This window comes from Bicyclus anynana, chromosome 22 (genome assembly GCF_947172395.1).
Source record: "Bicyclus anynana chromosome 22, ilBicAnyn1.1, whole genome shotgun sequence".
NCBI classification, from domain to species: Eukaryota; Metazoa; Arthropoda; class Insecta; order Lepidoptera; family Nymphalidae; genus Bicyclus; species Bicyclus anynana.
In genome coordinates, this window is record NC_069104.1 from 10432766 (window position 1) to 10504854 (window position 72089).

The 72089-nt window shown below is 36.5% G+C and overlaps 2 protein-coding genes across 5 annotated transcripts in view; both read left to right on the top strand.

The window, feature by feature from the left end:
- The window catches only part of LOC112049422 (synaptic vesicle glycoprotein 2B-like), a 16353-nt gene extending 14393 nt beyond the window's left edge, over nucleotides 1-1960 (top strand). For both annotated transcript variants that reach the window (XM_024087295.2, XM_052888417.1), the window contains exons 9-10: nucleotides 559-686; nucleotides 924-1960. In XM_024087295.2, coding sequence (XP_023943063.1) covers nucleotides 559-686; nucleotides 924-991 — 196 coding nt within the window. In that variant the 3' untranslated portion in view covers nucleotides 992-1960. The remainder of the gene's footprint in view (nucleotides 1-558; nucleotides 687-923) is intronic.
- Nucleotides 1961-10644: 8684 nt separating this feature from the next.
- Nucleotides 10645-37402, top strand: LOC112049420 (synaptic vesicle glycoprotein 2B). Of its 3 annotated transcripts, XM_024087294.2 has the most exons (11): nucleotides 10653-11024; nucleotides 11284-11350; nucleotides 16709-16933; nucleotides 17931-18093; nucleotides 24273-24454; nucleotides 27764-27948; nucleotides 28574-28734; nucleotides 29355-29529; nucleotides 30899-31173; nucleotides 33823-33950; nucleotides 35670-37402. In XM_024087294.2, exons 3-11 carry the CDS (start codon nucleotides 16738-16740, stop codon nucleotides 35735-35737), a joined length of 1533 nt encoding a protein of 510 aa, XP_023943062.1. In that variant the 5' UTR covers nucleotides 10653-11024; nucleotides 11284-11350; nucleotides 16709-16737; the 3' UTR covers nucleotides 35738-37402. The 3 variants fall into 3 exon arrangements, with proteins under 3 accessions (XP_052744376.1, XP_023943062.1, XP_023943061.1); XM_024087293.2 differs by lacking the exon at nucleotides 11284-11350 and having other exon boundaries at nucleotides 10655-11024; XM_052888416.1 differs by lacking the exons at nucleotides 11284-11350; nucleotides 33823-33950 and having other exon boundaries at nucleotides 10645-11024.
- The last annotated feature ends 34687 nt before the right edge of the window (nucleotides 37403-72089 follow it).

The following is a 72089-nucleotide window of genomic DNA, read 5'->3' on the forward strand; positions in this document are numbered from 1 at the left end:
AATTGATTTACCTCCGTTTTTTAAGTTGGTTAATAAAATATAGTCTTTATTGAATCGTCGTCATCAACCCATATTCGGCTCACTGCTGAGCTCGAGTCTCCTCTCAGAATGAGAGGGGTTAGGCCAATAGTCCACCATGCTGGCCCAATGCGGATTGGCAGACTTCACACACGCAGAGAATGAAGATAATTCTCTGGTATGCAGGTTTCCTCACGATGTTTTCCTTCACCGATTGAGACACGTGATATTTAATTTCTTAAAATGCACACAACTGAAAAGTTGGAGGTGCATGCCCGGGACCGGATTCGAACCCACACCCTCCGGAATCGGAGGCAGAGGTCATATCCACTAGGCTATCACTGCTCTTTATTGAATGGTCGTACCTAATCAGTCATCGAGGTTCAACAAATAAGTACAAAATTGTGTACGGAACCCTCGATGGGCGAGTCCAACTCGCACTTGTCCGGTTTTTTTCAATAGTCCTTGTTTGCGATATCTAAAGAATTGATCGATTTTGTTTTGTATGTAAATGCATTATTTTTACATTTTTTTTTACAGAACTTTGGCTGTTTCAATAATTATGTTAATCGGTCGGTTCGGATCTCTGAGTGGCAATATTTTATATCCGATATTGCTGAATATGGGATGTATGGCTCCATTCATTGCTACCTCTCTTGTTGCGCTAGGTATGAAGACATTTTTAATCCATTTATAATATGGGTATCAAAAATTAAAAAGTTGATTGAATAAATGAATACATATTTTACTATGACAAAGTACATATTCAAGATGGTCGAGCTTCAGGGAGTCGGGGTAGTTTTTAATTTTTAATTTTAATAAATATATTTATTTGTACCAAAAACTTACCTAAGTATGTGTAAAACGAAACAGAAATAAAATTGTTTACATTTTCACATTTACAGGTTTGGCGGGGCTTGTTTACTTTCTGCCGAATGTAAACAAGGAGAATAAAGAGACTGGCGACAAGTGAACATAATTTTGGTTTTTGTACAAACTGCTTAGTTTCATAAGTAATAACTATATGACAACTACTTCTTCCCACCTTTTTGAACTCCCTATTTGATAAGAGTAAAAGCTCATTAGATCCACCATAGAAAATAGACGCCTGGCCGACGACTTAACAACAGAAAACGCTCCCTAAGCAATACAATCAACTGTTACACAGCGAACAATCAAAATATGTTACTGAGCGGATAGAACCTCGGTTAAGTCAGAGTCGCACAGTCTCACAGGGGACGCTTTCAGATAGTCGTTCCACCCTCCCGTCTTCTTCTAGCCTTTGGGCCATTGCTGAGCGTCTGGACTCTCCTAAACACTCAATTAAGGAGCTCCAAAAGGAAAATCTTCCTTCTTTTGCAATGAAATGAAATGAAATGAAAATATGCTTTTTTGCACACGACATAGGAAGCAAAAACAAGATACAAATTATTATTTACTGCCCACCTTTCCACCAAGCCTTCCCTTGTTAGGTTAGTATTATTTTATATAAACTTCTACAGTCATTACAGCAACTCCGTGGCTTTACTGGGTGAGGCAACGTGTGCCATGTCGCTCTAATGTGCTATTAACTTATACATTAGGATGTATCCAAGTTTATTTGTATGTAATTAAAATGTTATAACTGTGATAAGACTTATGTTTTAATAGCAAAATCAATTCATGTTTTTAAAGTCCTACCGCTCAGAGATTGCGTTTTTAACAGGACAATGTGTAATTAAACATGTTTGTCCCATTCGCACGACCTGTCAGAAACGCAATCACTGAGCGGCCGGAGTTTACTGACAAGCACAATTGTTCATCTGGTACATAATTATCTAAACGGTATAATAATGAACAACATAAACGAGTATTTCTTAACTCTTATTACAGCATTACTCGCAGTATATAGATAAAATTTCAACGGAGCAATGTAGACAAATTATACAGCTTTGCTTACACATATCTTAGTTTTATTTCTACATGCAGGTATCAGTGGCCAAGATTGGAATTTTGTCAAAAGTTACCCGATTTGGTTTCTCATAATTATATCCATACACATATTCATTACATTATTGAATATGTATGGATTTGTTTTATTCGGTAACCCGGCGGGAATCGGCATGGACTCTTCGCCGCTGGTAGGTAGATACTTACTCCAATGTGGTCACATCTTTATCGCCCTATTCTCGAGGCACTGTCCTACTTTGCCAGTAATTACAGTTATCTAATAAATGCGTAATTGTTTTGTGAATTGGGAATAATAAATTTAATGAGAAAATCATAAATTACTCTGAATTTTCTTTTTCTGTGAAATTTATGTGACTTAGTTTGTGGAAGTTTATTGAAATATAAATAATAAATCATCGTCGCTCCCCGGTTTCACTCGCGTACTCGTTCCCGTAGGAATATGGAGATATAATATAGCCTATGACACTCATAAATAACGTGGATTTCTATTGGTAAATGAATTTTCAAAATCGGTTTAGTAGATTACCTTCTACAACACCACAAACTTTACCTCTATATAATATTGGTATAAAAATAAAATACATACACAATAATTTGTATTTTGATTTGCGGGATTTGTGAAAAATTATTTTTTATGCGGGTGAAGTTAATAATAATAGTTAGCTTGAAGTAGATCTTAAGATAAAAATGTAGATCTTATAATACAAAATTAGACGAAGTTTTAATATTCTAATAAGTTAGGTTTTACTATTCTAATAAGTTACGGGTTATAGTAATTTTAAAACGTTTTATATTGTTCTATTCAAGGAATTACGCTCATTATAACATGCCTCGAAGTAACTGTAAGCTCGGTGATTTATTTACCTCGCCCGAATCTTGTGTAAATGTCAAGAGGTTTTCACGCTTAAAATTTCTGTTTACCTGTTTTAGGGCTTTTTCACAGCTGAGAGGACAAAATATGTTCCCAGGTATATACTCGTAATTATCAACATCAGCCTATTTTCGTAACTTTTCGGATATTTTTTTTTATATTCTTTACAAGATAGCCCTTGACTACAATCACACCTGATGGTAAGTGATGATGCAATCTAAGATGGAAGTGGGCTAACTTGTTAGGAGGAGGATGAAAATCCACATTCCTTTCGGCTTCTACACGGCATCGTACCGGAACGCTAAATCGCTTGGCGGTACGTCTTTGTCGGTAGGGCTATGTAATGCAAATCTTACAAATATTAAAATATATTTGTTAAAATATATTTGATTTTTAATTTGATTATGATTACTAGCAGAACATCGTGGTTTCACCAGAGTAGTTTCCATTCCCGTGGGAATCATCATCATCATCATCATTATCAGTCGATAGACGTCCACTGCTGGACATAGGCCTCTTGCATGGACTTCCAAGCACAACCGTCTCAAGCCGCCAACATCCAGCGGCTCCCTGCATGATATCCTCGGTCCACCTAGGGACCTAGTATCGTAAGAATACGAAGATAAAATATAGCCTTTGTTGTTTTCTAACAATGCAGCTTTCGAATGGTGAAAGATTTTTTCAAATATGTTCAGAGCATTTTCATTGCAGACAAACATTAATTTTTTAACTCTTTATAATGAAGAAGAAGAAGAAGAAGAAGAAGAAATACTTTATTGCACACAAAAATACAATTATAAAATAAAACAATGTTAGTATTAGTATAGACTAGCGAATGCCCGTGACATCGTCCATGTGAAATTCAGAGACAAAAATTAAAGAAAAAAGTCCATTAAAGTCTTTATTGTGGAAAATGAAGAACATTATTATGGCTTACAAAAATATTTCATATTTTTTACAGTATTTAAAAAAAAGGGATCAAAAGATATGTAAATTCAAGCAAAGCATTGGAACTTGTTAATTCCTGCAACTTACTTGAGCAACTCACCAACTACAGTTTTAAGCGAAAACTTAAAATTCACTTCCTCATTTATAAAAGTTACAAGGCGATGTCTGAATATAAAACAGCAGCTATCAGGGAGCCATTACGAATTTTTTATAAAAGAAAGACTTTCGCCATTGTGTAAAATAATGGGAATTTAATTGCACATTGCTGATGTTAATTTTTTAATTTTATACGCGTATACTTTATAGTGGTAAAAGAATTTACAAAATCGGTTCAGATCTAGAGATATGCCCTCACACACACACAAAATTTTCCTATTTTTAACCGACTTCTAAAAAGGAGGAGGTTATCAATTCAATGCGTATATTTGAATTTGAATCTCTACTGAAGCCAATTACATAATACGAGTACAAGATTAACCTAACACACACACACACACACACACATACACACACACACACATACACACACGCACATACACATGTTTTTATTAGTTTTATTTTTACCCACTATGATTAATTTAAAAATTGTATTACTGCTTGTTATGGAAGAGCGGAGTCTTCTGTCACAGGAGTTTACAACTCTTAAAAGAAGACTCTAGCCTTTTATTTTTTGTTACTGAATAATGTTACTGAAATAAACTATTTTTATTTTATTTTTATTTTATATTTATTTTTTTAATTTAATGTTTGTTTATCTCATAATTTCGTCATTTCTTAACAAATTTTGAAAATATTTTTTTTGTTTGAAAGATATTCAGATTGGTCCCATTTAATTTTCATGGAAATCGGTTTTTATTAATTTTGTGTTACAATCAAATTAACTGAAATACGTAGAAGTCGTATTTTCTTTTTTTTTATTCTTGGTAAGTTAGCCCTTGACTACAATCTCACCTGATGGTAAGTGATGATCAAATCTAAGATGCAATCGGGCTAACTTGTTAGAAGGAGGATGAAATTTACACCCTTTTCGATTTTTATACGACTTCGTACCGGAACGCTAAATCGCTTGGCGGTACGTCTTTGTTGGTAGGATGGTAACTAACCACGGCCGAAGCCTCCCACCAGCCAGACCTAGACCGATTAAGAAATTCAGTTATTATAGTAATTTTTATGTTAAAAAGATTATTAAAGCAAATTATTTAGGTAAATAACTTGCAGTATATGGAAAGCTGAACAATTTCGGGTAGGAACACAAATTGTGAACACCCCGTGACAGTAATAACCGTCTGCTTAAAATTCAAACCCGCCTTAAAGTTTGGGGAACGTGCCAAATGGGAAACAGGATCTTACGAGGCCAAGTTGATGGCAATGTTTCTAGATTATTAGAAACTTATTAAACCTTGGCCGGGTAAGCGTAACTGCTAAAACTTTTACTACCTTTTTTTTAATTCTATACAAGTTAGCCCTTGACTACAATCACACCTGATGGTAAGTCATGATGTAGTCTAAGATGGAAGCGGGCTAACTTGTTAGGAGGAGGATGAAAATCCAAACGCTAAATCGCTTGGCGGTACGTCTTTACCGGTAGGGTGGTAAGTAGCCACGGCCGAAGCCTCCCACCAGCCAGACCTGGACCAATTAAGAAAATCTCAATCTGCCCAGCCGGGGATCAAACCCAGGATCTCCGTTTTGTAAATCCACCGCGCATACCACTGTGCCACGGAGGCCGTCAAAAATACCTACTATAAAATAGTCGCTTGGTCGCTAACTATGGGCCTCATAAGAAAGCTCAGAGTTACACAGCGGGCGATGGAACGATCTATGTTAGGAGTATCTCTTCGTGATCGAATCAGAAATGAGAAGATCCGCAGGAGAACCAAAGTCGTCGACATAGCTCAACGAGTTGCGAAGTTGAAGTGGCAATGGGCGAAGCACATAGATCGAAGAGCGGATGGACGTTGGGGTCCCAAAGTGCTGGAATGGCGACCTGCACTAGTAAGCGCAGTGTTGGTCGACCCCCCACCAGGTGGACTGACGACATCAAGCGAGTCGCAGGGATTCGCTGGATGCAGGTGGCTCAATATCGTGATGTTTGGAAGTCCCTACAAAAGGCCTATCCATCCATCGTCCATCGGTTGAAATGATCATGATGGATGATAAAATAGAAAAAATATATATCAATTACCAGCAGACGCCCGCGACTTCGTCCGCCCTCTTAGACCTCTTTAATCCAGCCCTTACAGTAGTATCGCTGTAAAAAAAAGTAACTTTTCCCGTTTTCCCAACATGTCCCTTCACTGCTCTGCTCCTATTGATCGAAGCGTCATGAAAAGTATACAATAACCTGCCCAGGAGTATGAAGAATAATCGTACCAAGTTTCGTTAGAAAAGATTTCGTATAATATTGTCGTAATGAGTAAATTAAAATTAAAACCTAAAAGTTAGGGGTTTTGTGAACCAGCGCAAGTTAACCTGCAATTTAATAAACCATATAAATTAGGTCGTTCTGGAGCGCGAAAGCCATTCAAGGAATAATTTAGCAGTCCATTTCATTCATCTTTAGCTTGTTGGAGTCAAAGAATTTATAGTGAACTCTAAAACGCAGTAGTGCTTAAATCATGGCACAAATTGTACTAATTATTTTATGTACTGATGAATATCTTTTAGTGCATCTTTAGGGTCATATCACATAATATCAACAAATACATCTAAATATTATAATACTAGAGCGAAAGGTCACTTTTTAAGTAATCTCGAAGACCGTTTGTCGTAGAAAGATGAAATTTGACAGGAAACGAATTTTCTGACATGGTTTAACTATCAATAATGATAGTTTGACCAAGTAGCGTTTGAAGGAACCTACTGGCAACAAACTGAACATCCTAATTTATTTTATTTATTTAATTTATCCTGATATAAGATACTAGCTGACGCCGCGCGGTTTCACCCAAGTGGTTCCCGTTCCCGTAGGAATATGGGGATAATATATAGCCTATAGCCTTCCTCGATAAATGGGCTATATAAGAATGAAAGAAATTTTTCAAATCGGACCAGTAGTTCCTGAGATTAGTGCGTTAAATCAAACAAACAAACAAACTCTTCAGCTTTATAATATTAGTATAAATAACACTTTTCATCCATAAATCAGATGGGTAAAGGTCGTTTCTAATTCGGATCTTCTATTCATTTGAATGGCTTTTATTGTGAGTGGCAAAGGAGACGTTTGTTTTAATTGCTATTATGTTTTTGAACTAAGCGCCGAGACGTAGTGCCCATTAATTTAACATTATCGCTGTCAACCCACTTTAAAGCAGCCTGATGGGTTTAAGCACTATATCCTTGAAAAAGGAAAGCCTGCTCCCGTTGTGGGTTCTTAAAATAGGCTACTATCTTGGCAAATTCGTTGATGACACTCACATGATATGCGGGTGAGTGGGGGAGGGGACTGTGCGGTGTGAAGTCGTACGAGCACCCGTGTGTGCGTGTGTAGTCGGCCCGTGCAGACCATAGGGAGTGTTACGAACGAATTTGCCAAGCTATAATTAATGAACTGACTTCCGTTCATTATTTTTTTTATTCCTGTTTCCCACAATGTAAGTCTTTATATCGAAAACTCTTCTGGAAATTGGTATGGTAATCAGTCACTCAGTTATTTATTTAAACTATTTGAGAATAACTTCCTAATATTTATTTAAATTACTGTAGCAGAACAAGATTTTATTGATCCAGTTCTTGAGAGAGTTTTACGCTTCATTCATTAAAAAAATATTCCATGACGTTTAATGATAGTACGCTATTACATAGCTGTTGATTGATTCGCTCCCGACTGTTTATTGAGCTTATTACTCGTTTGTTAAGCCCAGTTTACACGGGTTTATTTGATAATAATTAAAAGTACTTGAAATCGAAGCGTTTGATTGGACAGGCAATGACAAGTCTTTCTTTGTCTTTTAATACTAATCATCATTGTTAGTTTGTTTTTATAGTCCACTAGCGGGCCAGGCCGTCTTCCCAAGAGAGGTCAGAAGGGATATGGTGACCCATCTCGCTGCTTCAATGCGGGTTGGCGGGGCTTATAGTGATAATGTTAAATTCAATAACGATCATTATCGGATGTTAATAATAATGACCGGGGCCGACGCCTTAGCGTGATTTTTGTAGAACGAGGGCTTAATACCAACTTTGGGAAGTTAGTCTCCCTTTAACTGAATTTTTTTAGAAGAAAATAATGTCAGTATTTCAAGGTAAAATAATTTCAATTACTAATTATTATTATTATAAATATTAATAATTATTATTATACCTTAATAATAATTGCCATAGTAGTAATTGCCAATAAAAATAATATTTTTCTAATTCCGACTAAACAGCTGCTACTCTGACTTGTCAATGACCATATTACAAACAAATCTATAAAAATACAAAACATAAAAATAAAATTTCATATGTGATTTGTTCGAGTATTTTAGACAACGTACTTGACTCGTGTAAACGGTGTATAAAGCTACATCCAACATGCAGCAGTTTTATTGTCTTTTATTAATAACCTTGATGGGAATTTGTTATGGAATCTTTACACGAGATAAGAGACTCTTTCTATCAAATAATCGTTTCTTTTTAAGGTTTTTATCAATTAATTATGCATGTCACCTTATTTTTAATAGGCTAGGGATTATTTTATGTATTATTTGTACCTATTAAAATTTAATTAATGTAAGTGTTCCTATTCAATAAGTATTTCTATTTCCTTGTTTCTTATAGCATAGTGCTATCTTTAGGTAACACCACAGAATACGTCATATGTTTGTTTTACGATATGTGATACAAAAAAATTATGAATCATTATTTTTTTTAAATCTATGCCTACAGATAAATTAAAAATTAAATTATCCGTCCTGTTCCCGTTAAACGCTTGAGATCGCTTGTTTATATTTATGGTCTATAGCGTAAAGTAGCCATAACATATGATGAGGCATCTACTTGATCCATCAAGTATTAATAAAAAAAATAGAGGTCAATAGGTCATTCAATTTCATACTGCACCTTTAACAAAAACATTTATTTATTTTTAAGAAAAATCAACAGCGTTACCAAGTTAAAAAAAATATTATTATATAATTACATTGTTAAAAAAAATATTTTTTACATCTTCGAGTGAGTTGCATGTGCAGAACGTTAGCATATTCATGCTTCAAAACTTCACGAGATGGTGTAACAATATATTATTGAAAATTTCATTAAATAAATATACCTACCTACAGCTAAGATGTTGTCTCAACGAGTTGCGAAGCTGAAGTGGCAATGGGCAGGGCACATAGTTCAAAGAGCCGATGGACGTTGGGGTACCAAGGTGCTGGAATGGTGAACCCGCACTAGTAAGCGCAGTGCTGGTCGACCCCCCACTAGGTGGACAGACGACATCAAGCAAGTCGCAGGGATTCGCTGGATGCAGGCGGCTCAGTATCGTGATGTTAGGAAGTACTTACAAAAGGCCTATGTCCTGCAGTGGACGTCCATCGGATGATATGATGATGATGACAGTTAAGATGCTAAGAAGTTCAGGATCTAGAGAACTTTTTTACAATAATAATTTGTTGACAATCAAGCTAATTGTCCTCCTGAGCCGCCTGCATCCAGCGAATCCCTGCGACTCACTTGATGTCATCAGTCCATCTGGTGTGGGGTCAGCCAACACTGCGCTTTCTAGTCGCCTTTCATTAAAAGCTAATCAATATGATAATAATCAATGGTAAAAGTGTTCCCTGGATCCTATACTATATCGCAAAATGTAAGGTAGAAATTCACATGCAAATATCTTGTCATTCTGGTTAAAGGAACTTGTTTACAAACTTGTATAAACAAAATAGTAGAAGAGCCGAAGAGAGGATTTATAGATTTACTCAAGCGTTGCCTTTGGCCATAAGGGAGGAGTCCTTGATGAGTATCTTTATCAAGTATGATGAGCCTCAAGATAATATCGGTGGAAAAGTATAGAGCAACGCAAAAAAAACAACTTCGGAAATATTCAACTAGCATCAGATAATGGTAAGGTCTTATTAATTCTTAACGTTCATCGAAAATCCTGCTTTTTGATTACCTTTTCTATTCTTTCTGTTTTTGAGTTATTTTTTTTATTTTTAAGGCAAGCTAATTGGCCGTCAGTGACTTAGTCTAGATTAGACGACATTTCTTACTATACAACAAGCAACAATCTTTGGTAACAGGAGTTGGAAGTATTATGAAAATTTTTACAAGCCGAAATAATAAAATTTTCTTTAAAATCGCTTAATCAGGTGCCATTTACGCTTCACATCCTCTAATCCAGGATTTTTTAAACTTTCGGCTTCGCGAACCGGTGTTAAAATTTCCAAGTGACAGTGAACTCCTTACTAATTAATGGAAAATGGAAAAAAAAATTTTACTGTTGAAGGTTTTTATTTCAATAAAAGTTAGCACATAAAGTACCAAAAGAAATGTCTTTGTAATTTTAATGTTATGGGTGTGCTTGTTTCTTGTCGCAAATGGATTCAATGTTAGGAGTAAAGACAATTTTAACCTTAATTCTAACTTGGTATCAGTTATCAAGCCACCATTGCGTAAATCTTGTCGCCAACCCCCTGCCGTCGAGTGGCGAACCCTTAGGGGTTTGTGTACCCCACTTTGAGAAACCTTGCTCTAATAATAATCTACCAAATCTGATAGGTACCAGCGACACTGGTCAATCCCGATTTTGTACCGTGGGCTCCCCTACCACAAAGCCTGGTTCACAAACCTTTCCTATTTATTTTATTTGAATTAAAATCAACGCACCATCAACATAATGTCCTTATTTTATTTTTACAACTGTGAATCAAATACATAATTCAAATATGTTGCGAAATTTTGCATACGCAGATGATTTCTATTATCGTGTTTGTTCATTAAATAACTAGTATTTGTTATATTTGCGAAGTAATCGCTTTATTTATTACTAAAATCGCTGAGTAAAACACAGATTGTGCTTAGTGTGATGAGTGGGCTAAGAAGCGACGCATGTGTTCAAAACATATTACGTGCATTTAGGTGTATTAATAGATTTGTGCATGACACGTGTGAAATGAAGAGATAAAAATTTATGGAAGTGTTTTCTACAAGTGTTTGTAGTGTTAAAAGTATGAAAATAAAGTGATTTATTAAAATAAAATATTGTAGTGAATTTTGTATCTTAGGGAAATGGCGAAAGTTTTATCAAATAAAGGTAAGAGTAACAACAAATTATGATAATTGTCTGCAACCCATAGCGTATCAGCATGTCAATCATCTATCTCGAGGTATGATTGAAAAGGTTCACAATGTTTCTGACGTTTCAAAAGTGCTTGTAAACGAAGCATAAATGAATTTTGATTTTGATTTTATGAACATGAGCTACTAACAGACTTTTCCAGTTTTTGCCAGTTTCTTCATGTAAAGCAACAACAGTAAAAGTAGTAAGCAGTAAAGAAGACCTTATTTTTCAGTGAATAAGACCGTCACTTTTGATTTATGACGTTACTTTGACTGTTACTTGGGATGAAGAAACTGACCGTAAGTAGCTACTTCGTTTTCAACGTATTTTCGTTTTGTTTCGTTAAGTTGTCTCACATTGTTTTTTTTTTTTAATGAAAACACTCGTGCCACCTTATTAACGTAACTTTACGTAAAGTTTCATAAGTATAGTGGTGGTTGTAGCAAGTAGTAATGTTATTAACGAAAAACCGTTATGTTAGGTGATCGTAAAAATCTGTTTTTACGATCATCTAACACAACGGTTTTTCGTATATAACACTATCTCTTGATAAAAGGATGCTGACAAAGTCATTTTAGTGGACTCAAAGGTGATTACAAAAATAAGAAAACTAATGTCGAACAAAGGTTACGATTCACAACACTTGTCAGAACAACTTAATTAAAAAATCATACTGTAACCAAAATAAGACCCTACAATGGCAGAGAATGACCTTGAGTGACGTCACGTACTTGTGAACGATGTGAGTAGGGTTAAAGGCGCCTTTGACAGATATCTAGCACTCCCCTTTTCCACTCAAGTCACTCTCCCTGCCCATCAACCAAGTAATATAATAATAAAGAATTACACAACAAGAGATGTGGACGGCTCGAACGCCACGAGCGCACTGAAGCCGTCCGCACCGCAAGTCGTTGTAACACGGCGATAACAGTCATTTAGTTTAAATAACCATGTTTGATGATCGAAAAAACGAATATACCTACCGAATACCTACCATGAAGAGCAGTGTACTTACTGTATAAAGTTCGTGCGCTGTAGCATGGTGCGTCCGTCAGTTCGTTTTACTCTTGAAAGTTGAGAATTTTCTTATTTCTCTACTGTACCTGCACACCTGAGGATTTTCTTATTTCTATACTTGTGTGATAGACTTCACACACGTTTGTAAATTATTGTTTAGTCTGGGCATTGAGCCAGCGTGGTGGACTATCTGCCTAACCCCTCTCATCCTGCTCAACAGTGAGCCGAATATGGGTTATTAATGGCGATGATAGAGCCGTGATAGCCTAGTGAATATGACCTCTGCCTCCGATTCCGGAGGGTGTGGGTTCGAATCCGGTCTGGGACATGCACCTCCAACTTTTCAGTTGTGTGCATTTTAAGAAATTAAATATCACGTGTCTCAATCGGTGAAGGAAAACATCGTCAGGAAACCTGCATACCAGAGAATTATCTTAATTCTCTGCGTGTGTGAAGTCTGCCAATCCGCATTGGGCCAGCGTGGTGGACTATTGGCCTAACACCTTTCATTCTGAGAGGAGACTCGAGCTCAGCAGTGAGCCGAACATGGGTTGATGACGATGGCGATGATGATGAATCATTGATAAGTATTAATTATTCGTATTCTAACGTTGTTAGAACCATGCAGTTGAGTTATAACTTCTATCATGTGTTTATCCTTAAATATTTTCAAAATTAATGCTGACTAAGTGTGATTATTAACTGACATTTAGTTACAATATACTTATTGATGAAACGTAAATATATTTGCAGTGTTAGACAAACGCGTTTACGCTGACTCAGAGTGTTATCTCTGGTTTCAAATCGAGCTGACCACAAGAATGGCATAACCAGCAAAACACTATAAATCAAAACACACTTATTCTACTGTAAGCCAAAAATACTTTTAACTTAACCTAAATACTTAAATATATTTATAACACATTTGCACGTAAAGTATCGCTTAGATTGCATCATCACTTACCATCAGGTGAGATTGTAGTCAAGACTAACTTGTAAAGAATTTAAAATCTTTTTACAAAAAAATTCGATCGACACAAAAATAAACTATAAAGCGAAAAATAACATCACATGTGCTATATTCTGATCACTTTGAGGACGGTGCCAAGCCAAGCGTATTAATTGAAATCGTTTCTGAAAGAACCACAGGAAAGAACCATCAGAAAATCCTTAAACTTTATGATTTATAGTGCTGGAGTCGAGAAAAAACATACGCGTCGAATTAATTTCATTAATTTTTTGAAGTCTATTAAAACTTGCAAGTAATATACTTGCATCATCATCATCATCATCATCATCATCATCATCATCAGCCGATGGACGTCCACTGCTGGACATAGGCCTCTTGCATTGAATTCCAAACAAAACGGTTTCGAACCGCGAGCATCCAGCGGCTCCCTGCAACCCTCTTGATGTTCTCAGTCCACCTAGTGGGGGGTCGAGGAACACTGCGCCTTCCGGTGCGGGGTCGCCATTCCAGCACCTTGGGACGCCAACAGCTCTTCGAACTATGTGGCCTGCCCATTGCCACTTCAGCTTTGCGACTCGCTGAGCTGTATCAGTGACTTTGGTTCTTCTGCGGATCTCCTCATTTCTGATTCGATCACGCAGAGAAACTCTAAGCATAGCTCGCTCCATCGCCCGCTGAGTGTCTTTGAGCCTTCTAATAAGGCTCATAGTTAGGGACCAAGTCTCGGATCCGTCCGGAACTGGCAACTCCACATCTCAGCAGTTAACCAAGTCTCGGATCCGTAGATCATCCCCGGCAACTCCACATCTTAGCAGTTCTAATCAGAAACGTTGACGCAAAACTATAATATTTATTTAGTTTAACTTTAAAAATACTTGTTTATGGTAAAAATACATCAAACGAGTTATCAACTGTGTTACTGGTGTATCCATACTAATATTATAAAGAGGTAAAACTTGTGGTGATGTAGGGTGTACTCTGAATGTATTGAACCGATTTTGAAAATTATTTTACCACTAGAAAGGTACATTATTTGCGAGTGTCATGGGATATTATCCCCGTGTTCTCACACGAAACTAGTATGAAATAAAGATAAACCAAGTAAGTATTTGAATCTTTCAAACCTAGGAACTCCTTCGGACGTCCGCGACGACAGAGATTTTAGGTTCCCACCACGGGAAAGAACCGTCAGAAAATCTTAAAACTTTATGATATAAACTACTGGAGTCGAGAAAAAACATATTTGAAAACGAATTGAGAACCTCCTCCTTTTTTTGAAGTCGGTTAAAACTTGCAAGAAATACACTTGCATATAATGTGAAATTCAAATGTTTAGGTATATCTATGCTGATTGCATTGTTCTATTTTTGGTGAATTGTATTGGCACATGTCCAAATCCAAATATATTCGCGTTTGTATTTTGTCAATCACTAAAAGCCCGCTTGGTTCTGGTGTTTATACTTCGTGACATGTGTTTTTGGGTTCGAATCTCCAGTCGGACGATAAAATGTAGTGTTCCTTTTTTTTTCAAAAAATAGCAACAGGGCGTTGGAAAGGTGGTGAATGGTGATGTTATTGTGGTGACCACGTGTTTGTTGATGGATTTCTTAATAAATTGAAGATAAAGTTACGAGTTTCTTGAGTACGGGTGGTATTTTACATTTTTACCAGCAACTTTGTAAATACAAAGAGTAGACACAAATTTTATACCAATTTACAAATTTCGATAAGTGTACAAGTTTTTAAAATGACGATACACTTCAGCTCCATACATTTTTTTACAGAACAATTTTTATGAATCCGATCATTTTTATGAAAGAAAAATAATTAATAGATAAATTCAAAGCTTCTTCTACAAAACAAATAAAACATTATTAAAAAAAAATTAATAAAAAAAATTCAACCGACTTCGAAAACATAAAACATACTAAACTAAAAAGCGAAAAATAATATCATTCTAAGTTCTATATATCATATTATGTACTAACTGATGACCAGTTTGACGGCACTGAGGTAACAAACTTTAAAAAAAAAACGCGTCAAATTGAGAACCTCCTTCTTTTTTTGAAATGGGTTAAAATAGTAATATAGTAATAGTAGTAATATAATACGCTGGTAATTTAATCCGTAATGATTAACAAAAATCAGATCGTTAAAATCTTATCTTAAAGCAGCTATCTCATTAAAAACCTGTTTCATTAAAGAAATATTTGAAAAATCCGAAAAAAAATACAACTTGGTCACCCTAGGGATTTTTTTAAAACTATTCAGATTGGTCTTTAGATGCACCAAAATGAATGCTAGATACACCATCGTGTATCTACCATTTGTGTTTAATCCATTAATTACAGGACACTCTGTATATAAATATATTCGTAAAACAACATTCCACATGCATGTTGGAATATTTCTACAAAAAAGTCCGCGATGGTAATTTCAAAACAAAATGTCTTACTATCGATTTTCTCGCTCACAGAGCGACTCTGTGTTTTGTGAATACCATATGTGACCTAAAGATGCATATCTTGATACCACATGTGGTTAACATACAGGATGTTCTTTTTTGCCACATGTGGTTCACTTGGTAAATTATTTTTCTATCTATCATTGAACTTGCAATCGTATGCAGTTGCATAATTGTATTAGTTCAGGCATTTCCGTGAAATTTTGATTCGGAGAATTCAGCTTTTGATTTCGCATAAAATCAGAAAGTGCCGGAATTTTTATCCGAGCGAGTTGAAATTTTACAAATATTTTACACAGGTTCCTGTTTGCTTTGAGTATAATTTATTAATTAAGTTTTAATTTAATTGCCCAAATCAAATGTACTTTTTAAATTGATATAAACATTTTCTTTGGAATTTTAATTATATTTCCTTGTATTTGTTCGTTTGAAGTGTCCGCCTGTGTAGGGACTAATATGGGTAGAATCAACACCGAGAGGCTATAGGTTCTAACCCCACTCATCATCATCATGATTATTATCAACCCATATTCGGCTCACTGCTGAGCTCAAGTCTCCTCTCAGAATGAGAAGAGTTAGGCCAATAGTCTACCACGCCCAATGCTGATTGGCAGACTTCACACTCGCAGAGAATCATGAAAATTCTCTGGTATGCAGGATTCCTCACGATGTTTTTCCTTCACTGTTTGAGACACGTGATATTTAATTTCTTAAAATGCACACAACTGGAAAGTTGACTATTATCGGTATCATCATCATCATATCAGTCAACGGACGTCCACTGCAGGACATAGAGGTATTTTGTAGGGACTTCCAAACAGCCACCTGCATCCAGCGAATCCCTGGAAATCGCTTGACATTGTAAGTCCACCTGGGTGTATAGTCGTACTTGCATCTAAAACCGTCTTTTTTTATTTTCTACAAGTTAGCCCTTGATTACAATCTCACCTGATGGTAAGTGATGATGCAATCTAAGATGGAAGCGGGCTAACTTGCTAGGAGTAGAATGAAAATCAATACCCCTTTCGGTTTCTACACGACATCATACCGGAACGCTAAGTCGTTGGCAGTTCGTCTTTGCCGATAGGGTGGTAACTAGCCTCGGCCGAAGCCTCTTATCAGCCAGATATAGACCAATTAAGAAAACCTAAATCATACCACTACCCCACGGAGGCCGTCAGACTTGAACTATTTCTTTTGTTACAGCTCAACCGAGCAAAGGCGATGGAGACGCAATGAAGGTTTTAGAAGACGCCCTGACGCTGTGTAAATTTGGAAAATTCCATTTGTTGCTGCTCGCTGCTACTCTATGCTCCATCTTTGCTGCCATGCTGGTGACCACGACGTCATCGTATATCCTTCCAGTGGCTGAATGTGACCTGAAAATGACCATAATGTTCAAGGGATTGTTAAATGCGATACCGTTTTTAGGTAAACTTTATGACAAGTATTTTTAAATGACAGTAATTTGATGATAGTAAGCTAGTTGACACTTTTTGAAAATGTTAAATAGTTCTAACATTCTACTAAACATTTTTTTTTAATTTTTTGAAACGTGATTACATGAAAATTTTAGTAGGTATATGTTTGTGGCAGTAAAATCCAAAACGGTTGTCAGCCATGATAGTATATATTTTAACTGTTTAAAGACGTCACTATAACAAATCCCTTACAAACGAAGCGTTTGACAAAAATATTAGTTAACAGTAATAGTTTGACATTGTGACGTCACAAAATGGACGACAGATTTTTTCACGTTTCAAAAATTAAAAAAAAAACATGATTTTTAATTTAAAAAAAAACATTATTTTTAATTAATTTTATAAGAAATATAATTTAACTTTTATTAATTAAAATATCGAATAACGATATATTTCAGTTCCCTGATCCATGTACTATGCGAAATTAATATTGTTTACATTAAATTTGACATGAGTCAACTATAACTTGGCAGTTTCGTTTGTAACACTCCCGATGGTCTGCGCGCGCCGGGGGGCGTGTAGCGACGAATGAAAAACCCACGACTGATGTACCTCACTTTCCCGCACGCACGATTTCACACCCGCGCAGTCTTTCCCCCGTCGCCCGCATATCATGGGAGTGTCATCAATGAACTTGCCAGACTATATCCTATTGTAATGACGCAGGCGTAGAAAGTCGTATTATAGTGTTAATGACACTGTACCTAATATGTATATGGCTTGCGTTTATTACAAACTAGCTGGCGCCGCGCGGTTTTACCCACGTGGTTCTCGTTCCCGTAGGAATACAGGTATTATATATAGCCTTCCTCGATAAATGGGCTATCTAACACTGAAAGAATTTTTCAAATCGGACCAGTAGTTCCTGAGATTAGCGCGTTCAATCAAACAAACAAACAAACTCTTCAGCTTTATAATATTAGTATAGATATACATTTTCTTTTCAGGACAAATAGGTGCCAGCCTCTTTACAGGGTTCCTAGTGGATACGTTTGGTAGGAAAATATTTTTGATAGGCGGAAACGTTGGGATATTTATTGGCACTTTAATAGAAGGGTCGAGCCAAACTTATTGGATGATGTTGTTTATAAAACTCATTGAAGGTATTTCGTAAGTACCCCATTTATAATATTACTATAGTAAAAAGTACCCGCCATGATAGCCTAGTGGATATAACGTCTGCCTTCAATTCGGAGAGTTCGAATCTGATCCGGTCCATGCATCTCCAGCTTAACAGTTAGGTGCGTTTTAAGATTTTTTTTTATTCTTTACAAGTTAGCCCTTGACTACAATCTCACCTGATGGTAAGTGATGATGCAATCTAAGATGGAAGCGGGCTAACTTGTTAGGAGTAGGATGAATATCCACAACCCTTTTGGTTGGTCACTGGTAAAAACCAGTCAGAAAAAGTAGTAAGTTCGTTAAACCTTATCCTAAATCTAAAAAAATATTTCCAAAAATTTGATTTTCAAAATTTTTGTTTTTGATTTGCCACCTGAGAACTTAACCCCTACAACTACATCTACATCCACACATATGTAATTACTATTCCAACTTAACGGTTTCTGTGTTCGCGGCGTTTTTATACGTATACTCCGCGAATAAAAGGCTTTTAGTGAATTTGTTGTTGGCAATGATAATTTTTTATCATAGATCGGCTACGTCCCTACAAAATCACCGCAAAAAGTGATCCGAATTAATTATTCGGATAAAAAAAAATACAACCGACTTCAAAACCTAAAAACGTACCCACTAAACTAAAAAGTGAAAAATAACATCATAATATGTTCTACCTGCTGATCAGTATGAAGGCGGTGCTAAGCCGGTGATGTATTAATTCAAGCCATGTGAGAATATCTTACAGATAGATTTTGCAGACAGTGTTGTTTCATTTGGTCCTGTCAGAAATGGCTTACATTAAGACAACACCGGCTAAGCACCGCCTTCATACTGATCAGCAGGTAGAACATATTATGATGTTATTTTTCACTTTTTAGTTTAGTGGGTACGTTTTTAGGTTTTGAAGTCGGTTGTATTTTTTTTATTAAAATTTTTATTATTTTTCCATTTTTAGTTAGTGTAAAAATTTATCTCAAACGAATACATCAGACCCCTAATGACAGTCACAACCCATCTTGGTACAAAATTCTCAGCAATACAAATTAATCAAGCCCAAGCACAAGGTAGCTACCGTAAACCGTCAAGGGGTTCCCTTAATTGACCTTGGTCTTCATCATCAGACTCCTAATAAGAGACATAACTCATATAGGTAGAAAGTTCTCAGCAATAAGAATTAATCAAGGCCAAACTCAAGGTAGTTACTGTAAACTGTTAAGGAGTTCCCTTAATTGTCTTTGGTCTTCATCACCAAACCCCTAAACGACAGTCACAACCTATCTATATCGAAAGTTCTCATGAATACAAATTAATGAAGCCCAAACACAAGGTAGCTGCTGTAAATCGCCGAGGAGTTCCCTCGTCTGTTTTATGGCTCCATCATCAGATCGATTTTAAACCTTCATGAAATTGTAGTGCTTAAAAGTACTAAATTGAAAATTATACGAACACACTAGACACCCATGTAATTTTCAAAAGTTCCCCTCAATTTCTCCAGGATTCCATCATCAGATCTTGATATGATGGCAATGGGACTAAATGGGGATTACACCGTTTCAAACAAAAAAAGAATTTTTGAAATCGGCCCAGGCGTGAGTAATCGGTGTACATACATAAAAAAAAAAAAAAAATACCGACCGAATTGAGAACCTCCTCCTTTTTGAAGTCGGTTAAAAAGCTACAAAACTGAGCGCACACATGCACAATTTTGTCTTTAATACCATTATTTATTTAGTATATATAGTTTTTACACTTCCTGGATACACAACTCGACATTGTAGACGATATTTAGGTATTATTTGTTTAAATAACGTTCTTTGTTGACCACAACTAACATTGAGAAGTGGAAATTTCCTCTTTTGAGCACCTCATTTTTTAACACATCTAACAGTATTTAACATCATTGGTTGCAGGTATAACGTTTATTTAATTAATGATAAAATATTTCAACAAAACAAACATGTTTATTTAATTTCAAAAATATTTTAAGTGTCAATTAGTTAATACAGTAAACACGATACTTAATTTAAAACCAGATTTGAAGCCTTTGCATTCAATTATTTTCATGTACTTGACCGAGGTTATTTAAATCGTAAGCAAATATCGAACTATATTAAACATGAGGAAGAGGATTTATTTTTTATTGTATTGATAAAGTCTATTAATTTAAATATGTTTCAATTATGTAACTTGCCCTCACAGATTTATCAATAACAGGCAGATAGAGCGTACGCAACACGAAAGTGTCGTAGCCGCTTCGAATAGGAAATTTAAAAACGAATACATTCTCGATTCAGCATGACACGAAACGTCGTACCTTTCAATATTAATCAAGAAAAATGGCGTCTTATGTTTTTAAGTATATTAAAAACTGTTCACAAAAATTAAAGAAATAAGATGGAGTATTTTTATTGGTAATTAGTGATTATTAAATTAATTTACGTAATTGATGTTAGTGTTAAATTTTTAAATACAAATTATGAAAAAAATTGTGTATTCCAAGTATGTTGATGTCAAGGAGACGCGTGAGGTTCGGTTTTTTTATGGGTTCAGCACGCTGCTTGTAAAGACTCATTCTGTATTATCTTTATTCTGTGCTTGCTCTGTTAATTTGTAACTATTATAAGTCAAATATTGGTAGCTGAACGAGACTCACTTCCTGATTTTCGATTGGAATTTGGATCCTTGCGTAACATCGGGGACAGTATCAACAAAACTTGCGTATAACTGGCAGCGGTGTAATAACATAGGAAACTAGTGTTTGACGGCCGCGTGGCGCAGTGGGTAGTGACTCTGCTTTCTGCATCCACGGCCGTGGGTTCGATTCCCACAACTGGAAAATATTTGAGTGATGAGCATGGGTATTTTCCAGTGTCTGTGTGTATTTATATATTATATTATATTATATAAGTATTTATATGTAGTATATAAATGTATATTAATATTATTATATCAACTATCTTAGTACCCATAATACAAGCTACTCTGTATGCTTACTTTGGGGCTAGATAGTGATGTGTATAGTTTAAGTACATTTATTTTTTATTTATTATTGTTGGAGTAAAGTTGTTAGGTATATAGGTTGGTAGGTAGTATAGGAACTCCTAAGCTATACAACACTAGCGGACGCTCTGCGGTTTTGCCCTTTACATGTGGGGAATATGGGATTCAATATAGCTTTCGATATTTGATGATAATATAGCTCTGTATTAGTAAAAGAATTATTAAAATCGGTTAAAAAAATATTCGGTTCCAAACAAATAAACAAAAGGTCTTCTCTCCTTATATTTTTTACTAGCTGACGCTGCGCGGTTTCACCCGCGTGGTTCCCGTTCCCGTAGGAATACGGGGATAAAATAGAGCCTATAGCCTTTCTCGATAAATGGGCTATCTAATACTGAAAGAATTTTTCAAATCGGACCAGTAGTTCCTGAGATTAACGCGTTCAATCAATCAAACAAACAAACAAACTCTTCAGCTTTATAATATTAGTATAGATATAGTAATTCATCGTGCTCATTTTTCACATACTTTTGAGGTACATTTAAAAAAAGCTAATTTATTATCAGAATACTAAACTTCCCCATAATATTTTAATAGTCTAGATAAAATCTTGCACTGTTAAATTCTATAATGATTATAAAATTTATCACATTTGACATGGTGTAATTTGTTATCAGCTATATTGTTCAAATAGCAGCTTCTGATTACCCAAGACCTATTTGTACAAAGATAATTATCATCTCTTGTCAAAGATACGTAAAATTAAATAATTAATGAATCGGCTTTTTTTTCTGTAAACATATAAGGATAAGTATATCCATATAACTTGTTTATGAAAGTTTCGATGTGGCATTTGATTAGTATGATTTTCATTTTACAAGGGTTGTTTCTTTACTTTTAAGCATCATTAACAATTAAATATAGTATCTAGTATCTAGTGTTTTGACGGCCTCCGTGGCGCAGTGGTATGCGCATTGGATTTACAAGACGGAGGTCCTGGGTTCGATCCCCGGCTGGGCAGATTGAGATTTTCTTAATTTGTCCAGGTCTGGCTGGTGGGAGGCTTAGGCCGTGGCAAGTTACCACCCTACCGGCAAAGACGTACCGCCAAGCGATTTAGCGTTCCGGTACGATGCCGTGTAGAAACCGAAAGGGGTGTGGATTTTCATCCTCCTCCTAACAAGTTAGCCCGCTTCCATCTTAGACTGCATCATCACTTACCATCAGGTGAGATTGTAGTCAAGGGCTAACTTGTAAAGAATAAAAAAAAAAAAAGAAAATGTAACTTAAATCTAACTTTAAAATTTTATTTGCTCATCTCGATAAATATATTTAAAAAAAACATTAAAAAAGTGAAAATTGCAATCATAATAGATAACTTATGTTTTAAAAGAATCGTCAACGATTGGAGATACATTTGAAACACTAAACTAAACTATTTACTTGCTTTTGAAATCAATCTCATGTCAAGTAAAAATTCTATTTTAAGTAGGCTTATTTTATATATATATAAAGAGATTACCACTGCTTCGGATGGAAGGCAGGCATTACAATGTATCTTTTCAATACTGTTAGAATAATAGTGTATACCTACTAATAGTAGGCTTACTTTATATATGTAAAGAGATTACCACTGTTTCGGAAGGTTGGAAGGCAGGCATTACAATGTATCTTTTCAATACTGTTAGAATAATAGTGTATACCTACTAATAGTAGGCTTACTTTATATATGTAAAGAGATTACCACTGTTTCGGAAGGTTGGAAGGCAGGCATTACAATGTATATTTTCAATACTGTTAGAATAATAGTGTATACCTACTAATAGTAGGCTTACTTTATATATGTAAAGAGATTACCACTGTTTCGGAAGGTTGGAAGGCAGGCATTACAATGTATATTTTCAATACTGTTAGAATAATAGTGTATACCTACTAATAGTAGGCTTACTTTATATATGTAAAGAGATTACCACTGTTTCGGAAGGTTGGAAGGCAGGCATTACAATGTATATTTTCAATACTGTTAGAATAATAGTGTATACCTACTAATAGTAGGCTTACTTTATATATGTAAAGAGATTACCACTGTTTCGGAAGGTTGGAAGGCAGGCATTACAATGTATCTTTTCAATACTGTTAGAATAATAGTGTACACCACGCTGGCCCAATGTGGGTTGGCAGACTTCACACACGTAGAGAATTAAGATTCTCAGGTATGCAGGTTTCCTCACGATGTAATCCACCATTTGAGACACGTGACATTTAATTTCTTAAAATGCACACAACTGAGAAGTTTGGAGGTGTATACCTACTAATAATAACAAAAATTATAAGATAATAAACGATAAAACTAGATCATTGAAAGACGAATCTACAAAAACCTTGCTTTTAGAAACCAGGATGCAAACATTTCATCCGTTGTCAATGAATAAGATAATATTGCAGAAAAGTGACGGCGGAACTAAATTTATATGTATTTCCTGAGCACACTTCCCAAATGCATCGACTATCAAGTATCAATGCATACATTAATATTAGCGTTAATGCGCATAATGATTATTTTTTTTTTGTTTCAAGGCATTCGATAAATTAGAACTAGAACTGTAGCTTAGTGGTACGTATTATATACGTACCTACCTACTTAAAAGTGTTCAAGCAATGAAGAAAATAAATTAATCTTCTTCCAGTGTCTCTTAAAATAATTAGATTTAAAATTCTAATAAAATAAACGCTAATAAAAAGCTGTTTTTTACATTCTTATGATGAAAGTTATCTTAGAGGTAGGGGTCTGGTAGGGGTAGGGTAGGGGTAGGGTAGGGGTAGGCTAGGGGTAGAGTACGGGTAAGGTAGGTGTAGAGTAGGGAAGGGAGGGGTAGGGTAGAGGTAGAGTAGTGTGGAGTAGGGATAAGAAAGGCGAAGCTTGACTGGGTTGGCAAATTTATTTATAAAATAGATACATTTAAATTTACAGAATAGTGCTAATTTATAGATATAGTGCTAATATATTAGTGTTCAAATGGAGAACTTAATAATTTTAAAAGCACTTTAATGACAGCTCGTTTATAAGTAATTATATTTACGATTTAGAAGATGACTCGCATTAATCCACGAGTTAAACTTAATATTGCTAAAATGTATTTTTAATTATTATAATTTTTTTTTATTTTCAGATTAAGTTTGAGTTTTAGCGCTATATCGTCAATGCTCTCTGAGTTCACACCGTTTCATGTAAGAGATAGAGTACTGCTGGCTTACTCGGGTTTTGCCTCTACTTCTCTGATCATAGCAGCATTGCTAGCATGGGTATCTCTACCCCTTCCTATACATGTGGTTGTATGGGAGGGATACTTTGGTAAGTAAGACTTATTGTTATTCATCATCATCATCATCATCATCATCATCATCACCATCATCATCATCATCATCATCATCATCATCACATAAGCCAATGGACGTCTACTGCTGTACATAGGCCTTTTGTAGGTACTTCCAAATAATGAACCTGAGCCGCCTGCATCCAGCGAATTCCTGCAACTCGCTTGATGTCGTCATATTCATAAATATATATTAGAATTAAAGACAAAATTGTGCAATTTGTGATTTTGTAGGGACGTAACCGATCTATAGTATAAAGTTATCATTGGTTTAAATAGTTTCCTAGTATTTGATATGATTATTTTTATAGCATTTGATATTTTTCAACAATAACAATGCGACTGCACTAGATAACACTTACATAATACTTTTTTGATTGCTTATCGCTTGAATGCAATTTCACTTGATGTTATAAGCCAACTCAGATAGTATTGACATCGGGTAAGATAAAAGACACAAAAATTAAAAAAAATGTGTTGTTATGTCGGTTTTTTAATATTTTGCCATTTTCCTATGAAGGTGTTAAAAAACCCGCGAGGAACAGCTCCTGGGGGAGGTACAAACAGACATGACTGTCAAATTATAGTAAACGACACTTTTATCATATTGTGTCAATTTTAATACAAGTAACATTTTCGAAGGGGAAAAATTTTAAATTAGTTTTACTAACGATAACAAATAGATAATGTACCCGACTGTGACGTCTTTATTTTTAAGCTATTGCATAGCTTTTATCGCGTGAATTTTATATTTTTAAGTTATTGCACATACACATAAATTTATCCAGGTTTACGAGGTTTAATTAATAAACACTTTGAAATATAGTTTTAATAAATAATTGTGTCATAGATAAATAAAATTCACTATAAGTATACATATGTAAACAGCCACCTTTCTTGGTAGCTGTTTTCTGTGGCGACTGACAACTGTCAACTGTCACCTGTCACCGGGCTTTTAAGAGGGAAAAGATTGTCGTGTCATTGAGGACTGAGATGTTAAAAGTAAAACTAATAAATATTACATTGAATAGAATGATTTTCGTCTACATTTTTTAATAGGTCCCGACTGTTTTCTAATTGCTTTCTACACTTCTGGACTGAGCTTGTTTTTTTTCTTTTCAGTTTTTGTACCATTTATGCAGTCGGGTTTTTTTATTTGTTTAATTAATTTATTTATTTCACACTTTTTAGTTAAGATAGATGGTGAATTTCGGATTTATTTGTTACGTTTGTTACATGTTACAAATTACGATAATGTATACGTCCAACCGAAGTTAAGTAAATATGTAAAAAATCTACGGAACCCTCGGTGGGTGAATCCGACTCGCACTTGTCCAATTTTTATAATAAATATAAAATTTAGTCTATTTTAGGTGTTCTAAAACTTCACTTCATAAACCTCGCACCCATAGTCATCCGCCTCGCGTATATTGCTAGATAATTAATAAATAACGTTTTTCTAATTGTAGTTTTTTTTAACATGGCCATGATATACCATTTTGAAATCCTCTCAAAAAGCCCTTGAATTTGATACCCATGTTGCAATATTAAAAAAAAAATTTTTTTTTTCACCTCGAGTCTATAGCGTCTCACAGTCGTCTTGTTGGTAATTTTTAAATTTCACCTATCTAAGAACACTTGGGTTATTAAGACTAATCTAACTATATCTTAATTACGAAAATCCGTCCAGCGGTTTGGAAGATATGAGGTAATACAGAATATTACATACATACATACATACATACAAGATACGCGCGAAAAACATAACCCTTCTTGCAGTCGGGTAAAAAGTGGATAGAATTGTGTATCAAAGGACTTTAAAACAACAGTGATTATCTAATTAACAGTGTAACAGCTTTAATTGTTGTTTTATATTGTTATTTTAACATAAATAACATATATAAAACAACAATTATAACTGTTGCTGCTGTATAAATAACATTATACATAAATATCATAATTGACAAAATTCTAGAATTAATTTGTTCGATTTATTTTAAACCTTACCGAATATATTGCTGTTTGACGTCACAAGGCCCTTCTCTAAAGTGGGCGGTACCCCTCAAGCAATTACAACGTCATCCGCCATACATTTTATCTATAAAATAATACGAAACTTCATATGCGTGACACATGACAGCATCTGTCACTGTACCCTTCCTATCTGAAAAACACTATAGCGGATTTTTTAAATAAATTCCAAAGAAATGGCTCGATAATGGTTTTCAACTAAAAGGTCCCCTAGTTCGGTTCCCGGTTCAGCATTTTACATTTTATAGATTGACTCGAGTGATGCAAAGCTTCAGTCATGGAATGCTTAATTCATTAACGATTAAAGAAAGTATTTTTCCGATATTTTATACGTGTTATGTAGGTACTACAGTGGACCTAATAACAGTGCAGCCACAGTAAATATATACTGTGGTGCAGCTGTAGTGTATTATATCATTATGGTATTAGGTTCAGAGTAATAAATCTTTCCTAATCAAGAGTCTACATAATGTTATTCAGAAGAGCAATGATTTTGAGATAAGAGGAACATTTAAGATAAATACTGATGTTGTATGTTCTGTGTACTTAATCATCAAGATTGTGTTGTTTGACGATGAAAATTATTATATTACTAGTGCACGGCCGCGACTGCGTCTGTCTTGCATTCGATTTATTTTATCTATATAATTATTTATTTTTTACTTTCTTTTTAAATTTTTAACAAGGCTTATAAACTACAAAATATACAAAACATTATCAAAATTAAAAAAAAAAAAAACAATTTTGATTGCCCAAGCAACCAGTGGTCAGGGCTCCAGAGTGAAGAGGAGGCTCTTTATATTACGGGCCGTCTCAAGTGTCACTGCTTTCTGTATCCGACTCTTGATCCAATTTTTCACTATAAGAACATCAACTGCAACGACTATCATTACGTTACCGCCACATGTCGGTAATCTATATTTACTAGTAATACTAAGGGATGCCAGTGACTTTCTACGCATGAAATTCTATTTTGCACAAATCATGAGGAAACCATGGATTTTTAAAGGATAAGTGTAGCCATTGTCCATGATCCTTTATCTACCAGTAACTACGTACGTACCTCGTTAAAACGGCTCAGCCATTTCAGAAATTATTCCGGACAAACAGGCAGACAGACATAAAAATTTTAAGAAGCTTGAAGAAACCAACTCATAATGAGTTGGTTTCGTGAAAGCACTTAAATTTTGAAAAACTTGCAGACAGACACTTATATTTTATTTATATGTATTGATATTATTATTTTTATGTTTCAGAATTGCACGCGTGGAACATTTACCTCTACATATGTTCAATATGGAGTTTACTGGCGTTCATTCTGTATTACTATTTACCGGAGAGCCCGAAGTTCCTCCTGTCGCATGGCCAGGAGAAGGAAGCCTTGGAAGTACTCAAAACCATATACAGTATGAATACTGGGAACGATCGAGATTCATTTCCTGTAAGTTCTTTTAAGGCATATCATATTTCTATCAACATCATTAGCATCATTATAATCATCATGAATTTTTATCTAGATTATAACTATTATCTCCTTTGTGCCCTTAATTTTTGGGTTATTAGTTTGTTTCTCATAGTTGCACTTTTTTAATTTAGAAGTAAAATAGCTTTATGGTACTGTTACAAATGATAAAAACGTGCTACTAAGTATGCTAGCAAAAAGCATGCTATTTTTAAGTATGCTCCTGAATAAGCATGCTCAAAGCATACATTCTAATTATACATGCTAATTTATATCTATCGCTCCTGGGAGAGATGAAGGTGAAGAGAATACAGAATAGTTATGCTGATCGACTAGCATACTCTATAAGCAAACCTGTTCAGACGCGCTAAAAGCACGACCTCTTACACCCGCGCAGCAAGTAGCATGCTCATAAATCGCACGACTGTTGATTCTTGAGCAAGCTCGAAATAAGCATGCTCATTATTAGCAATGTTGCGATATACATGCTAATAAGTAGCAACTGCTCAATAGTAGCATGCTTTCGTGCTTCAAATGAGCATGTGTAACAGTAGCTTCAGATTATGCATTAGATCCGATAATAAAGAAATTATTTACCTTTCAGATCCTATCATTCAACACGTCTGGAACTATTAAGCCGACTGACGTCATAAGCCTCAAGAAACAACTGGTTAACGCCCTGATCGAAGTGAAAGAACTCTTTAGGAGACCCCTAATTTATAAACTTCTACTGTTTTCATTCATTACTTTTGCAGGACTTATTGTGTGAGTAGTTATTTTTAATGATGATTAGATTAATTCTTATTTCTTATGCGTATAGTTATTTCATCTCAGATAGAAGTTATGTCTTCGCATGTACCTATTATTAACGTGTCTTGCAAGCGTTCTATATATTTTATCAGTAAAGTATCAACTAATATTTGAAAACGTATTGTATTTAACGCTTCTTATTTGTTTAATTTTACAGGGCACTTTGTTGAAAGTGTTTCTTCCATGCCCTGCAAATTTTTGACTCTGTTAATGTGCTATAGTTTTTAATATTCATCATCATCATTATCAACCCATAGTCAGCTCACTGCAGAGCTCAGTCCACCACGCTGGCCCAATGCGGGTTGGCAGACTTCACACAGAGAATTAAGAAAGTTCTTCGGTATGCAGGATTCCTCACGATATTTATTCCTTCACCGTTAGAGACACGTGATATTTAATTTCTTAAAATGCACACAACTGAAAAGTTGGAGGCGCATGCTCTAGACCGGATTCGAACACAAATCCTCCGGAATTGGAGGCAGAGGTCATATCCATATATACGGCTCATTCTTATTATTCGCTAGTCTTTAATATTACTATCAAAGAATATACATAAACAAAAATTTACTATACAGATTCACATCTCTAAGACTATGGTACCCGCAGATATCCACCATAATCGAGAACTACAGCAAAAGCAACGGAGAGTCAGCGCCATTTTGTGTAATGATTACTGATTATATGGAAGGACTGAAGGAAGTACAGTCTAGAGCAATGAGGAATATGACTGAACCGGGCATCTGTATACCGGTATGTTAATAATGGAATATACAGCAATATTTGTTGATATTACTGTTCTACATGACGATAATCTGGTTAAAGCCGAAAAGGAAAAAGTATCAAAATACTTGGACCTTGCTCACGAGATTACCGCCATGTGGAATGTTGAGTCAAATATTATTGTTCAGATAGTTGTTTCAATCAATTGTCTTATAGAGAAAAGCTATCAACATCTTAAGAAGCTTTCGCTTAACTGTTGGATCAAGAGTCAGATACAAAAGTTAGTGATTCTTGAGTCGGCGCGTATTGTGAGGAGGTTCCTCACTTTGGAGCCCTGACCGGTTGCTTGGGCACTCAAATGTCCCGCAGCGGGAGGGTTGTTTTTTTTATAAATGTTTAATAGTGTTTTGTATTTTATATTTATATTGACATTGTTAAAAATTAAAAAAAAAAAATAATAATAAAGGAGAGAATCACTATACAGGATCACTGAAAACGTATAGCGATCCCCATAAGGGGTGATAGTAGGGATCATTTATTATTAAATTGAGTTGGGTTAAATGGGGCAAAAATGTACCGATTTTTAAAAATTACCCTGGGATAGCTCCTCCACTACCAATCCACCAATAAGGTGATGGGTCTATCTCATCCGAAAATCTTCAATTACAAATTATACGGCATACCTGTTCTTTTTTATATTGTTTATATTATTGTTTATATTATATTGTTTATATTATTTGTTAACAAACAAAAAACATCAAAACAACCGTTAAATCCATTTTGAGTTAACGTTTACCCACATACAAGGACGATACTAACGGAAACCCGATTTCGTCCGCGTGGAAATCAATTTAAACTTTCAAGCCCTGTTTCACCCACTTTATGGGTTGATATTTCAAAATTTTTGAATTACATTATGTTTCGATTTTTTTTATGATTTATGAACAAATTTTTAAAACTGTAACTCTAAAAACGAAGGACTTTCCACACAAACTTTCAACCTTTATTTCACCCCCTTCTCATTTTATTTTCGCAATAAAAAGTATCCTAACCTAACCTCCGTATTATGGTATTAAACCGTGCCAAGTTTCATTTGAATTCATTCAGTAGTTTCAGCGTGATGACCAAATACCAAAAAAAACACGGACAGACACAGACAAAAATCGAAAAAAAAAATTTTAGCTTCAGTATCGACTTTATAATGCCCCCCAACAAAAAATTTCAAAATATCTTCAATGTACAGAATGTACAGAATTCGTATTATAAGTATAGATTCTAGATGGCGCTAATAGTACTCTATGCCACGGTAACGTTTGGTGTTACAAATGGTATAAGTAAAATCTCAAATTGCGAATAAATGTATAGAATTCGACCAGATAGATATAGATTTTTTTTTCAGAAACTGAGCGGCAGTGAAACATACATGAACGGAATAATATTGGGGTGCATCTCGCTGGTATTCGTGGTGATAAGCGCGTGCCTCGTCAACAGTGTGGGACAGAAAACACTAATGTTTATAATCCTGATACTGTGCTCTATATGTTCTGGCTCCTTGTATTGGACCAAACAGTCCATAGTGATCGCTGTCCTCATGTCAGCGACTTGTGGACTGTTGCAGACAGCGCTGAGTTTACAGCAAAACCTCTTTGTTAGAGTGTTTCCTACGACGTTACGGTAAGTTTTCCTTGTTTTATATCTGTTGAGTGTATTTTATCCTCAACAGTTGTCGTTTGTTTTATAATATTTATTATAAAATAAACAACACTGTGGATTTTCGTCCAGCTTCTAACAAGTTAGCACGCTACCTTGATAGACTGCATCATCATCTACCATCAGGTGAGATTGTAGTCAACAGCTAACTTGTAAAGAATTAAAAAAAATGTTATGTAACTGACTAGCATACGCCCCGCGTTTTCATCTGCATAGTTTCCGTTCCCTTGGGAATAGGGGGATGAAATATAGGTATATATCAGTTCAGTAGTTTCAAAGATTACAACCTTACAAACTTTACCTCTTTATAGGTAATAATAAAGTATTGATAAGATAATTTATCAATGTAGTTAATTTTTAATTTCTCAATTAATCTTACATTACCCAGATTGGGTTGGGTAAACCTAGATGTTGTTATAAGCCGCAAATAAAAATGAAGTTGCTTTCATTTTTGGGCTTTACCCTAAAGCTTGAGTAAACAATACTAGGTAGGTTTACCTAGGTAAACTTAAGTTACATAACCTTCCAGCATCACCCAAGAAGAACATCAATTCAATCATTTAGAAAAATTTCAGTGTCGGATTTTTTTTTGGTTTCGGATATTTTTTGTTTCAATAACGAATATTCGGTTGGGTTTTCGATGTTGCATGTATTCGACTAATTCTTGGAAGTACAACATACGCAGTAGTAGAGCCTTTATGTGAGAGAATTTCGCAGGGGAAGTTCTACCGTCTTACTTATTTGCATAGCTACAGCAGGCTAATTCACTATCTTTGACGTGTGCTAGTTGACATAATACGAAATTGAGATAAGATTATATAAACAAATGTTATATGGTGCATAGTGGTGGATATCATATATGTAAATGATATTTCTCAAAAGAGTTGATGTTCATTTTAATAGGATGATAATAAAGACCAAAATAGTAAATAGGCCAGCAGGTGGACTATTATTTACGGCGTATAGTAAAATTGCTATTCATTGTGAACAGTATTTAATGTGTACAGTTTATATAAGTCTCCTTACGGATTTTTTTACTATAGCTACAAGTTAGCCCTTGACTATAGCCAGACCGAGACTAATTAACCCTACCGACAAAGACGTACCGTAACAGTGACATTAAACACTGCCTACGTGCCTACAAAATCACCGCAAAAAGTGATTATATTATATTTATGTAACCACTAGCTTTTACACATTCTAAACACACAGTTCGACATTATACTCGTAGATAATATTAAGGTAAGTATTATTTGTTGAATTAACTTTCGTTGTTTACTATGAGAAGCCATAATTCTGCGCCTCAGTTTCGACGTGTTAATAACATATCTACTAGTATAAAATCTTTGACGGCAAACGATTTAGCATTCCGGTGTCGCGTAGAAATCATCAGAGGTATAAGTAGAATAAACACGTACCTCTTCCAAATAAGCCCGCTTCCATCAGACTTAGTGACGTTGCACTAACATCAGATGAAATCACAGTCAAGGCATATATTATCATTAAATGAAAAATTTGCACTCCTTACCAAGTCACAGTGTGAGGGACGAAGGCCATTGATATTTACGTAGGTACGATGCGATCGTAATAAAATATCGCTTTGTCTTTAAATATAACCCAGCATTTTAAAATTTCATTTCAGTTGCAACTCGACAAAATATATTTCGATACTCAAACTTATACAATAACACCCACTCATATTGAGTGCTTGAATACCTTTTGATAAACTATTTGTATACCCGTAAGTGTATTAATATTTCCTGCCCACATGTGAACAGTTTTAGTAGTCGTATCTTTAATCCATATCTCTAGACAGTTCTGTAACTATGTCTTGTACAACTCGCAAATGCGAGTTCCAAATTCACTTCTTTCTTTTTCCACACTATACCTACTATAGATAATCATCATGAAATGATTAATTATAATTACACTCTCGATCAAGTCATCAATATTCTCTTTCAGTGCGCTTTCATTTGAGTATATTTGCAGACATTCGGTTATTCTTCCCCACTTTCGATCCCCAGAACTTTTAACCGCTCAACCGTTTTTCATTAAACATGTCTAAGAACACTCGCAAATAACATTCATACAAAACAAACTAAATTTTAAATCGCTACATCCATTCGGGAGCTATGGTGCCATCTATGGACAGACAGACACGTCAAACTTATAACACCCATCTTTTTGCGTTGGGAGTTAAAAAAGAAAGATGGAGGTGAATTCGAAAATTTGCCCTTATGAGTTATACAAAACATCGTAACAGAATAGTCCTCCAGTATCCTCTGAAAATGTATTTATATGACCATGTCACATCGTCAGAGGTGTGGTCCATTGTTACCAAGAAAGCTATTGTAATCCAGTTACATTATATTGAAATGAATGAAATTGAATGAAAACGTAAGAGTTAAAAATTTATTTCAGTTGCAATATTCAGAAATATAATTTTCAATATTCAATATTACGCAATCACAGCCACTCATATTGTGTTATACAACAAATGGTGCCTTTTGATAAACTATTTGTATGCCCGTGGGTGTAAAAACATTTCATAACCGCACAACAATCCCCTCTTTTCATTTTACATGCAAATATATTTATTTTTATTTATTCCAGAGCATTGGCTGTTTCAATAATTATAATGGTCGGTCGGATCGGATCTCTGAGTGGAAATATCATATTCCCTATATTGCTGAGCATGGGATGTATGGCTCCATTCATTGCTACGTCTCTTGTTGCGCTTGGTATGTATATGGAGTCATTTTGTTCTATCTGCATCGATATAAATCGATGGATGGGCTCCTCCATACTATAGAAGGAACAATTTTATGTCATTACACAAAGACGTGCACGCACATCTTATTTTATTCTTTTGTGTTCAATCTGCATCGATAAAAATCGTTAGATGGGCCTCTCTATATACTATAGACGGAACAACTTTATACCATTATTTTTTTTTTTCATTCTTTACAAGTTAGCCCTTGACTACAATCTCACCTGATGGTAAGTGATGATGTATAGATGGAAGCGGGCTAACTTAGGAGGAGGATGAAAATCCACACCCCCTTCGGTTTCTACACGGCATCGTACCGGAACACTATATCGCTTGGCGGTACGTCTTTGCCGGTAGGGTGGTAACTAGCCACGGCCGAAGCCTCCCACCAGCCAGACCTGGACCAATTAAGAAAATCTCAATCTGCCCAGCCGAATCGAACCCAGGACACCACGGAGGCCGTAAAATTACCCAAACCATTACACAAAGACGTGCACATCTTATCTTATCGTAACAAGCGCATGCTGTGTGACGTGGACTTCAAAAAATATTTAATAATTGTGCGAAACCAATGACAATTCCGCGACGCTTTAAGGCCAATCTAACGATCTACGATCGATGGTTATCTGTGTGTTTTCATTTTTATGTTATTCTTTTTTGTTTCGGAATTTTATTACAAACATTGCATATATTACCCACAAAATAAAGAATGATACAGAATGAGCAGCGTGGATAGGCCGGTGAAATCAATAAAAAAAAAACAAACGCGACACGTCTCACATATATCTACCAACTTTTTTCGTAACTTGTATTTCAAGATTTAACACTAACAATTACGTAAATTGATATCATAATGGACGAGTATTCAACAGTTACACATAGGTGTAAGTCTTACTCCGGCAATATGACAGCATTATTACTTTAGGGACAATCTTGCCATAAATATGCTAATAATATTGCCTACAATATTGACAATTGACAGTCCAGACATCTTTGAGTAGTTGCGTAACATACGTGCAACTTTCATTTATTTGCCTTTTTCCCCTGGTACTTGGCCAGCTGGGTTATTCTGTAACTCGGTGTACCATTCAAATAGTACGTCACTACATCGTTTTTCATCATATTTTCGTAATTGTGATCATCCAACATAGTTATTTCAACGAAATTATCTTGTCTACATCAGTTTACATCATTTAAAATCATTATTTTAACGAAAATACGTAATACGTAATTAACGGTTTTTCGTTGAAATAATCTTACTAATTTATACTGCCTACTACTTAAGTAATTTCCTTGAAAATACGATTTTAAGTTATTGCATAAACGAAAATATGATGTAGTGACTCATAATTTGAATGGCACACCGAGATACATAATAGCCCTGTAGCAGGGTTATTGTAGCAGGTGTCACAGAGCAAGTATCCACAAACTAGCACCTGTAGCAGGGTTATCATGTCTCAGGTGTCACAGAGCAAGTTTCCACAAACTAGCAAGTATTCAAAGCACATATGATGCTACTCAAAACCTAAGAACTTAAGGAGGATGAAACTGAATCAGTGAAATACCTAATAAAATGTATCAGATCGCACTGGGATCTTACTCTACTTGTGCTTAAAGCCTTAAACGCTGTTGATGTTGATGATGGAGCTTTAAGAATAAACATTAATTTACAATGTTTACACTTTTACAGGCTTGGCGGGGCTTGTTTACTTTCTGCCGAATGTAAACGAGGAGAACAAAGCGACTGGTGACCAGTGAACATAATATTAGTACGAGTACGAATTGATTCTTACAATAAAATTCCTCCCAGTTTTATATGAATACATTACGTCATAAGAGCCATACGTCATAGCTTAATAAAACCACTTAGCATTTAGGATTCTTTGTGTAGACGTCTGTACATACTCCCACTACAGTTCGTTTCATGTAGAATGGTGCGGGTGACAGTTTCACTCTTGGAAGTTTGCCGCGATTCACGATAATAGACCGGATAACTTCATACTGACGACTGTTACCGTACCCATGCTATCTGAATAACACTTTACATCACTGTAGCGTCATGCCATTGAGGCAAATCAGGTGCTGTTTGGCTCTATTAATCTATGACCTAAATATTTAATCAAACACAAATTATTAATTTCATAAAATATTTTTTACATAGCAGTACCTGTAAAGTGTTTGGAATCATTCCAACTAGACGTATATAATACAGAATAATTAAAATATATATATAGTATAATTTTAATGTATCAACTATAAAACTATGGGAGGTTGTATTTGTTAACATATTATCAAAATTATTGTTACTGTGATAAAGGACTTCATCGATTTAATAGTAAATAAGTAAATTCATTGATCAAATTCCATATAAGACGAATTCAAACTTATAAGACTCATTGCATCATCATCATCATCATGTCAGCCGATGGACGTCCACTGCAGGACATAGGCCTTTTGTAGGGACTTCCAAACATCACGATACTGAGCCACCTGCATCCAGCGAATCCCTGCGACTCGCTTGAGACTCATTTAATAAGTAGTTAAATTCGATACCGGATGGCTTGTTTATGATAAGACTGTTTAATCAATTTGGTTCACGCTTCATACAACCCATAATTGAGAGCCCCGGTTTTATTTAAGGGTTCAAAAAAATACTCGGTCATCTCCCTAGACGAGTTCAAAATCAATCAGACTAAAGCCGGATTTATACTTGCCTGACGTGTCGTGTCGTCACGACTCAGAACAGAATCGGTATCATACATTTTGTATGGCAACGTTTACACTTATGTGTTGTGACATGTCGTGATGGCTTCTGATGTGCCGCATACAAAATGTATAATACCGATTCTGTTCTGATACGTCGCGACACGACACGTCAGAGATATGTAAATCCGGCTTAATTGACGTCATGACGTGCATTGAGCCAATTTTTAAAACAAAGCTAGGTATCTGAATAACATTAAAATAGTTAGATACCTACTACAGGTATACTTCGCGCCACGAAAAAAGTCCCGTAGATGCGGCGCTAATGTTTTAATGTCGCTCATTGTCATTGGGTAATGGCGGTCTATAATAGTCATTTGTGTAAAGCGCTGCCTCAATTTTAGTTTTCTGGATATCTTTAAGCAGAAAGCGCATCTTTCGTATTTTTTTTTTCAAAATTTTTGATTCAGTAGTTTCGGAGAAAAAGGGGGGGGGGGGGGCGCTGTCAATTTTAGTTCAGGTTTTAGCCGCGGGACTTTTCTTGTGGCACGGAGTCTAGTCTATAATTAGCGATACAAACCCAAAAATACTTTATATTTGACGGTATTTACATTTTTATTATGTTAATGAAATTCAGTACAAAAAGAAAATTATGTTTTGTAAATAAAAAAAACTATTCTAGATTGATAAGGGACAAAAATAATAAAATCCTGGACTTTTCTTAGTGTTTCATTAATTACCTTAATATTATCTTAATTACTTAGTGAATTACAAAAGACGTGATAGCCCAGTGAAATGACCTCTGCCTTTCGATCGGAGGGCGTAGGTTCGAATCCGGTCTGGGGCTTGCACCTCCAACTTTTCAGTTATGTGCATTTCAAGAAATCATCTGATGGTAAGTGATGATTCAATCTGAGATGGAAGCGTGCTAACTCTTTAGGAGTAGGATGAAAATCCACACCCCTTTCGGTTTCTATACGACATCGTACCGGAAAGCTAAATCGCTTGGCGGTACGTCTTTGCCGGTAGGGCGGTAACTAGGCCCTAGGAAGGCTTCGGCCGTGATTAGTTACCACCCTACTGGCAAAAACGTACCGTCAAGCGATTTAGCGCGATGTCGTGTAGAAACCGAAAGGGGTTTGAATTTTCATCCTCCTTCTAACAAGTAAGCCCGCTTCCATCTTTTAATGCATAACAACTAGGCTAGGGCTTCCTTGTAAAGGAAAAAACCCCATCCAGTATCAGCTTCTACTAAAAGTTATCGAAGAATACTAATTACTAATTTAATTTCACAGCAATGCTCTGTACTTACTACTGTGTAGTCATACCCATTTAGCGCGATGTCGTGTAAAAACCGGAAGGCGTTTGAATTTTCATCCTCCTCCTAACAAGTTAGCCTTCCTTCTAAGATTGCTTAATTACTAGACTAGGGCTACCTTGTAAAGAAAAATCTCCACCCACTATCTGGCATCGGCTTCTACTAAAAGTTATTGAAGAATGAAGAACTACTTTAATTTCACAGCAATGCTCTGAAATTAATGTGTGCTCATACCCTTATTGTCCTACTCTCGAGACACTGCCCTACATTGCCGGTCATTACAGTTATCTAATTAATACGTAATTGTTTTGTGAATTGGGAATAATAAATTTGATGTTAAATTGATTAATATTGCGTTTTCTTTTTCTGTGTAATGAATGTGACGTCATTGCTGTTTGTAGAAGTTAATTTACATTGATATTATTTGTACTAAGTTTATTATTTTTGTAATATTTGTAGAGTAATTGCTGTCTGGTCTCTGTGAAACGAAACACTGTCTTATGCCTCTTACATAAGTAGCAGGTTTCAAGAATCCAGTCACTCAATTGTCTAAATCAGCGATTCTCAAACTTCTTTAGTGTCGGAACCTTTGTGGAAGGTGAAATACCTGACGGAACCCTATAATAAAACAATTGTTTTTATAAATGTATTCTTAATCTATACTAATATTATAAAGAGGAAAACTTTGTTCGTATGTTTGTATGTTTGTCTGTTTGATTGTAATGAATAGGCTCAAAATCTACTGGACCGATTTTAAAAATTCTTTCACCATTCGAAAGCTACATTATCTACAAGTAACATAGGCTACATTTTATTTTGAAATATTTTCCATAAGATATTTGGGTTTTTCGGACACAAGGTGTATAAAATCAACCAGAAAAGTAGGGTAGGGGTAGAGGTAGGCTATGGGTAGGGTAGAGGTAGGGTAGGGGTAGGATAGGGGTACTTGAAAGTTTACATCGAGTTTCACGCGGACGAAGTCGCGGGCGTCGGCTAGTTAATAATAAAAGTACAATATAACAGTTACTACTTATTACATACTTAGCCAGTGTGATTGGTGGCTAATTTCGGCTGCGCCTCATGATTCGATGCGTAAAAACGTTCGACCTGCGAGAGGTGTTCTGTTTATTTTTTTTATTTCTAAAACTCTCGTGGAACCTCTGCAAGGGTTTCGCGGAACCCCAGGGTTGTACACACTTTGATTATGGTTGGTCTTAATAAAGACAATACAATAGATTTTTTCCAAGGTTTGCCACAAAGCTATGTTACTAGCTTTAGAAAGATGATTTCTCATAAATATAATTCCGCGAAAGATTTTACTTTAAACTTGGACGATTGAAACCTTTTACCTTTCAAAAGAGCCTCAATAGCACAAAGGTACAGCAGGAAGTACTCATCACTGAGGTGGTGGTTCGATCCCCGCCCGTTGGACTATTCTCGCACCCACTCCTAATACAGTCTTTCCCGAATAGTTAGTGAATATTGTTCATATTAAAAAAAAAAGATATCTATGGCAAATATTTTTTTTTATATAAAAAAAATATTTACAGCGGTCAAAGCTTCATAAATACCTACCTTATGGAAGTAGCATAGACTGACGAATTTTTAGTTTTTATATATTGAGGGAATTAGGTAAAAAGCAAAGACATTAGACAGAAGACAAAACTAACTGATGCATTAAAATACGCCTTAAAACTTAAGTGGAAGTGGGCTGGACACGTCTCAAGACTAACAGACGATCGATGGATTAAGAACTACCGCGTGGCCTGGACCTGCGGGAAAAAGAAAAGTAGGCAGACCAAAGACCCGCTGGTGCGATGATATCCAATTAGCAGGAAGGAACTGGCTCACTGACGCTAAGAATAGAAGCGAGTGGTATCGGCTGGAGGAGGCCTATACCCAATGAGGGGTCTTTACATAGAAATAAGAGTAACACTAATTTACTAAAACTTACTCGTTTAACAGTTACGTTATCATACTAATATACTAACCTACTAATATATATAACAAAATAAAAAGAAAATTGTTAATGTTGTTAAAAATTATGTAAAATTTATGTAAGGATTAATAAAGGCTTTGAATTTGAATTTGAATATATTGAGGAAGTTCTGGCTAAACGGACCTCAGAGTGCCTTCCATAATCACCTTAATAGGAAAACAGGTAATTTTTTCCTTCTTTCGTTTGGCGTATTTATGAATAATCAAATAAGTAGCCTCATTTTTTTAATTAAAGCCTTAATTATTACGCTGATGACGCCCTCCACCGAAAATGAATCTTTTTGTTTACTTCATCCGCCGTTATAATGAACTATGAAAAGTTAATATTCTCATTTAATCTCCGAGTATAAAGGAAAATCAGTAATGAATTGAGCATGCCGAGATACAGGGTGATAATTTTTTTGGTAATTTATAATTTTAAAAGCTTCTGATTAAGTTTGCTTAATTTTACACTTATAAGCTCACTAGCTGACGCCGTGTGGTTACTGTAGGAATATGGAGATATTATATAGCCTATAGCCTTCCTCGATAAATGGGCTATCTAACACTGAAAGAATTTTTCAAATCGGACTAGTAGTTCCTGAGATTAGCGCGTTCAATCAAACAAACAAACTCTTCAGCTTTGTAATATTAGTACAGATTTTCATTTGTCGACCACTCGGCCGATATGCTGCAAGCAGGGTTAGGCTTAAAGTTAGTGCGAAACCAATTCAAAGTATAAGAATCTATCAAAACAAACACTACTGGGCCCGTAGCAATGTGGCACATCAATTCTCTTTCTACAATCGCAAACGCTTCGAAAATTAAAAAATGTATGCGAATGACATTTGCTATCGACAGGTCACGTGATCGAGTTATCGATCGTTTATGTCATTACCATACATTGTTTTAGTTTTCAAAGCGTTAGCGTTTGTAGAAAGAGAATAGACGTGCCACATGGCTACAGCCAAGTGCCCCCGTAGCCAAGTGGAACGTAGATTCTCTTTCTACAATCGCAATCGCTTCGAAAACTAGAAAAATGTTTGGGAATGATCTTGATCACGTGACCTAAAGTAGGTAAGAAAAATAATTATTTTTCTTACAATATCAACCATCAGAGCGTTTCTTAACGTAACGCTTAAAGGTAATATATTCACGGTATCGTGAGAGACGATATCAATATAATCATCTCCCAATGCTGCTCAATATTCCGCGCCGGCGTCGGTAATTTCAGTCGACGCAAAAGCAATTAGCTTAGGAGATAGTTTTTTGCATCCCGGGAAAGCTTCTTTCCATCACGCCGCCGTAGGGAAATCCCAGATGTAGACTTGGAGAAAACAACCTATTTTTCTAGATTACTTTTTTTTACTTAGTCATAAAATAAAACTGTATGTTTTTAGTAACAAATTGGAGTTGAAAGATTACCGGTTAAGTACTCTTCGTGCTTCTTTTGTTTTATACTAATTTTGATGGATTTAAGATGAAAATTAGTGGATGCTACTACACGAGCACATGACAAGACATTGTTTCACATGTTCGTAGCAGTTTCTCAGTCTTAGGTGATGATTAACCATTATATAGGCCGTGAATTTATCAAATTTCTCATGATTAGTATAACATATTCATTATGATTATTATCAGCCTATTTATACGTGTAGGGCCCTACCCTAGTAGGGTAGGGGAAGGGTAGGGCTAGGGTAGTGAAAAAGTGCACATAAATCAAAGCGAAGCTTGACCGGATCTGCTAGTAAAGAATAAATAATAAAATAATATTACAAGTTAGTAACAAAGAGCGCTAGTTAATTGAACTAACTTAAGACTAGTGGATCCCCGCGGTTTCATCCGCGTAGATTCCGTTAATTCTTGGGAATACGGGGACAAAATCTATACTAATATTATAAAGCTGAAGAGTTTGTTTGTTTGATTGATTAAACGCGCTAATCTTTGGAACTACTGGTCCGATTTAAAAAAATCTTTCAATGTAAGATAGCCCATTTATCGAGGAAGGCTATAGGCTATATATTATCCCCGTATTTCTACGGGAACGGAAACCGCGCAGGTGAAACCGCGCGGCGTCGGATAGTATTAAAAATAAATAAAGCCAATAAAGCTACTTCATCAAGGAGTAACCTTATCAAGTAATAATAGTAAAATCAATCAGTTTTTGAGTTCATTCGTTTCATACAATAATTTCCTCTATAAAGTTAGTTTATAAGCCTAACATCCATAAAGAAAGATTACGAAAGTAAATTTGGGGTACCTATTAAAAATTTGTAGTTCGTGACCAGTCTGCAAGTTCGTGGGAAAGGAAAATAACAAAAGCCGGTGAAGCTACAAACACGGAATAACATATTAGGGAGACGATGTAAGGCTAAGGAAGATGGCTGGTTATTATTCCTATCTTGTCCCAACAACTTCAGTCAGCGCTAAAGCAATTAGCGTTGGAAATAGTTTTTCCCTGCGGTAGATTCACGTCACGTAGCCGTAGGGAAATCGCTGGCTGTGTAGATTCTTTTACGTGGATTGTGGGAAATATCTATCGTCGGGTAGGTATTTTAATTAATACTCTGATATTTATCTATTTATCCTTTTAAAAAAATAACAATGTTAATAAAAGTATAATAAACAACACTGTTAAAAAATTATAAAAAAAATAAACCGTCCTGTTGCAGGACTTTTGAGTGCCCAAGCAACCGGTGGTCAGGGCTCCAGAGTGAGGAACCTCCTCACAATACGCGCCGTCTCGAGAATCACTGCCTTTTGTATCCGACGCTTGATCCAACAGTTAAGTGAAAGCTTCTTAAGATGTTGGTCGAAGCTTTTTACTATAAGACCACTTGACTGAAATGACTATCGGAACAATAATAGTTGACTCAACATTCCACATGGCGGTAATCTCGTGAGCAAGGTCCAAGTATTTTGATACTTTTTCCTTTTCTGCTTTCATAAGATTATCGTGTGTGTTATGTGGAACATTATTATCGACAATCATTGCACGATGCACCGACGCATCGACTAGCACTATGTCAGACCTATTGGCAACAATATACCTGTCAGTGATAATCGTTCGGTCCCAGTAGAACAACGCACTGCTATAAAATAATTATTATTACAGTAAAGACCTTGGCCTCACTAGAACTACAGAAAGTTTATTAGAATGAGTATCCAAAGCTGCTCTAGCAGGATCTTGCCAAATATGGCTATGCAGGGAGCAGAGAAACGAAGTGTTAGTCAATTGTTATGAATATCTTAACTAGATTGCTGCGACATATTGTGACGTGATTAGTAGCAGCGACAGTGGTTGTACCAATAATTTGTGGTAGAGGAAACACCTCGAGCAGGTCCCAGGACTTGTGACTTTGAAAGTACGTTTAAGGGATCCCTTTATTGTACAAAATTACTAACGCAACTGGCAGCGTGACGGTGTTTACGCTGTATAACAAACAACTGAGTTTAAGTCAACGCATACCCTCTTATTTATACCAACACTGATACTTTCCCTCGTCAATAACATGAATAATTAATACCACCTGTAATCGAGGAACTCGATAAAAAAAGCTGAAAAACAACCAAATTTTTGTACTTGACGAAAATTGACGATTTCTATCGGAAACGATGCCAGTGGTAAACTTTTCAATATTTCCGAACACTGACACTATAGCCGAGGCACAATTTACATAAATTTAAAATATCCAATAGGAGAATATTGTATGGCGTGTTGTATAAAAATGTGTACTTTTAACATTTAGCCATTTGTTTACAAATGATACAGAAAAACCTCTAGGTTTAGGTTTTTCTGTAATGAACTAAGAGCTTGTAATAGCCATTTTATGAAGGATGAAAACATGTGAATACCCCAAAGCTTGAAGACATTAGTCTTTAATGAATGTGTCTTGTCTGTGATGAGGCGACAGCCTCCGTGGCGCAGTGACGGACGGAGAACGGAAGACGGAGGTCCTGGGTTCGATCCCTCTGACTGCCTGGGCCAATTGATGTTTTTTTTAATTGGTTCAGGTCTGGCTGGTGGGAGGTTTCAGCCGTGGCTAGTTACCAGCCTACCGACAAAGACATACCGCCACGCGATTTAGCACGGTACGATGTCATGTAGAAACCGAAAGGAGTGTGAATTTCATCCTACTCCTAACAAGTTAGCCCGCTTCCGTCTTAGATTGCATCATCACTAACCATCAGGTGAGATTGTAGTCAAGGGTAAACTTGTAAAGAATAAAAAAGTGTGTGTGTGTGTGTGTGTTTTCCTCCTTTACGCTGCAGTTACTGAAGCGATTTGGCTGAAATTTAGAATGGAAATAGATTTTACTGCAGATTACACGTAGGCTACTTTTCATCCCGGAAAAATCCATGGTTCCCCTCGGGATTTGTGAAATATTCGACGCGGATGAAGTCGCGGGCGTCCAATGTAAATAAATTAATACACATGTCTGGCTATCGCAGTTCTTGTTATATTTAAAGAATCTTCTGCACAAAAGTTCTAACCCAATAAATAAAAAAAAAGTAAATCAAATCAAAATCAAATCAAACCAAAAATCATTTATTTCAAGTAGGCTCAGTTTACAAGCACTTTTGACACATCAGTTGTACTATTTGTAAAGATTCTACCACCGGTTCGGAAGGCAGGTTCTGCTGAGAAGATACCGACAAGAAACTCAACAGTTGCTATTTTTAAATGAAAAAGTCATACAGTATTATAATTTACAATTGATAATAATTACAATTTCTTATAGTTTTACTTCCTGTGTGAAGGTGGAAGCTGATCTAACGGCCTCCAAGCATCTTTAGTATTTTTCAATGTATCCAGCTTACAGGTAAACACCGCATTGCAGCGAGTGCCCGTTCGGCACCGCGGTATTAAATCAAAGGACTTACGGCATCCAGCCGCTCCGATGACCCTATATGTTTGCATTATCTGCTATCTTTTAGCGGATAATACGGATGCATTGTCTACTCGATTGTGTCTTATCAACTAGTGGATGCCTGCAATTTTATACGTGTGGCATTAATGAAATTTTGTAATTTTTTCTCGGTAAGTTTTTGGACCCTGAGTGTTGTCAGGTAATATTTTTATTTTATAATCGGTTTGACGGCCTCCGTGGCGCAGTGGTATGCGCGGTGGATTTACAAAACGGAGGTCCTGGGTTCGATCCCCAGCTGGGCAGATTGAGATTGGTTCAGGCCGGCCTGGTGGGAGGCTTCGACCGTGGCTAGTTACCACCCTACCGCCAATGTGGATTTTCATCTTCCTTCTAACAAGTTACCTCGCTTCCATCTTTGACTGCATCATCACTTACCATCAGGTGAGATTGTAGTCAAGGGCTAATTTGTCAAGATTAAAAAAAAACATTCATAAAAATCTTTTTAACAAAAAAATTAACCGACTTCAAAGATGCATTAAGTACTCTAAAAAGCAAAAAATAACATCGACCTATGTCCTTCGTATTGATCGGTTTGAAGGCTTCGGCATAGCACCCAAATTTTAGTTATTTTGTTTTAATGCCACCGCCACAATATGAGCAATTTCGTTCACTTATTTCAGTTAGTTTTTTTCAACACAGTCAGTGAGTTCAGTAATTTCACTGAACTGAATGTCTTATGTTTGTCTGCAAGGATGTCTTCGGTCCACCTAGTTAGTTAGGTATCATGTTAGGTAAAAAATACAGGTAAAAATTACACGTACACGTAATGGACGAGGAGAACCAATAAAGGCACTAGCAATCCAAGGTACATAGTTGTAGATATTGATACTGTGTATATATTATAGTCCCAGTCATGCATGTTGCTATGAAAAACCATTAAATGTCAAATGAGGTTTTCTTTACAAAACGGGAAAATCACCAAGGCTTTCTATTTTCTGAAAGCGCTTGATTTAACAAGTTTGTTTAGTACAAACTGGTTGATTATTAATTCACAATTAGGTTAGGTTATTAATTCACAAATAAAAAGTTCTTTATAATTTCTTGCATAAAAAAATGTCATTTTCAATATCATAAACTTTTTTAACCGACTTAAAAAAAAGGAGGAGGTTCTCAATTCGACGCGTATGTTTTTTTTAAACCAATTTTAAAAATTCTTTTTTGATTGAAAGAGTATACTTCCAGATTGGTCCCATTAAATTTTCATGAAAATCGGTTCAGTAAATAACGAAATTTCCTGCCAAGGGCCGTTTCGTTATTTTCATTTTAATACAAAATTATTAAACCGATTTCTATGAAAATTAAATGCTAGGACACACTAAAAACGGAAAAATAAAATCTTATTAACAAAAAAATTTAACCGACTTCAAAATCGCAAAAACAAACTAAAAAGCGAAAGAAAACATCGTATGTGCTACCTTCTGATCACTTTGAAGGCGGTGCCAATACAGTGATGCATTAACTAAAGCCGATTAAATCATTAACTTTTTTTTCATTCTTCATTTCTTTATTCATTTCTACTTCATTAGTGATGCATTAACTAAAGCCGATTAAATCCTAATACTACGTATATATTTAATAATACGTCACTGGTTTTGCACCGCCTTCAAAGTGATCAGAAGGTGCACATACGATGATATTCTTCGCTTTTTAGTTTATTTTTATGATTTTGAAGTCGGTTCAATTTTTTTGTTAAACAGATTTTATAAAAGAACTAATTAATACATCACAACAAAAGTACTTTAAAAATATTTAATCCCCAGCAAAGTTTCCCCTTCAATACTACTCCAGTGGGAGTCGTTTAAAAGTGGCCATCGAATCGAATCGGGGGAATATTCTCTACCTACCCTACATTTTGAAAAGCTACAGTTATTTTATACAAGTTAAGGCCCGGTCCTCATTGTGGGTGTAGAACGCGCCATACAGGGTTTATTATAACAATACACCGCTAACATGAATTTAGCTTGGCAAATTCGTTCGTAACATTGCCGATGGTCTGCGGGTGCCGGGAGAGGGGTAACGATAGGGGGTTAGGGGCAAGGTAGGGTTGTATAGGTTTAGGTTGGTAGTAGGGTAAGTTAGGGGTAGTGCATAAGTGAAAGCGAAACTTGACCGGGTCCGTTATTGAATATAATGTTTTGAAAGTTGACATCGATTTTTACGCGGACGAAGTCGCGGGCGTCCGCTAGTACATTATAATTTATAATTCTGTTACTTGTTAACTAAAGTTGTTCTGTGTAGTGAATGAGTGGGGAACCCAGTATTACGGGTTTTCCACCTAGTACAGGGACTCTTGATACTTGTTTGTAAGACTTAGTTGATGAATAAAGATTGTTTAATTTTTTTTTAATTGTCAAAGATAGTGAATACACCTGCTGCTTGTCAAATAAAAGAGTGTTATAAAAAAAAAACGAACAGGCTTTCGTAAACCTTACGAGAATTTCCATAAACAAAGCATTATTTCTCATTAATGTCTATTTTTCCCTGGAATCGTCATTTCGCCAGACCTAATGAATAATTATTATCACGACGCTATCTCTCACAATATTCGGACTTATTAATAATGTATGAATAAAAATCTTCAAAGTTCCACAAATTACTTATTCCTTTCCTGAGGCATTCATTTCTTCGATGAATGATGAATAGATTAATCATCTTTATCATTATTATTTTTTATTATTTTACATGTTAGCCCTTAACTACAATCTCACCTGATGGTAAGTGATGATGCAATCTAAAATGGAAGCGGGCTAACTTGAAAAGATTGATGATTGAGTGGTGTGCGCCGTAGATTTACTTGATGGAAGCCGGGGATCGCCCCGGCTGGGCTGATTGAGGTTTTCTTAATTGGTCCAGGTCTGGCTAGAAACCGAAAGGGGTGTGGATTTTCATCCTCCTCCTAATAAGTTAGTCTCTTCCATCTTAGATTGTATCATCACTTACATGTGAGATTGCAATCAAAGGCTAACTTGTAAAGATTAAAAAAAAAGATCATTAAGGTCAAACAGTTAAGCTCGCCAACTTTCATTGAAACAGCGTGATCTTAACTCCATATATTCCCACTCATAAAGCGGAAAGCCTATAGCCACATAGGCTATTCAATTAGGCTGATAAATATATAGTTATGTAAGTACAAAGTAATGTATCCGATCTAATTTTCACCTTCATAACCGAGGATATATAGCTGATGTACCATTTTTCAACAATGCAATAATTTCTCAAGCAATTAAAATCTAATTAAAGCAATACTAATTGCGCAGAACAGACTGCAATGTTCTCGACAAAATGAATTTTAAGTTGTCGTAATTAGGAAGACGACTAATGTACTGCACCTTAAGGCACCAAGGAATTCAGATTGAGTACTTTAATTAAGACTTGACTTTTCTTTTGTTTTAGGGTAACGTAGTCAATTGGCGACCGTTTAAGACGTGGGTTATCAAAATGGTCGATACATGCAGGGATCGATTTGGATCTTTGGGGGACATCATTATATCATCATCATCATCATGTCAGCCGATGGACGTCCACTGCAGGACATAGGCCTTTAGTAGAACTTCCAAACATGACATGATACTGAGCCGCCTGCATCCAGCGAATCCCTGCGACTCGCTTGATGTCGTCAGTCCACCTGGTGAGGGGTCGACCAACACTGCGCTTACTAGTGCGGAGTCGCCATTCCAGCACTTTGAGACCCCAACGTCCATCGGCTCTTCGAACTATGTGCCCCGCCCATTGCCACTGCCACTTCAGCTTCGCAACTCGCTGAGCTATGTCGCTGAATTTGGTTCTTCTGCGGATCTCCTCATTTCCTGGCTCTGGGGACATCAGAAATAATAAATAAAAATAAATGGGGTCTATAAAGTATAAAATTCAACCACCCAATTACCCATGTTTATACATTATAACCCATGTTTTCCAGCGTATATTCAATCCATACCGGAATAAAAAATAGTTTATGTTCTAAGTCAGACTATAATCTATTTCTGTGCCAAATTTCATTCACATTCATTTACCCATTGAGACGTAATTGAAAAACAAATATCTATAAAAAAGTTAATTGATTCACCTAATCTTTTGATCAATAAGGAAATTTAAGAATTATTAAACAGAGAAATGTTTAACTTTTATTTTCATTATTATCAACCCATATTCGGCTCACTGCTGAGTTCGAATCTCCTCTCAGAATGAGAGAGAGGGGTTAGGCCAATAGTCCACTACGCTGGCCCAATGCGGATTGGCAGACTTCACACACGCAGAGAATTAAGAAAATTCTCTGGTATGCAGGTTTCCTCACGATATTTTCCTTCATCGTTTGAGACACATGATATTTAATTTCTAAAAATGCACACAACTGGAAAGTTGGATGTGCATGCCCCGGACCGGATCCGAACCCACACCCACACCCACAACTTTTATTTAAATCATCCTATTTATATTTTCAATATATACGGAACCTCACCATAATGGAGTCCTAACCCGCAGTTAACCAGTTATTTCGAAATAAGAAACCCCCGACCGAATTAGCAAAAGTAATTGCGTTACCGAGTTGACCCAAATTCCAGTCATGAATTTGCTGAGTTAGCTATGTGGTGAGACAGACCGATTAAATAACTAGCGAGAAAAGTTATTTTTGAAGTTTCCTAATTGGAAGAAAACTTATAAAAACGTGACTACGGCTCAAGTAAGGAGTTAAAAAATCGTTTTCTACAAATTTTCACATGAAAGTAATAATTTTGTTATTTATTAAACATCTAAGTATCTAATAGAAATGTGAAAGAAAGTCTGTCTGTTACCTTTTTACGGCTAAACTATTGAACCAATTTAGATGAAACTTATAAAAAAGATAAATTGGACATTGGAGCAGGTTTTAAGCTACTTTTTATCCTGCAAAAAGCCCAAAAAATTGGGCTGGGACATTAACGCATATTTTAAACTACTTTTTATCCTGCAAAAAGCCCAAAAAATTGGGCTTGGACATTAACGCAGATTTTAAACTACTTTTTATCCTGCAAAAAGCCCAAAAAATTGGGCTTTTAGCAGGATTTGTAAAAAAAATACGCGAATGGTTTCTCAAACATCTGCTAGTCATCCTATAAAAATTTGCCGCATTTAGGTGAAATGAAAACAAAGATCTCGATCTTTTTATTTTCCAGCGCAAAATGACTTTGCTTTTAACATAGTAAGCCGTGGTCCATAGATAAGACCCAGGTGGCCAATTAACTTTGAGTTAACGAATAAGCTTTGAAACTGCAGTTCAAGACACCTCGTAAATTATTTAAGTTCAAAATGAATACTTCCTTACAAAGTTACCTTAGTTCCGCGGGTCAAATTACACACTCGAGAACTGCCGGGCTCTATAAAGAGGTTAGTTGAATTTCTCTGACGTCTTAAAGGCTTTTATAGTGTGTGAGATATTTTTTATTAACAGATATTACTCCATCCGATTCATTCAAGGAATTATTATCAAAATGTCAAGCTAACTTGGTGTTTACTAAAAATGAATTTTTTTTGATGATAATGATAATAATCGGCACCGATGGCTTAGCGTTCTCACATCATTACACATCACCCAACTCTGGACTAAGAATATTAACTTGAAATTTATTTTCGAAGAAAGTAATCTCAGTATCTCATAGACCGACCTATTATTTCCTATCATATTCGAACCCTGGACCTGGACTGGTGCAAATCACTGGACCATAGTCACCAATAATAACTCATACACCAAGAAGTAGGTAAGCCAGTCAACTGTAGTAATCCATCCCTATTCTCGAATATCTACAAATGTAAGTAATGGACGAACAGCACAATGTTAGCACTCTCTACCTATATATAAATTCATTACTCTCATAAGAAGACTCAGAACTACACAGCGGGCGATGGAACGAGCTATGCTCGGAGTATCTCTGCGTGATCGAATTCGCAGAAGAACCAAAGTCACCGACATAGCTCAACGAGTCGCAAAGCTGAAGTGGCAATAGGCGGGTCTCATACTTTCAAGAGCCGATAGACGTTGGGTCCCAAGGTGCTGGAATGGCGACCCCGCACTAGAAAGCGCAGTGTTGTCGACTCCCTTTCAGGTGAAATGACGACATCAAGTGAGTCGCAGGAATTCCCTGGATGCATAATTATGCAGAGAGAGCCGGCTCAGGATCATGACATTTGGAAGTCCCTACAAAAGGCCCATGTCCTCAGTGGACGTCCATCGGCTGATATGACGACGATGACGATGACACTATCATAACTTTAATGTTACCTAAAGCTAAGCTAAACCAAAATTCAGTTGTGTATTGTTGAGGACTCCTTATTGGAGTAACGACCACACACCGATCGGTTTTTTCGAAGCGTTGCCTGAGGACAAGTTTGAGAACTGATGATCAAAAGTAAACGAGGGTAAACGATATCGTCTCGCATAGTATAAAGGGCATTTAATTTTCAAGTTTCGCTTTTTCCTGCTAAGACAGCGATGAAGTTTGCTTACATGATTAACTACCTCAGATGAGTTCCAAATTAGTTGTGTTTGCAGTTGCAGCAGAGGAAGTTGGTTGTTTATAAAATAATGAACTGAGATTTTATTCAATGAGCAGTTGATTGCGATCTAACCTGAGAAGAATTTTGAGATGCAGTACCATCTTAGATTGCTAACTTAACGTCCATCATCAGAACAACCACCCTACCGACAAAGACGTACCGCCAAGTGATTTAGCCTACCGGTACGATGTCGTGTAGAAACCGAAAGGGGTGTGGATTTTCATCCTCCTCCTAACAAGTTAGCCAGCTATTATCTTAGATTGCATCATCAGGTAAGATTGTAGTCAAGGGCCAATTTGCAAAGAATAAAAAATAAACCTATGGCTTATTCCAAATTTTAGACAAAAATTTACGATTAAATATATTTTGGAAAGATTTATTATACAGGTATGATAATTGTACAAGTTACCCGTATTTATTTTAGTGCTTTTAACTTTTTCTGTTTATGACACTATTATTGAAAGTTTGAATTTAATTTTATGTAACTAAATTACCAGTTCAGATTAAGAATGTGTTTTAAATGTGAATTAAATAACTTGGAAAATATTCAAAACAAACGACTAACATATAAAAACCCGCAATCAATGTTTCCCGTCAAAAATATTTCAATTTGATAGGGTCTTTAGCAAGAAAGCTCTTTTGAAATACCAATAATATCTGTTTTCATACTTTTCCAAACAAGTATGCTATTCACGCCTCTTCAACTGTTCTAAAGACTTCAATTAAATTTGATAAGGATATTTTTTTTATTTTATTAATATATTTTTTTTATTTGAATGAAAATCAAAAGATATTTCGAGAGGAGAAGTATCAATAGAAATACGAATAAATGAGCATTGAAATTGCTCAAACGACGTTCTTGTACTAATAACGTACCTTATTGAATTTCTTTGAAAGTTATAGAAGTATTTCATTGAAATGAATGTTTTGAAATTACTTTATCGTGAAGCAGAATAAATAAGGTTAATTATAAAGTTTGGGCACGCGAATGTAGTTTATTGTTTATAAGTTTGCACGGCGATCACGATTACTCTCGAAACTCATTTATTTCAACACTCGATTTCTAAAGTTCGTTAGTTAATTTAATTTTCTTAATTATTTAATGGTGCAAGGTCCTTTAAAAACAATTTTTTTCAAACAAAAATTTATTATTCTACAAAATACATTTATAGAAATTTTCGCATTATTAAATTAAAATAAATTAAAACTAAGAATTAATAGAATAATAAAATCTAAATTTTAAACACTTTTACCAAAAATTATAACTGTATTTTTTATAAGGGTACTAGGGTAAATGTAGGTAAATGTTTTTTTAAGCTTGTGCTAGGGTAAACGTAGGTAAATACGACCCGCTCTTAGCACAAACTATTGAATAGTCGAATCCATCACAAATAATTTATCATGGTTCAAATTTTCAATACCAAATTTTAACCGACTTCAAAAAAAGAGGAGGTTATCAATTCGTCGGAATCTTTTTTTGAGCCCCTATCCAAAATTGGATTCCCGTCATTTTTAACTCTAATTGCGTAGAGTACGCACATCTACTAACTTCTGCAAATAATATTTCCACAAAAATAATATCCAAAACAAGAATGGATGGAATGCATTATTAAAGCTCAGTATTCAAATGCAAATCCTCGTAACATTTGCGCGCTACGCGATTGTGCTGTTCGAATTTAATAAAACAGACGCCAAACCTTGTTATCTTGAAAATCCCAACGCTGTACAACTGTTTTCAATGTATCCAAGCTTTATAACTTCACTACAATGTGAGAAAATTACAAAACGTTCTGAAAACAATGTGTGCAAATTACTTCAAAACGCTTTCTACAACCACTGATGTTAGAAGTTAAGCAACGAGTGAGTATTTAACATATAACTAACGGATGCCTGCGACATCTTCCATGTAGAATTCGTTTTTCTAATGTCAGACACTGACGATCTAGTAATCTCTAGTCTTACTTTAACGTCGGTGGCTGACATAATAAGATATACCTATCTTATACAATACGATATTATCCTCGTCCCGACCCCGTCCCGTCCCGTACAGTCCCGTCCCGTCGGTTCAGCCGTTCTTGAGTCTATCGCGCACGTGGTTTGTTTACAATTTTATTTTAATATGGATGTGGATTGCCAGTGATGACCTACGGATCCGAGACTTGGTCGCTGACTATGGGCCATATTAGAAGGTTCAAAGTCACTCAGCGGGCGATGGAGCGAGCTATGCCTGGAGTTTCTCTTCGTGATCGAATGAGAAATGAGGATATCCGCAGATGAACCAAAGTCACTGACATAGCTCAGCGAGTAATAATTATTTTATATTTTCCATATTATTGATGAGGACATTAGTAGAACCGTAGAACCACCTAACGAACCGTCAAAGATTAATTGCTTAACAATTTCACTAGTTAAAGCTAAGAGTCACGACCCGAAAATGTCTGCATTACATTTTGAGCTCCGAGGGGTCTCCAGGGATAATTAAACACTATTGTTCATCCATGACGTGCTTCTATTAATTTAAAGCCTTTAAATGACCAACAGCCACAATATCGAGTTGTAAGAATGGTTAAAGTTAATGTTAAATCGCCGTGCTCAGTTTGACTTGCAACGCGTTGCAAGAACCAGCTTATGATTAAGGGCCCCGTATGGTTTCCAAACCAGTCAGGCATATTCCGGTGTTGTATCACGAGAATTTTAGTGTTTAATAATAAATTTAACATAAAATAACACACGATAATTTAAATTCTAAAATGATTATTTATTTTTGTAATCGAAACAAAACTTCTGCTGTGATAATATCAGCCACTGACGATCAAGTAATCTCACATGGCTGCAGCGCAACGGCTTGACGTCCGATTAAACTGATCGTGTGTTAGTCGCGATGTGCATAACATCATGCCGATCGCGACTAATACACGATCAGTTTTATCGGACGTCAAGCGGTTAGCGCTGCACACATGTGAGATTACTTGATCGTCAGTGGCTGACATAAAACACTTGTTTCTTACTGACACCCTTCTGGTACCCTAGTACGGGAAAAATCCACAAAGGACGCCAATTACAGACAAGATGGGCTGATGACTTAAGGGATATACTGTAGGAGAGTATCGAACGTAATGCGGAATAAGCTAGATGATAGAAGAAGCTGGTTGATCCTATGGCTTATGATCATCAAGCACTGGATCAGCTGAGAACTTGTTGTGAGTTTGGTGGGTGTAAGTTCCATATCCCCTCTCCTATATGCACTAAGGCCTAGCCCACTATAATAGGTTGGTGATGATGACTTGAGCCATATGCTGCGGTGGAATCTATACTAATATTATAAAGCTGAGTTATAAGAGTTTGTTTGAACGCGCTAATCTCAGGAACTACTGGTCCAATATTATAAAGCTGAAGAATTTGTTTGAACGCGTTTATCTCAGGAACTACAGGTCCGATTTGAAAAATTCTTTCAGTGTTAGATAGCCCATTTATCGAGGAATGCTATAGACTATATATTATCTCCGTATTCTAACGGGAACGGAAACCACGCGGGTAAAGCCGCGCGGGGTCAGTTAGTCAAGGATATTTTAGATAATGTTGGCATTAGTACGGCCTATGTCCAGGACGGATATCGGTTGTGATATTGATAATGAAAAGTTTATTTTTTGACTACTTAGTTGTATTAAAAAAAATGTTATTACTTAATTACAGTATAAAAATACAGAAGCATTTAGAATAATAATGATTTTATTATAGATAAAAGAGTCTTTGTCGCCGTATAATTTAATAAAAGCCTTTTTGAAAGCGTTAAGCGCATTATACGTACTATCAAACACTTTGTAACCCAAGCTGAGAAAATCTCTATAGAATTTCTATTCCATTGTACTCAATACAATACCTTTAATAAGACTATTTTTACATATTTTTTATGATTTGAAGCCCCAATAATTTCATGATTACAGGGTCAGACATCGCCTAGAGGTCGTAGGTTCGATCTTGAATCTTCGATTGACTGTTGTCGTACCCATTCCAAATATGTCTTTACAATCAATTGAAAGGAATTTGAATTAGTATTAGTCATACTAATTTATTTATTTATTAAGGAAAATCTACCACTAATACATTAAATTCATCCTTACAATTAATTACATTGTTCTATTATTATGTTAATGTTTAGCTATTATTATTAACTTTTTTGACGGTCTCCGTGGCGCAGTGGTATGCGCGGTGGATTTACAAGACGGAGGTCCTGGATTCGATCCCTGGCTGGGCAGATTGAGATTTTCTTAATTTGTCCAGGTCTGGCTAGTGGGAGGCTTCGGCCGTGGCTAGTTACCACCCTACCGGCAAAGACGTACCGCCAAGCGATTTAGCGTTCCGGTACGATGCCGTGTAGAAACCGAAAGGGGTGTGGAATTTTCATCCTCCTCCTAACAAGTTAGCTCGATTCCATCTTAGACTGCATCATCACTTACCATCAGGTGAGATTGTAGTCAAGGGCTAACTTGTAAAGAATAAAAAAAATATATATTAAAAGATTTTCGCAACATTCACAATATTTACAGAGTATGTTTTTATTATGTCGTTAAATTTTTTTGCTAGAGGTGTACCTACTCATCTCCATTAATTCTACTAGTTACAACATAATCGAATATATTCTAATCCAATCTACAATATTATCTAAGATAACTTACTTCATATAACACAATATATCGATGATCATTAAAAATAACTTTAAATAAATAAATTAATTAAACAAATAAAAAAACCCGACTGCATAAAGTATAAAAAAACTGAAAAGAAAAAAAACAAGCTCAGTTTAGAAGTGTAGAAAGCAATTAGAAAACAGTCGGGACCTATTAAATAATGTAGAAGAAAATCATTCTATCCAATATCTAAGGTCCCGACTATTTTCTAATTAATTCTCACAAAAAGCTCTTGAATTCGATATTCATATTGCATTATAAAAAAAAAAAAAATTTCACCTCGAGTCTATAGCCTATCCTATCTAAGAACACTTGGGTTATTGTGACAAATCTAACGATATCCTAATTACGTAAATCCGTTCAGTGGTTTGGAATATTACATACATACATACATATTACATACATACATACAAGATACGCGCGAAAAACATAACCCTTCTTGCGGTCGGGTAAAAAATAGACTTCACCATCACGTAAACATCGAGGCAATCCAGCTACTCGACGTTACGAATACAGTAAGAAGACTTAAACGGACCAAACCATTTGAGTTAGTGTTTAGTGACAAGTGATAAGAGCCGTGATAACCCAGTGGATATGACGTCTGCCTCCGATTCCGGAGGGTGTGGGTTCGAATCCGGTCCGGGGCATGCACCTCTCCAACTTTTCAGTTGTGTGCATTTTAAGAAATAAAATATCACGTGTGATATTTAATTTCTCTCGTATCGGTGAAGGTAAACATCGTGAGGAAACCTGCACACCAGAGAATTTCTCTGCGTGTGTGAAGTCTGCCAATTCGCATTGGGCCAACGTGGTGGACTATTGGCCTAACCCCTCTCATTCTGAGAGGAGACTCGAGCTCATCAGTGAGCCGAATATGGGTTGATAGTATAATGTTAAGTGCTACATGGAAGATCACGTGAACAAAGTGACCTAAAGACGTAATAGCTAGTGAACGAATTTTTTTTTTATTATTTAGGTAAATAAAAGATTATTTGAGTTTCAACCATAATTAATTAATGTTAACCTGTAGGTTATATAATGTATATTGTCAATGGACGTAACATAAAACTCCCCCTTTCACAGTCGAGTAATAAATTGCTAGTTTCCATGCCTCTATGCGTACCTAGTTTAATCACTCCCGAGGGTAGAACATCGTAAAGCAACGGCTATGTATGAAAGTTTCTTTATATTCAAGCCTTAATTAACCACCCCAAGGTTGTGTATTGCTTGAGCGAGCTACACTTTAATCAAGAAAGAGCCTGAATGGGATTACTATAATATTGCGGCTTTACCTAAAATACTTCTCTGGTAAATGTAATGCGTAACAAATCTTATGTTTATATTAAATGGAAGCTTTTACTTATGTATATAGCTTTTACTTACCTATTGATTCGTCTGCGTAAAGTTACGTTTTATTTTTTGTACAAAAAAATATTTTATTCATCATTAAAACCCATATTTGGCTCACTGTTGAGCACGAGCCTCTTCTCAGAATGCGAGGTACTGGACCTTAGTTCAATTGCATATTGGCAGACCTCACACACGTAGAGAATCAAAAAAATCTCAGATATGTAGGTTTCATAACGACATAACGATGTTTTTCCTTTACCGTTTGAGACACGTGATATTTAATTTCAAATGCACTTATATTTTAAAATCACCGACAAAGCTCAACGAGTTACGAAGCTGAAGTGGCAATGGGCGGGGCACATAGTTCGAAGAGCCGATGGACGTTGGGGTCCCAAAGTGCTAGAATGGCGACCCCGCACTAACTGACGGTGGACGGTAACCGGTGGACTGACGATATCAAGCAGAGTCTCAGGAATTTGCTGGATGCAGGTGGCTCAGTATCGTGATGTTTAGAAGTCCTTACAAAAGGCCTATGTCCTGCAGTGGACGTCCATCGGCTGATATGATGATGATGATGATGATGATGATGATGATGATGATGATGATGATGATGCACTTATTACCTACTTGAAATCTTCGAACCTACGTCCTTCAAATCAAAAGCAGAGGTTACGTATCTCTAGTATAAAAAATTACAACACACAATTCCAATAACGATTTAAGTTGTATAAACGATAAAAGTTGTGTCTGTGTAAATCAGAACAAAGTTTGTATTGTAGATTATTACGAGTACATTCAGAGACAATAGATAAACATTGTTTTACAAATCAAGGTGTTCACGAGAATTAGATAATCTCATTCCGAAACGAAAGACCAAAGACTGGACTTGTGACTACATTATGCGTTAATCAAATTCTTGAAAAAAATAAATTCGAATAAGTTACTTAAGCACTAGATTAAGCAATTAGTTTTTTGCATATATGAAGTGCTTTAGCGTTTTGTTTGTTCCGTGGCTACCCATAATATTTGCACTTTAAATAATATGTGTTTAGTAGCCCAAAGGCAAATGTAATACACCAAATGGAATTAATACTGCACTGGTCGACCAAAACAATGACCGCATATTTTAGTCGCAATAAATCGCCGCTAGAGGCTCGTGTTGATAATATTAGCAATTTGTTAAAGTCCCCGCACCGGTATACTCGCCATACGTTTCACCGTACGTTTATTGCTAGGTATAAATCTCATCTTGGATTTTGTATTAAACTCCGAGTTATTAAAACTATTAATCGTCATCATTATCAGCTGATTACACCGCATTTACATTAAATTGCTATTAGGTAAGCTAGGTATAAATTCTGTCTTAGATTTTGTATTACTTTGAGCCATTACAACAACTATAATCATCATTATTATCAAACGATTTCACTGTACCTGTATTTTTAGGTATGGATTTCACCTTGGATTTTGTATTATAGTCAGAGTCATTACAACAACTATAATCATCATCATTATCAGCCGATTTTACCGTACATTTATTCACAGGTATAAATTTCATCTTGGATTTTGTATTAAAGTCTGAGTCATTACAACAACTATAATCATAATCATTATCAGCCAGTTCACTATACAAATTGATTCTTATTTATGAAATTTTGTTCTTAGGTATACATACATCATTTTGGATTCATCATCATTTTGGATTTTGTATTAAAGTCCGAGTCATTACAACAACTTTAATCATCATTATTATCAGCCAATGCACTGTACTGTATATTCTGTACAACGGTATAGCTGTGATGATTATATCATCATCATCATCATCATATCAGCCGATGGACGTCCACTGCAGGACATAGGCCTTTTGTAGGGACTTCCAAACATCACGATACTGAGCCACCTGCATCCAGCGAATCCCTGCGACTCGCTTGATGTCGTCAGTCCACCTGGTGGGGGGTCGGCCAACACTGCGCTTACTAGTGCGGGGTCGCCATTCCAGCACTTTGGGACCCCAACGTCCATCGGCTCTTCGCACTATGTGCCCCGCCCATTGCCACTTCAGCTTCGCAACTCGTTGAGCTATGTCGGTGACTTTGGTTCTTCTGCGGATCTCCTCATTTCTGATTCGATCACGCAGAGATACTCCTAACATAGCTCGTTCCATCGCCCGCTGTGTGACTCTGAGCCTTCTTATGAGGCCCATAGTTAGCGACCAAGTCTCGGAACCATAGGTCATCACTGGCAACACGCACTGTTCGAAGACTTTTGTCTTCAGGCACTGAGGAATTTCGGACGAAAAGATGTCGCGAAGTTTCCCGAATGCAGCCCAGCCGAGTTGGATTCGACGGTTCACCTCTTTCTCGAAATTGGACCTACCTAACTGGATCATATGTCCTAGGTATATGTATTCGTCTACAATTTCGAGTGCAGCGTTCTCAACTATAACTGGGTGGAGCGATACATGAGCATTACACATTATTTTTGTTTTGCCCATGTTCATTTTCAGGCCCACCTGTTGAGAAACGCTGCTGAGGTCATTGAGCATGGTACTAAGGTCATCCAGAGTCTGTGCCATGATGACTACATCGTCCGCGAACCGCAGTTGAGTGATGTACTCGCCATTGATGTTGATGCCAAGTCCGCCCCAGTCCAGAAGCTTAAAGACGTCTTCCAATGCGGCGGTAAATAGCTTCGGAGAGATCACATCTCCCTGACGCACTCCTTGCTGCAACTGGATTGGCCTCGTAGTCTGATCCTGAATACGGACTGACATAGTGGCGTTTTCGTACAAGCACTTCAACGCTTGGATATACCTGTAATCAATTCGGCATCTCTGCAATGACCTTAGCACAGCCCAGGTTTCCACCGAATCGAAGGCTTTCTCATAGTCCACAAACGCTAAGCAAAGTGGCTGGTTATACTCGTGAGTCTTCTGTATAACCTGCCGCAGCGTATGGATGTGGTCTATGGTACTAAAGCCTTTTCGGAAACCGGCTTGTTCGGGAGGCTGGAAGTCGTCAAACCTATTAGCGAGACGATTCGTAATGACTCTCGAGAACAATTTGTAAACATGGCTTAGCAGCGAGATGGGTCTGTAATTCTTCAGCAAGGTGTTGTCACCTTTTTTGAAGAACAGAACCACCACGCTCCTATGCCACGCCTCAGGCGTCGTGCCCTCGTGAATGACGGAATTGAACAATCGCTGAAGGACTTTAAGTATCGGTTTTCCACCCGCTTTCAGGAGTTCTGCTGTGATTCCGTCCTCACCTGGCGCCTTATTGTTCTTCAGGTGTTTGAGAGCCACACTAATCTCGTATAGGCTGACGTCCGGGATATCTTCGGTATAGTGTCGGGTCAACTTGGCTCTGGGGTCTTTAGCCAAGTTGTCAACAGGCTGCTGAGTAGTCGTGTATAGCTGTCCATAGAACTTCTCGACCTCACTTAATAACTCGGGCTTGGAAGAAATCAGATTACCGTGCTCGGTCTTCAAACGCATCAGCTGCCTCTGTCCAATAGACAGATCTCTGGCGAAAACTTTCGAGCCGCGATTGTTTTCAATCGCATTTTTAATACGCTCGGTATTGAAGTTTCGCAAGTCGCTGGTTTGCGACTTAGAGATCTGTCTACTGATTTGTCGGTATTTTTGATGATTATATACCTTCCTATAACCTTGCTGTCCTGAAAGGGTTAAGCACCACACCATACTGCACCATTTTTAGGCGGTAGGTATAGGTAGGATAGGATAGTAGAATGTCCACCCACTCCGATAGAGATGTTCACGTAAAAAGAGCAGGATTGTGAACAATTGTACATACATGCAAGGTACTGAAAACTAGTTGAGTGAATCACTATTTTCTCTCGCTCGACCGTCAATCGAGTTTTCGATGAGCGACATTTACATTCTCCAATCGTGCGGCGATTACGGCTCGGTTCGTTTCGTTTGGATCGACGTCATTTGCATGCAAATTGGACTAAAGATGGCGCCTGGTGTTGAATAAAAAAAATATTTTAAAAACCTCCCCGATTGACGCCCTGACGTGGCCAATATGGCATTAGGCTTTTGAAAAACAATTTTGTTACTTCAGAGTTTATATTTAAAATATAAATATTTAAAATTTCTTGAATATGTTCGTATAACACATGTGATTTTAATCATAAAACATTTATTGCAGCGTTGATTGGCATGAAATTATGCTATTCATTTTTATATTTGGAGTCCATTCAAGATTTTATTTCATAAATTATTATCAGAAAATGTTGTTTTTAACAGAAGTTTGGTAATATTTTTATAGTAAGTAACTATTAGCGTCATAGTGAAGACTTAGAGTCACCCAGTGGGTGATGCAGCGATCTATGCAGTTTCTTTAAATCAAATCAGAATCGAGAAGGTCCGCATAACCAAAATCTCGGATACTAACGGCCAGTTTCTTCATCGCAAGTAACAGTCAAAGTAACGTCATAAATCAAAAGTGACGGTCTTATTCACTGAAAAATAAAGTCTTCTTTACTACTTACTACTTTTACTGTTACTTTAGATTTACATGAAGAAACTGGCTGTTAGTCGCGTTTAGGGGTATTGTACTACCCCGACTAACAGTATTGTACTAAACACAACACTAAGATACCTGTCAAGCATCAACATCGTTCTACAAAGAGATAAGAAAACAAAAGGGTTATCCTGTAACATTTTTAATCCATTTCGTAATCCACAGTCGCGCGTAACACAAAGGGCCGTGTTCAAAGGGCGCCACGTGACCGCCGCCGGCCGCCGACGCCACCTACAGTCTATTTCTCATTCGGCACGCTCACCTGCCCGCAGCTGTGGTTGAATTTCAATGCGCCATTAATATTTTTACTGGGCTACATTCAAATTATTGTTAAAAATATGTTAAAACTAAGTCGTGGGTCGTAGTATGTTTTACTAGCTGACGCCGCACGCTTTCATTCGTGTGGTTCCCATTCCCATATGAATACGGGGATAATATAGCCTATATCCTTCTTCAATAAATGGGCTATCTAACACTAAAAGAATTTTTCAAATCGGACCAGTAGTTCCTGAGATTAGCGCGTTCAAACAAAAAAACAAACTCTTCAGCTTTATAATATTAGTATAGATTTATTTTTCCTAACCCTCACGCCAGTTCGCAATGGAGCGGTGTGATGGGTTTAAGCTCCATATCACCTTTCATATAAGGATGGTAAACTAAATCGTAGTGGGCTGGCTGGCTGTTAAAATAGGCTGATATTGATTACATCTAACCCTTACTAAATTAATGCGCTATCATAACCACAACACTAACTAGTCAAGCCCCGACATCGTTGAATAAAGAGAAAAAATACAAAAGGTTATTCCAATTCGTACAGAAAAAATTTCGAATGCCCTTCTGGCGTTTGTGTACACTTCTAATTTGAACACCTTCAAAGCAAGAGTGAATAGGCATCTTCTAAGCGCGCTCCAACTTAGACCACATTTTAATGCTTACCATCAGGCTGAATTGTAGTCAAGCGCAAGCCTATATTGCATAAAAAAATCTCGTTTTGATTTGTATTTTTTTTATTTGATGTACAATTGGTACAATATTCCTAATCAGTCTTATAATATACTGGGCTAGAAATGGGTAAGACAATAGTCTTGCGTGAGGATCGAAACCATTAGTTGGTCCTTTAACTGTGCTATTGAGGCTGAAGTGCCTAAAATACTATATCAATAAAATTTATTACAACACTCAAGTAGCTCGAAATCTTTAAACTACCATCTGAACAAAAAAATATTGTCTTTTTCGAAAAATAGCGTACCAAATATACTCAGCTCACGTAGAGAGTTATAAATGTGGCGATCCAGTCGGGCTTGTAGCTCAAATGATCCCTATACCTTCTTGTTGCTGGTTTGAGGGCTGAAGAACTCCCGCCCTCAGAACTTTTTAATCCAGCCCTATCGCCAAATCCGTTGTTAGTGGATACCTGCTAACTACCTTCCTGCCAAATTTCAGCTTTGTACATCAAGTTTTTGAGATTTCGTGATGAATGAATCTGTGAATGAAATGAAAAAATACAGCATATCCGCACCTACGTCGGTCGGTCGGTATCAACCCATATTCGGCTCACTGCTGAGCTCGAGTCTCCTCTCAGAATGAGAGGGGTTAGGCCAATAGTCCACCACGCTGGCCCAATGCGGATTGGCAGACTTCACACACGCAGAGAATTAAGAAATTCTCTGGTATGCAGGTTTCCTCACGATGTTTTCCTTCACCGATTGAGACACGTGATATTTAATTTCTTAAAATGCACACAACTGAAAAGTTGGAGGTGTATGTCCCGGACCGGATTAGAACCCACACCCTCCGGAATCGGAGGCAGAGGTCATATCCACTGGGCTATCACAGCTCTGGTATTCGCACTGGTATTCTTCTCGGACCTACCTACAACATATATATGACGTGGGCCGATAAAATAGGCAGGTATTGTTTAAAATCTATACTAATATTATAAAGCTGAAGAGTTTGTTTGATTGAACGCGCTAATCTCAGGAACTACTGGTCTGATTTGAAAAATTCTTGTAGTGTTAGATAGCCCATTTAACGAGGAAGGCTATAGGCTATATATTATCCCCGTATTCTTACAGGAACGGGAAACACGCGGGTGAAACCGCGCAGCTTAAGCTAGTATTAATATAAATTGCGAAGAAATCAGCAAAACATATACCACACAATACGGTGCGGATCATTACGGCATACAACAACTGAATTACAACATATCCGCACCTACGTGCAACTCGTGCGGAATTCCCACTTGCAAAAATATAAAATCCATTCTCTCTGGCGGTATTCTAGGTGAAAACGGACGATAAATTTTAAGCACTGCGCTGAATTGATGTTATAAAATACCTTTTGTTGCATTGCTTGCTAAGTTATATGGTTATAGTTGACGGGACTTCAAATTCTAATTCCAACACTCGTGTTTTTTATTATTAAATAAATATTTATATTCCATATTTTTTTATTATTCATTACAAGTCAGCCAACAATCTCACCTGATGGTGAGATGGATGCAATCTTAGATGGAAGCGGGAAATCAACACCCCTTTCCGTTTCTATACGACATCGTACAGGAACGCTAAATCGCTTGGTGGTACGTTTTTGCCGGTGGTACCTAGCCACGGCCAAAGCCTCTCACCAGCCAGACCTGGACCAATTAAGGAAACCTCAATCGGCTCAGCCAGGGATCGAACCAAGGACCTCCGTCTAATAAATCCACCGCGCATACTTTTTCATTTTGTAAAAGCTTGAATCACACCAACAATTTACACTTGAACACTTGATTACACTTGTTTTTTTCAATAGAAAATATATCAAATGAGAGGAAAAGAAATTAATACGTCCAGTGTTATATGATCGATTCGAACTCATGAATCATCTTTGTCTGATAAAGACAAAGATGATTAGAAGTTGGTCGATCTTTTACTTGGTATCCCTATTTCGCTGTGATAGGTGTTTAAACATTATTATATGTTTTTAGCGACTTCCAAATATCCTGCATCCAGCGAATACTGGCGACTTGCATTTTCTAGTGCAGGGTTGCTATTCTAGTAATTTGGGACCCCAATGTCTCTTTCGGCTCTTTGAAAAATGTGCACCCGCCCATTACCACTTCACCTTCAGCTTCGCGACTCGTTGAGCTATGTCGGTGACTTTGGTTCTACTGCGGATCTCCTTAATTTTGATTCGATCATGCAGAGACACTCTGCTTTATTATATTATATAACAGACTAAATTCCACTTCTGATAACGGAGAAGCCGTAGCCTCAGGGCAGGTTCTAAGTTTTGCGTGTCAAGGATGTCAGATACACAAAGTAACACTATCAATCATTACCGGAACGACCGCTTAACTTAATAATACAGTTCTAACCTCTAACTACAATATTGATCAAATATAGCGCTGATATTACACATGTAAACCAGGATTATCTATCGTATGGCTGTAAGGCAGCCACGAGTGAAATTACGGACTGGCAACCACTAGTAGCAGGGTTAACGAGCTCTTTTACAGTATACTAATACTTCCCTTCTCCACTCGTGTCGCCTCCCAGCCGAGTAACTAACAATGCAATTGTCAAACTATACGGATAACTCACCTACTAGCTTCTATATCACTATCACTATTCTATTCTAATTTCGTATATAAGATTCTAATATTATCACAATAATTAACGTAGATATTGCTAACCAATCAAATAACTCACTCGCCGACATATATTTGTTACAATTAAATACACAATGAGAACAGAACAAAACTAATACTTTACAAAATCATAAGCTTAAAGTTCAAAGAACATATATCACCCATGGGCAAGGTACCCATTAAGCAGGCACTATTACCCTGGATGGCAAGGTTTACCCTTTGGACCGAATTGGCGCATTAGAAAGAAGGTCAAAGTTTATAATTTTAGAGTTTATTCAAACATGAAAATTTTTAACTCTTGAAAGATAATCTCTGATACATTATTTTCTCCATATTAGTCTTAGTATATACTATGTCGTATACCTCAATATCTCACTTATCTTTCTTGCGTTCCTTTTTCGCATACTACCAACAATTAGAGACAAAGGCGGTACAATTCCTCAACTTTTCTTTAATTAAATTTTCATAATCTCCAGTGAAAATACAGAATAACAGTCCGTTGTTTTTCTTAAAATGGAATTTTTTGTAAGCAAACTTATCAAAGTCATAATCTGTTATTGTCGCCATTTCAAGATTCAAGGCCCTCAATGCGTACTTGAGAAAATCCGTAAAAACAAGAAAGATTAAGCATTATTTTTACGCCAAGTCCCAAGTCATACAATATTCATAAGTTTCACGAATATTGGGCGAACGGCCATCTTCATAATTTTCATTAAGCCTCGTGGGCTCTTTGGTGTTTTTCAGAGAAAATATCTAAGGGATGAGCGTCCAGTGCTAGCAGATAATCTGCTTGTGAATTACATTAACAACATAACATATTTTGTTGAATTTAAACGTAAGCTGTTTCAACAAAGAAATGTGATAATCGATAAACAAATACTCTGAATTTGTCGGAATATGACTTCAAAGTGTCATTTGAATTAATTTAATAACACATACATAATAAATAATTTGCATGCCAAATGAAAGATACATTTACCATCTAAATCTACCGACCACCTGTATATATATCATGCATGTATCTGCAAATAAATAAATTGATTGATTGATTGATGGATCTCTTTCGGATTGTGTACGTATAACCGACTAGTTTCAAACTCATCGATATAGTTAATTATTAAATCAATGTTCAACAAAATATAAATTAAAAAGTTGTATTATTTTCGTCGATTTCTATAAAACTTAAATTTGTTTGTAGTTTTAACTTCAAAAAGTATTGATTAGTAATAAATTTGGTGTACTACCTAATATTTCTGTCATTGTTGCTTTTCATTATTTTTAGGCAATTTTAATTTGAAACCTACACAACATATATTTTAATTGTGTAACTAATTTATATATAAGCTTAAAACCATAGAAAACAATAAACTTTTATCGCTTTTATCGGAAAGCCTACTTTATTGTGCAAATTTTAAACGGTGATTAATTATATAATTATGGATTGTCATCGAGTAGACGAAATTTAAAGATGAAATTTTTGTGAAAGCTTTAATTTTATTTATTTTCACAGCCTCAAGAATGAAATATACTTACCTACTGTCAACATTATGAGCCGATGGATTCACTGCTGGACATAGACCTCTTGCATGTACTTCCAAACAAAACGGTCTCGAGCCGCAAGCATCCAGCGGCTCTCTGCAACCCGCTTGATGTCTTCGGTCCACCTAGCAGGGGGTCGACCAACACTGCACTTTCCGGTGCGGGGTCGCCATTCCAGTACCTTGGGACACCAACGTCCATCGGCTCTTCGAACTATGTGGCCTGCCCATTGCCACTTCAGCTTCGCGACTCGCTGAGCTATGTCACTGAGTTTGGTTCGTCTTCAGATCTCCTCATTTCTGATTCGATCGCGCAGAGAAACCCCAAGCATGGCTTGCTCCATCGCCCGCTGAGTGATTTAAAGCCTTCTAAGGCCCATAGTTTCATAGTTACCTACTGTAAAAAATGTTAATTATTTCGTCAGTGACTACTATAATATCATTGACCATATCGTAACTAGTCTCTATCCATCCACACGCTCTCGGAAAGGCCTATGACTTAGGCCTATCCGCAAGCGCGCCACCACGCACGATCCTCCGCCTTCCTCTTCCAGCCAATTCCCATCATCTTAATGTCGTCGTACCATCTAGCTGGAGGGCGTCCTACACTGCACTTGCTGGTACGTGGTTTCCACTCCAGAACACGCCTCTTTTTTCTCGCTGGGAAATGCTTTTTCGCATCCCTTCCGACAGTGTCGCGGAAGAGACCCTCGGGAGGGTATGTGGAACTCGCCGAGAGGACCGGAATACCCACTAAAACCCAGCGTAACCCTCCGCGTCTTAAATGAAACAGCATCGGATCGAGTAGCACATTCCACATTGCTGTACCTACTCCAGAACACGCCTGCCCCAGCAGCTGTCTGTTCTGAGACAAATTGACCATAATTATACTATTGTGTATTTCGTATAAAAAGTCAAAAGTCAAAATTCATTTATTTCAAATTATAATCTTTACAATGAAACAAAATATTGGAAGTAACATTGTGTTAAGAAAAGGCTTGTTTTTTCTTAGAAAACGCAATATACTCATTTACTTAAATTATTATACTCATTAAATTGTAATAATATGTATTCTACCAATAAGATAACGATTTAATTTCAACAAAAGATCAAACCTCTTGACGGCGTCCGTGGCGCAGTGGTATGCGCAGTGGACTTACAAGACGGAGGTCCTGGGTTCGATCCCCGGCTGGACCGTTTGGGGTTTTCTTAATTGGTCCAGGTCTGGCTGGCGGGAGGCTTAGCCCGTGGCTAGTTACCACCCTACCGACAAAGAAGTACCGCCAAGCGATTTAGCGACAAGTTAGCCCGATTCCATCTTAGATTGCATCATCACTTATCACCAGGAGAGATTGTAGTCAAGGGGCTAACTCGGGCGGCGGCGATCAGAAAATAGCACCAAGCAATTACCAATGGACACAAACAAATAGGGCGTTGCAAAAACTAAAATCCACACGTTAGCTAGTCTGAAGCAATTACCTCTATCAATCACGAGGAGAACAAATCACTGCGTTTACTGAAACATAATTCCAACCGAGCCGTTTGCATGTGTCGTTCTGTAGAACGATACACGCATTTACTAGTGTTTTATCAATGTGTGTGTAGGTTAACTACCAATGATCGTCGTCATAGTTCAGTCAACAGAGGGCCTAGTGGCAGTTTGATACTATTACTATCGCGTTAACGTAAACGTGAATTTCTAAGGAATTGAAACAGCGCCATCTAGTGGCACTACATATAAATTCGCGTTTACGTTAACGCGATAGTAACAGTATGAAAATATTGAAAACTCCCACTAGAGGCACACAGGATATCGCAAAAAATTATATACACCACTAGCTGACGCCCGCGACTTCATCCGCGTGCGAATTTAGTTTTTCACAAATCCCTCGGGAACCATGGATTTTTCCGGGATAAAAAGTGCCTATGTGTTAATTCAGACTATAATCTATCTCTATTTCAAATTTCAGGCGATTCGGTTCCGTAGCCGAGGTGTGAAAGAGTAACAAACATTCATGCCATCAAAATCATTTGGTTTTCGAAAATTTCTTACATCCATAGATTTTTTTAGGACAAAAAGTAGCCTGTGTAATAATCCAGAATAAAATCTATTTCCATGAGCTGGTTCTTGCAACGCGAATCCAAACTGTACGTTTTTAGCCGTGTTTTATAATAAATTAAGTAGCTAAGTATTTTTTTTTTTTTAATATAGCCTAATAATTGATACTTTATTATTGTACCTACGTAGAATCTAATTAATAATAATTTACTTTCTTTCTTACTTGTCGAAAACAAACGTTTTTAGTACTAAACTGTTGTAATAAAATGAAATCTCCGTGGAGCAGTGGTCTTGGCGGTGGATTTACTAGACGGAAGTCACGGGTTCGATCCCCGGCTGGGCCGATTGAGGTTTTCTTAATTGTTCCAGGTCTGTCAGGTGGGAGGCTTCGCCCGTGGCTAGTTACCACCCTACCGGAAAAGACGTACCGCCAAGCGATTTAGCGTTCTGGTACTAAATCGTGTAGAAACCGAAAGGGGTGTGGATTTTCATCCTCCTCCTGACAAGTTGTCCGACTTCCATCTTAGATTACATCATCACATACCATCAAGTTTGATTGTAGTCAAGGGCTAACCTGTAAATAAAAAAAGAAACTGAACAACAAAAACGGTAAAAATGCTCATACTTATGAAAAATTGGCTTATATTCTACTACAAGTGTATGTACAGTTAGAAACTGTACCAAGAAAATTGTAATAACATTTTCAGCCAATTCAATACCTACAGAACCACTTCCAAATAATTCCCGCAAGAGTCCATACTCAAGTGGAAAAGTTGCTATGGACTAAAATTGTTCGAATTATTTTTCCTTTGTCTTGGGGAATTTAATTTCTCAAATACTTCAACAATTCATTCATTTATATTAACTTACTAAGTAAGCAATCTCGAAATATACGAAGTATACAAGCAATTAAGCGATTAACGTATTTTAATTAGATCTATGAATGTCCTTTTCAACTCATGTATTTATTTCATTAAGATCAAACTTAGTTAAGTTGTCACCATTTTAAGTAATTATTTTTTATTTATACATTGCATAGAGTGAATAGAAATTGATTTTGGGCATTCTTAGTCTTAATTTATTTTACTAAAAGTAATTTATGTGAAAATTACAATATGTATTTTGTAGAGTATAAATAAAGTAGTAATCCTACTTTAATTGGGTTACTTCATGGTTAGAATTCACAAACGGGCTACATTCACATAGATAACCTCAATAGCTCAACGGTAAGAGCGGTCGGACTCATCACCGAGGGGTGGTGGTTCGATCCCCGCCCCGTTGGTCTATTGACGTACCCACTTCTAGCACAGTCTTTCCCGATTAGTTGAAGGAGAATGGAAATATTGGTCATAATATAATAAAAGATATAGCAAAAAAAAAAGAGAGCTATGTGATTGGCTTTATGATGGTTTTCGTTTGTTACTTTAGGCATCGCGTACTGGAATATTGAAATTTCCACCCAATATTTGGGGCACAATAATTTTAATCAGGGCCATTTTCCCATCCTTGGTTGATTGATGTATCGTTTTTTATTTAAATTGGTTTACATTTGTATGAAAATAAAACCCGGTCGATATTTCAAAATTGTCACCTAAGCTATCAGCTACATTATAAAACTCTTTTTTATTCTCGTATTCCAACGGAAACAGGAACTACGTGGATGAAATCAGGAGTCAGTTAGTAACATGTAAAATCCTTAAATGACCCGAGCTGGGAATTTATGACCTTTCGCTTAATAAACCACATCATTACAAGCTGCACTAATGAAATCGTCAAAGGGCGAAATCACAGCCAAGCTGCAGGCGCTAAGTATCACAATCTGCTTACCTATTTACTAATTTAGTGATTATTATGAACCTATTAAAATAATAATCAAATAAACTGAGAAATGTCATCAACCTGAATAGGTAGATGACATTTCTCAGATGATTGAGTGGTGATGATTGGATGGTGGATATCATACAGTTATGATATCTACCATCGTATATGTCAACTACTCGTAACATACTTCATTTTTAGTGATTTAACCTTTTTTTTTTAATTCTTGTTAAGTTAAGTTGAGTTAGCCCTTGACTACAATCTCACATGATAGTAAGTGATGATGCAATCTAAGGAAGCGGGCTAACTTGTTAGGAGTAGAATGACAATCCTCACCCCTTTCGGTTTCTACACGGCATCGTACCGGAACGCTAAATCGCTTAGCGGTACGTCTTTGCCGGTACGGTGGTAACTAGCCACGGCTGAAGCCTCCCACCAGCCAGACTAGACCAATTAAGAAAACATCAATAAGCCCAGCCGGAGATCAAACCCAGGACCTCCGTCTTGTAAATCCACCGCGCATACCACTGCGCCACGGAGGCCGTCAAACCTACTGGTCGTAATTATATAATGATTTATTTATTTTGCTATCATCCGCGAAAAGTCGACGAACCCATGCGACAACGTCACCCAGGTCCGACAAAATACTCTCTACGTACGTTTCACCCCGAAACGAGCATCCTCAGGAGATGTTGACTCTACAACGTGCAATTGCAAAGTCACTACTGGTCGTACCCAAGCACGATCGTAATTCTGTGATGTAGTTAAGATTGGACAAGAAAATGTTTAGAGAGGACGTTATTACCGGCCTTTCATTACTCCAGTAACTACACCATTAAAATTATCTCGCCTACAATTAATTTTCCTAACTGCCTCGGTAACTGGTTACACGATTTAATGGAGGATACAAACGGCTGTTTACTTTGGTGAAGCCTAGGCATATAGACATGCGTTGAGGTAGGATGTTAAAGGTCAAAATTCATATAATGCTAGCCACTAACGGTCAATTATTCTCACGTTTC

Bases quoted from the DNA above. Each gene is read 5' to 3' on its own strand.
- LOC112049420 (XM_024087293.2), top strand. From the start codon at position 11,000: ATGGCGAAAGTTTTATCAAATAAAG. The intron at 18,094-24,272 runs GTAAGTACCCCA...TTTTATTTTCAG, and splicing joins AAACTCATTGAAGGTATTTC to ATTAAGTTTGAGTTTTAGCG. The intron at 29,530-30,898 runs GTATGTTAATAA...TTTTTTTTTCAG, and splicing joins AACCGGGCATCTGTATACCG to AAACTGAGCGGCAGTGAAAC.